Raw genomic sequence first — 72,089 nt, forward strand, 5'->3', positions numbered from 1 at the left:
AATTTACACTGGACAACAAAAACTCGTTTTGGCGTGGACACTTTTGACTGATTATGTTAGGCTCAAGGTTTAGAGTTTAATGTGGAACCGATATTAGAATAATTCAAATACTAATGAGTTGTAATGAGTGTTGCTCCATCTAAATCGTTGGAAGAAGCGCGCCCCCCACACATGTTGTAACACGACCAGATATGAGTAACCCACACTTTGTGTCTTGTTGTTGACCGACCGGAAAGCCAAAATAACGTTCATATAAATTTTTTACTAATAATAAAAAAAATTAATATGGTTTATATAATGTGAGGGTAGAAATATATTTCAAAATTAGTTAGCACCTTCAAATTCTTGCTGACCAGTGTTACTGCAGACGGACGATCAACCATCTAATCGTCGCGCGTCCACCCTTATACTAAAAATACATTTTTTTTAAGTACATTATTGTGTTTTATATATAGATACCTATTTATATTGCGATTTTATCGCATTTTTTTTGTTAATCTGATCGTTAAAGTCGGCTGTTAAGTCCGCAACGGTCCGTGGTCGTACTTAAAACTGTTTTATTAAGGGTAGTGTTTACGCGGTTAGATGCGGTAAACCAATTGGAAAAACGTTATTGTTTTTTATTTTTTCTCATTACTTTAGCCCACTTTAATAATGTTGTTGTGTTTTAATCTACTGCGAATAACTCGAAAAGTATTTCTTCTGAAAACCGCTTGGAAAAAAGGTCGACCCTTTAAAACTACCCTTTTCGCCGAAAACGTACAACGGATATATATATATATTATTTTTTTTGAATGCTAAAACAATATTGTTTTCTAAAAAGTAACATGTCTGACCGCCTCGATGGACGTTGTGTTTTCGTTAAATTGAAAAAATATTTATACACCTAGGACCGGTTTTGGCGTGTATTGTTATTGAGAAAATGGCAATTTGATCGTCGGTTGTCCCATTTGTTGATATTATTTTCAAAATGCATATATATGTATTTATATATTTATATATTTTTTTCAATAAAAAGGCACTTTGGTTCCGACTTCAAAGTCTTCTAAGGCCGTTTTCAGAGGTGGAAAAACGCCTTTAACATGTTTTGTTCTTTTTATTTCGTTTTTATACATGAAACGCATAGTTTGCGTTTGTCAGGTTGAAAAAAAAATAATAAACGGTTTTGTTTTTGACAGAAGCTGATATTGGCAATATTCAAAATTCTCTTACTAAATGTGAGAAATACACATGTTGGGCGAATGCCTGATTTTTTTTCCGTACCTATTTTGTGAATTGTATAGTAAAAAATCGTGGAATTCATATTTAAATACAATTTAACACGGCTGTTGGTGAAATATAAAATAATAGCGTTTAAAATTGTATCGTTACTAAAACGCTTTTAAACTGGTAATTCTAGTTTTGGATTAAAAAAAAAAAAAATACTATAATTTCTTCTTAAACGATGACCCTATTAAGTTATTATATAATATGATTATATTATGTTCATAATTTCTCAACGAAAACCTGCTCAATAAATTCTCTAATTTGATTTATATATATTATCATGTGCAATTTGTTACTTTGGTTTTTGTTTGCTCTATAGCTTTTTTAAAAATAGTCCAATTAGTTACAAATTTGTATGGACTATTCTTTAAACCTAAACAATTGTGCACTTTTATTTTGGAAAAGTTCTCGTTTTTCTTAGGAACTTTTTTTGAAACGGTTTATGCAAGAACTTTTTTCTTAGACCTTTTATTATAAAGTTCACCCGAGAACTCCGCCGTGGTAAGAACATTAATGATGAAAATTCTTCCAAAAACTTTTTGGCCAGCACTTTTACGTAGAAGTTCTTTATTATAAAAGTTCTGTGCAGAACTTTTTACAATAAAAGTTTTCATTATTAATACGTTCCCACTTAATCTATAAAATCATTACAAAATAGTTTTATAACACAACTACATGCATGCAATACAAAATAATGTGTTTTAACTTTAAAGCTCAATCACAGCTACGCATTTTCTTCTTTAAAATATGTTCTAAGCTACTGCATAAAATATAATTTAAAACAATCTCTGTTGTGTTAAATTTAAATTAAATTTCTGTTGAAATGTTACCTTAAAAAAATACGAATTTGATTATTCAGTTAAATTATTATTTTTATTAATTATTAAAAATAACTAAAAATGTAATAGTTTTTCTATTTTTTTCTTTTCTTCAAAATTGTATTTACAAATAATTGTTTGACTGTTTATACTGATTATAAGTTTTTCTTTTTTTTTTAACAACACTGCTCTCCTCTTGATCTCTCTCAATACATTCTCACTGTACTGTGGTTTAAACATACTATCCACAAATTCGCATCAAAGCCGTTTGTTATAAAAGGGATTTTATCACTTATACATGTGACCTCCTCGCCCCTATCATGCTTCCCCCCCCCTTACTGTACTAGCTTTTTTTTAGTTAAAAAAGTATTTTGTTAAACACAATTGTTATGGTAAATTTTCTCACATATAATAATGCTGTTAATATTCTTCTTCTTCACTGGCATTTACAACTCTATTAGAGTTTTTGCCGCCATCACTACATCCCTCCATCTCTCTCGATCTTGCACAATTTGCTTCCATTCTTGCACTTCCAGGGCTTTAAGATCCTCCTCTACTACCTCTTCCTCGGTCTGCCTCGAGGCCTTTTCCCTTCCGGTTTCCATTCCATAACTGCTCTGATGATTTCTGCTTCGCTTCTGCTCATAATATGGCCCAACCACTGAATTCTTTGTCCTTTTATATAACTAGTGACTGGTGCTAAGCCCAGTTCTTCCTGAACTTGTTTTCCTTTCTTCCTTCTGTTAATATTAGTAATTGTAATATATTGTGTAACATATTATTCTAAATGATGCGTTCTGTTCAGCAGGTCCAACAACTACAACAATTGTGATATCAACAACGGGCAACAACATCAGCAGAACCAACAACAAACATTGGTGAAACAAGAACCCACTTGCGCCGATGACGGTTACGAGACCAGCGGCGGCGGCACCGACGCCGAACAAGCGGCGGCCAAGCATTCCGCCGCTGTGGCAGTAGCGGCCGCAGCGGCGGCGGCGGCTGCGGCGGCAGCGGCCGCTGCGCAACAGCAGCACCATCACAACAACATGATGAACCAAATGCCACAAATGCACCATCACCACCAGCAGCACATGAACCCGCACATGCACCCACATCACCACGGCCATCCCCATCACCACCATCAGATGAACAACATGCAGCCGCACCAAATCAAGTACGAGATGCCCGAGGACCCTTACAGTTTCGTCGACGAGGACATGCAACATCACAACCAACAGCAGCAGAACATGCAGTACGCCGAGGAGATGATGATGCAGCAGCATATGCCCAAGAAACGGGGAAGGAAGAAAAAATTCAAGCCCGAAGATCCGATGGGGTCAGTACAACGTTTAGGCGTCCGTCCGTTGCTCGATGAGTTCAAATGTTTTTAATAAATTTACTTAAGAAAACCGTTAGAATAACATGAAAAAAACAATAGTAAAAAAATAAATTTTTCTTATTAATACAAAAATCTAAATATCTAAAAGTATTACAAACATTGAACAACCGTCGTCGTCGTCTCGTGCTATTAAACTATGTTGTCGTTCTTCAGTTAATAATTATTCTGCGAACAAAAACCATCGTTCGGATCAAGTATCGCATTGTTTGCAACAATTTTTCAATATTTATTTAAAATAATAAAATCAACTCATTTTGCACTAAAAAATTCTACCGTTCAGGCAAATTATTAAAAAAACAATATGTTATCTTTGAATTGATTGGTTTTATAAATTAAATTTCAGTAAAACGTCATCCACACCGAATCTAAAATATTTGTCATTCCTCGTATATGACTTCACGATACTTACAAATAAAATAAACAGAATAAGTGTTTTGATATACATAATTGAAATTACCATTTTGTTCTTACGATACGGGTATTATAAAATGTAAGTATTCAGTAGCGACAGTTCACAATTTTACCAAGAGCATAATATAACAAGTCAATAATAATAATAAGCATAATATAATCAAATTAATTTCAAAATAAAAATTGAGAACAACTAGTTATTATAATAATAAAAATATTGTTCCCTAACAATTCTGGAGCTTTCATCGAACCTTTTTTGTTTTTACTTAAGCGAGCAACGTTGTCGGTATAACATTTTTTCACCGTATTTATCAATCGACAGGACATCCGTTTTTTATTTGTTTTTTTTAATAATATGTTGTTTCTTCTTGTACACATGTAGTATGCAGTGTATGAACCCGGACCAAGCGTTCGGTTTGATGCAACACATGATGCCGAAAGACAAGTCCTTGACGAACGCCTCCAAAGTGTACAAGGAGAGGAAAAAGCACGACCGTTTCAACGGCATGCCCGAAGAGGAAGTGTCCAAACGGACTTTGCCCGACCATTTGACCAATAATTTGGATATCGTCATTGTGAGTAGTACAATTTGCTGAATTTTACAGAAAACAGTTTTATTTTTAAACCAAATGGCTAAATACAATTTTTCTCCTCGTTGTCGTTTGTTCGGATATTCACCGCAAGTACAAAACATAACACTTGGAACTTTGCGTAAATATCTGTTCAATGTTACTGAAATTAATAATATTACATCTATTGTTTTTCAAAAATATATTTCAATGAATTTGTTTTTTATGTATTATTTTATTTTTGTGTTAAATGGACCATGTATTATATATTAATTTTTTTTTTTTTTTTTAATTACACTTAACTTAGTAAAATATTAAAACACTAACAAGGCATAATGTTATTGCTTTTTTTTTTTAAGTAGATAACTAGATTAGGTGTTAACTTTAATTTCATAAAAAATACAATTTTAACATTGGTAATATTTCAAAACCAGAAAAAAACTAATCCCTTAATAATATATGTGTAAAAGTTAACCAACATTATGTATGTAGTTGAAAACAAATGTAAATATGAACATTTTTCAGATTGGAATCAACCCTGGATTGTTTGCGGCTTACAAAGGCCACCATTACGCAGGTCCCGGCAATCATTTTTGTGAGTTGTCTTTGTCTTATAAAAATACAACGATAGATTTTTGATGTGTTATTGACAATTGGTAATTGATAATAATTGTTTTCAATTTTTTCTTTCAGGGAAATGCTTGTACTTGTCTGGGCTTACGCCGGAACCCATGACGGCAGAAGACGATTACAAACTTCTTCAAAACGGTATCGGATTTACAAATATGGTAGAACGAGCCACCAAAGGCAGTGCTGATCTCACGAGAAAAGAAATTAAAGAAGGTACTTGTTGTTGTTGAGTCGGTGTCCGGTGAAGAAATAAACCTTTTAACGCAATTTGTTTGTTCTTTGATTACAGGAAGTCAAATCCTCTTAGAAAAACTACAACGGTTTAAACCGAAAATCGCCGTGTTCAACGGAAAGCTCATATTCGAAGTGTTCTCCGGAAAGAAAGATTTTACGTTTGGTCGTCAACCAGAATTAGTCGACGGAACAAATACGGTAAAATTACATTTTATTAAACGTTGAGCATTTTTATATTTCACAGTTTGTTGAAAATTGTAATATTAATTGCCTGATTGTACAAAATGTTAATAATTTATTTTTTGATATGTTTACACACAGTACATGTGGGTAATGCCGTCGTCCAGTGCTCGATGCGCTCAATTACCGAGAGCCGCCGACAAAGTACCGTTCTACGCTGCGCTGAAGAAATTTCGAGACTACTTGAACGGATTGGTGTCGGAGATTGACGACAACGAAGTAGTGTTTTCTTTTACCAAACTGAAAAACTATTACGAGCCGGAAATCAAAGAGGAACCGAAAGACGAAGTGTCGTCGGCGTATTTCAACAACTACAACTCGCTGGTGGACGGCCAAGACACGATCGACAACATTGCCGACATCAAAGAAGAACCGCTGGTGGCGCCGAAGAAGAAGAGAGGCCGGCCGAAGAAAATTAAAAACAAAGACGGTGCGCCCGAAGAGGTGAAAGTCAAACGGCCCAAGCCCCAAGCGGTGGTCGAGAACGACAAGGACGGCGTGCCCAAAAAGAAGCGGGGCAGGCCCAAGAAAATCAAACCCGACGCCAATCAGTTACCGCCCGCAAACAACGTGCCGCCGCCCGTGATGCCGTGCGAACACAGCAACCCTTCGACCCAGCTGTCCAACTGTTTCTCGCCACCGATCCAGTCGCCGATGAACTTGTCGCAGCTGTACGGAGGCAACAACGTTATCAACAACATATACAACAACCAAAGCTCATCGCACTCGCCCGTATCGAACGGCGGCAACAACAATAACGCTGCGTACCATCGGTCGCCCATCCAGTCGCAACAGCACAGGTATTCGCAGTCTCCGCAAGCCCCGTCGTTCACGCACTCTGACCTGTCGTCGGAAATCAGTGCGGCCATCTCATCGGAACACAATTTGGGTTCTAGGTCTCCGGCGTCCCCTAGCCTGGGCCCGCCGGATTTTGAACCGCCCACCAGCCTGCTGGCCGAAGACACTAGTCCGCACAGTAGCCAGCACAGCGGTGTCGTCGGCGCCAAAGAAGAAATGATCAACAACGTCGCCGTCGATCAACATCACAACAATAGGCCGTCGCAAATGGACTGTCAGTTCAACAATTCCGTTGGACAACAGCAATTGCCACCGCAGAAGGCCAACCAAAAAATGGATAACAACATGCATCATTATCCTCCTCCGCCGCATGGGTACGACGAGTACAACGCTGCCGTCGGTTCGCCGGTTTACCCGCCGGCCGAATCCCCGTATCCTCCGCCTCCTTCGGCATATTCCCAACAACAGCAGCAGCAACAACAACAGCAGCAGCAGCAGCAGCAACAACAACAACAACAACAACAAAAGATTACCAACAGCCAAGACGTGACCGCCAAGAGTCTGTCGGGTCTGGAATCTTTGGTCGAACAAATTCCCAACATGAACGAAAACGAAGTGCAGCACGGCGGTCATCACCACCATCACCATCACCATCATCAGTACATGGAAGAGTCCAATGCCGCAGCCGCCGCGGGCGGTTACATGCCCAACGATTACTCTTGTCCGCCGGCGATGAACTATTCGTATTCGTCGCCGCAACAACAGAACATGAACAGTTTTTCCGTTAGCTCACTGACCAACGGTGGCAACCCCCATCAGCAACAGCAGCAGCAGCAGCACTCGCCCATGTCTCAGTCGTCGACGTTCTCGGTCAGCAACCTGGCCTCGTCCAACTATCATCCCCCACCGTCACCGTTGAATTACAACCACCATCATTCCGGCGGTGGCGGCGGCGGCGTCATGATGGACATGGACCGGTTACAGCAGCACCATCAATACCAGCCGCAGTACAACCAGTATCCCGGATCGATGCAATACAACGGGGGCGGCTATCCCAGTCCTCATCACAACATTCACATGCCGACGCCCAACTTTGGCTATCCGCCGCAAACATCGATGCCGTCGTATAGCAACGGCGGCGGCAACGGAGTTTCGCCGTACGCTCAGTCCAACGGCGGCGGCTATTTGTCCGTAAATCGCATGGACATAGGGTACGGCGGTAACTATTAAGAAAAATAAAAAAAAAAGACTGCGATATATAATTTTCTTCGAGGATCGTTTTTCTCAACCGTCGCATTAGTGTGTTTATCTCGTATCTTGTATAAGGTACATGATGTTTATGAGATAAATATATATATAAAAATATATTATATATATATATATATATATATATATTAAGTCGGTTTTACGATATTCAGGGAATGGACTTGTCTGCACGAATCTTAGGGTTTTTTTTTTTTTTTTTTTGTGAGGTTTGAGTTATCGTTCGATAAGGTTTTTTTCTTATACTTCTTTTTTAAAAAAATTAAGAAAAAAAATGTAGTTTTGTCGGTTGAAAGCCACCGCCAGTTTGATGTGTGTAAATAATGATAAATATATTTTAATGTTGTTTGCAAATTATTTCTCAGTATACTAATAATTCTAAGTTACCACTGACGATCGATGAATTATTTACTAATGCGATAACAACGGCGGCACATAATATAATCTTTAATCGGCGACCCACTTTGAAAATGTTTTCACTTTGCAATCGGTTTTTTTCATTCATTCATTTTTGTTTTCTATAATTATATTACTCTTTCTTTTTTTTTCTTCGTCTTTTTCTTAAATATTATAATATTTAATACGATTGGCAATGTTTGCTGCGCTGATTCAACTCGAATTTGTTCAACGTCATCTTTTTGCTCAACCACGATATTGTTATAATATATATTTAGAGTAATAACGACATAACATAATATTTTCCACGTTACCAATAATTAAACCTCTTTTAAGTTTTGTTTTTTTTTTTTTCAAATGGTTAGTGGGTTCCTATTTGGTTGATATATATTATGATGTGTCTTTGTGTGTGTGTGTATGTTTGTGTGTGTATGTGTTGGGAAAAGATAACCATAACAATATTGCTGTTATTTTAAACAACTTTTATTCACTTTTTTTGTTCACGTTCCGGGTTTGTGCAATTAAATCACAGTTACCTTTCGTTTGGTTCGCAATGTCGTTAACGTAACACACGTATTAGTGGATGTCTAGAGAGAATATTAAAATTTCTTTAAAAAATCAATCGGTCGTAGTTAACACCATTCGCAATCAGTTGGGTTAGGTTATGTTATGTTAATAACAACTATCGACCAAAGTTTCGATCCCCTTTTGATTGTTATAAAGAATCTGCTCAATCCGTTCACTCAGAAAAGAAGGTAAAATTTTGCAAAGCCTTTTATAAAGAGTGCATGGAAAAATAAATTATCGACAAGTGTCGCTTAAACAAAAGCGTTAATGAATTTCTGACTTACGACAGATCACACAAGAATTCTTACGATCTTCTCGGCTTTTCTTTTCTTTCTTCTGTCCGACTTCTTTTTGGTTTTATTACAGAGTTTAAGTTGAGAATTTTAGGTTTATTATTATTGTTTATATAATATATTATATTATTTTATTACACGTCGATTGGCCGTCGACGGTCAGATGAAATTTGATTTTTCATTACGTTAAATGATTCTTGGATCGTCAAACAACAACATATAATACAATACTATACAAAAAAAAGATAAAGGTTTTACCAAAAACATAATAAAAAGATATTTTACTTTAACTTTTGGTATTGAAACCGAAAAGCTGGAATTTAGCCTGATTACGTTGTTTTTGTCGGGACGTTAAGTTAACCTAACCGTTGAAAAGTCCAAGCAAACGTTTTTCTAGTAAGATTTTTCTTTATTTTTTGAACGGAATACAAATTTAGAACAACACGTGCCAAAGTTTACACCGTCAATTTTTTATTTGTATACAATGTATTATGTAATATTACGTTGCGGTTTTGGCTCAAATTCGTTCCTTGGTTTTAAAAAAAAAAACTATCGTGTGCGTGTGTGAATTCGTTTAATGTGTTTTTAAATGGTTTTCAATGTGTACTTAGAGAGCTCTTGTTATTATTATTGTTTATTATAATATAACTTTTTTTTTATTATTATTATTATAAATGTATAATTTTTAAATAATTATTATAGATAGATATAAATTGAAAAATAATAATAATGATAATAATTTTTCGTTAAGCGTTTAACGCGAGACGCGTCTCGTCATTAGATAATAGTTATATCGTTAATATTAAGTTTTTATTATTATTATTATTTCTTTTTTTTTAAAAACTTATTCAAATCTTGTTGACTCATATTTTTATTTAATTTTTTTTTCCATCGTATACGATTTTTGATAAGTGACTCCGCACAACTTTTTTTTTTTTTTTACCTAATAGTTTTATTTTCTCTAACGGTATACCTAACGCGATCTCGGTATACAAGGCAATAATATAATATAATAATAATAATATTTCTGAAACAATTAGTTTTTATCGTCGACTCTTGGTTTTTAATTTTTTTTTTAATAATAAGTATACGTAAAAAAAATAGACTGATTTTACGACATAATAATAATAATAATAGTTTTTTTTTTTTGTCTATGCTGTCACATTAGTTTATTTTAACAAAAAAAAACTGTAATAATTGTATAGCTTAAGGAATTTTATTTAAAAAAAATAATAATAATATAAAAAGAGGTAGAAAAGTAATTTAACGCGAGAAATAATCGACAAACGCAAACTGTTTATTCGATAGAGATCCAATTTGGCTTAGATTGAATGTGGTGAAAAAAAAACTCTTGGGAATTTAAATAAGTAATAGTAATTTTTATTATATAATTTAATTAATGTTGACGATAAAAAAAAAAAAGGAAATTTTCTAGTTGTAATTAATAGATTAAAAATTGTGTTGTCAAGTACAATAAAAAATTTGTTTTTAAATATTAATTAATTTACGGCATAAATATAGTTTTTCTCTTATTATCAATTATAATTTTTTATTATTGTTTCAACGTTGTCATCGACGAATACGTTCAAAATTAGATTGAATAAAAGTCGTCTAACGAACGACTCGCAAATTAAAATTATAGCTAACCGTAGTTATTGTTATTATTATTGTTTCTTTTTATTATTATTTCATTTTTACGGACAATTAGTTTTGTTTTGATCTTCGACGTTGCCGTCGTAACATTGCAAAAATTACACTACTCTAATCAGTTGTCAAAGATCTGTTCGTAACCGATAAATACATTTTTATTAAACTATATTTTATTTTATTGAAAATATAGAAATTACTATTAAAAACGACCTCGTAAAATGTTTTTACTAATAACAAAGCCATATTATCCATCGCCGCCACACTCTTGGAACGTTTGTAGTTTAAGCCATATCGTTCTAACAAACAAAACCGTTAATCCTCAAATTTACAATAAACTGTTTGACGACACTAAGTCCCCGTAAGATACATGTTACGTTTCAATTAATGTTCATATTTTTTTTTCCAATTTTATTTTAACGTTAATATACGTAATATTATTTTGCCGTAGTTGATATTATCTGTTAACCCTGTGTTAAACCTTTGTTGAAAAAAATGATTGTCCCACAATGAATACCTCACGGTGTTGCAAGAAGTCGCATAGGCCAGTCGTTACGGGTTGACCCGTAACACGATTGATATAACGACAATTATTTTTTTATTTTTTTTTTGTCGTGTTTAAGATAATAGTATATATTATATAAATAATTAGATTATTTATTATCATTTTTGTACAATGACGATATTATTATTATTATTATTATGATATTATATTCACGACTGTTGTACGAAATCGATATTGCGCCTTCGGGTTACGATTTACGATTTCTTTATTATTTAAAAATATTATAAAGATTTTTTTTATTATTATTTCTAATCAAATCTATACTTGTACATTTGTGTATAATATAATATATAAAAAAAACAAAAACAAGGTGCATTCTGAATTTTTTATTTCATTCTATAGAAATGTATCCTTAATATTATTATTATTATTATTATTGTGAATATTTGTCTGGTTGATTGTATTTAAAATTGTTAATTAGCTATAAATAAAAAAAAAATTTGATAGTGCCGTGTTAGCCGGCAAAATGCGTTTGTTCGCCTCGGGTCTATTATTAATGGAAAAACTTGTATAAAAAAAAAAGTAATATAATTTTAAAATGTTTTTAACCTTAAATAATATTATTAAAATTTCTATTATTATTTTTTTTTTTTTTTGGAGTTCGTTTGGTATAAAATTTAAAAAAAAAATATATATATATAATGTAATTATTTGTCAGAATATATTCGGATAACGGAGAGGCGTCGCATTCGGAATATTGATATAAAATTTAAAAAAATATATACTATATATATCTGTGTATATACTTGTAAACTATGATTTTTTTTTTATTTTATAAAAACTATTTGTATTTGTATTTACGTCAAACTAATATTATTGTTTTGATATATTATGTTAATATTATTATAATTATTATCATTATTATTATTATTACTGATAATAATAATTATTATTACTTATTAAATTTAATTATTTACTATCCGTAAAACGATTTGAAGGAAAAAAAAGTATTGTACGATAATATCTGTTTAAAACGATTTATAATAATGCAATAAAAAAAAATAATAATAAATAAAACGTTTTGTGTCATACTTAGGACTTAAGTGGGCAATACCCAGATAGATGCCCAGTCTTAACGTGAAATTAACAATTGGTGCAAAAATTTAAGCAAACCGATTGAAACACGGTTGTATATTTTATCGTCATAATACAATATTGATGTACTGTTGTTTTGTTGTATTGTAAATGATTCAACAACGGTCGCTAATTATGTTGATTTTTTACAATGAAATATTCTAGAAACATTTGTTTTGTTACCCTTAATATTGTTTATTTCCTGTTTAGTGTAAATTAAATTCATTTTTTCTGTATTAAAAACAATTGTAGGTATTCAGTTATGATATATTTTTGCTGCGTGGCAAGGTCAAGACTTTAAATTTTGGGTGTATTATACAATGGAATATTGACCAACTCTCTAATGTGGAAAAAATCTCTTGGGGAAGCCGAGAAAATTTCAAGGCCTTAACTAAATGTTTATTAATTTTACTCTCGAGACATATTATAGAGTTTATATGAAAATATTACAAAGCGCAGTGCGCGTTTTATGTGTTTATTAGAGCAGTAAATAGATATTGTCTTAAAGGTTTTTTGAACATTTTAAAAACAGTTATTAGCCAAAAAATGCTAGACTAAAACGCCATTTAAATTCGATGGAATAAACATGTAGACATTTGTTATGGTCATCGTGCACGTTTACTGATACACAACAATGTTGAAAAACTATAAATTCACTGTCATCAATAAAGTATGACTAGACAGTAGAACTATACAATAATTATTATCTATACCAATTACTAGTAGTATTACTGAGATAATAACAAATGAATGATAAATCACTAATTGCAACAAAAAAAACTGTCAAGGCAAGGCTAGGAAGGTGATGGTTGTAAAAAAAAATGATTGAATGACCTTTTATCGTTCACTTTTTCACAAATTAACACTAGTCATTTTGGCGTTAAGGGTATTGCATGCGGTCAGTTTTTAAGGAGTTTTGTATAGGCAATATTTAAATAATAATGAGTACTTTGACACTTAGAGAAATAAGTAGTCATAGAACGAACTCGAAATCTTTTTATAAAAATTAAATCTGATTATTGAATAGTAGGCGTCTAAAATATACTTAAATGGCTTTAAAAAAAAAAATTGCAAACAATTGAAAATAATATTTTGATGCTTTTAAAAATCAAATGACACGGTCGAAATTTAATAAAACCACTTTGTCTAAAAATATTGCCTAGATAAAACGCCTTAAAAACCGTCCGCTTCAAATTACTCTAAACCGCGGCCTTGGAAGATAAGGTGAAGGACGTTTTGCAATACCATACAAAAATATATATATATATTAAGTTTTGTTTATATATTATAAATACTTATTTGATGAGAAAACCAAAAAGCCGTTTTATATTACATTTAGAAGTCTATTAAAACTTAGTTGAAGAAATTATTTCATTGCGATATGGAAATTGCACACAACAATAGATAATATGAGCTCTTCAACGTTAAGCCTATAAAGGATTTCGTATAAGGTTTGACATCGTAGCATCTTCCGCTGCCATTTCATCGACAGACAAGCAATCGTGTCAGATTTTGGTTGAATAAAAAATTTAAAAAACATGAGCATTTACTTTAAATAATTGTTTGGTGTACAATAGCCGACTGAGCCACACACAAGTTTTATTGCCGATATAATCTATAATAACAATTGTTTTCGGTGTTTTTCACAGTGCGGTATTTATACAAATCTGAAATTGTTTATGTATTTTTTTTATTGTGTACACAAATTAATCATTCAGTTTACACAGCACAATATCGAAACAAAATGTTATCGAAACACCGTTGTGGAGAAAAAAAAATGTACAATTTGATTACATGAATGATTTTTCTATTTTAGAGAGTATTGCAGTTGCAATTTTTTTTTAAAACTCAACACACAATTACACGTGCAACGTCTCTAGGCGGAGAACATAATGAATACAACAACAACTAAAGGACCTTGTATCTGGCCTTGTTGACCATATGATGTGCCGACGTTTGCATTTTCAGTAATTCCTCTTTGATCAGCCGAGTTATTTCGATTTTCGCTTTTGATACGGCCAACTCGTCGGTGCTCTCGATGGCCAAGAACAGTTTACGCTCTCCCTCGGGTGGATTCTTGGCCGGCGGATAGTAAGTGCCTCTCACGGTGATACCGGCTTCGGAGTATTCCGATATTTGAGCTAACGCCTCCTGATGAGTTAAATTAAAAAAAAAAAAAAACATTAACACGGTTATATACTTGAACGTCAAGCGTAAGTATCCGAGACTACTACTAACCTTTGACGTAACCCTCCATCTGGCCTGTTGCGGGAAATCGTTGATTTCCAATTCTTCTTCGTACTTTCTAAACGTTTCTTCGGTTCCGGTTTCGGCGCCGTCGTTGCTGTCACTATCGACGTCTTCTTCTTTGGGCTGATAGTTTAGTCGCGTATTCAGTTTGGCCGCCAGCTGTTCGGCCACAGTCTTGGCGGTGATCACCGGGTGTGAACTGGAAAGACCTCCCTTGAGTATGGCTTCTGCGGTTTGCTGCGACGCACCTTTGGCGTCGGGTCCAAGATTTTTGGCTATGTTAATGCGTGAAGCCAAACGTTTAGCCAATTCCAACCGCTCGGACGATTGCGGCGTTCCGTTAGATTCCACTGCACAAAAGTATTTTTAAAAAAAAAACATTATATACCTAATGTTTAATATACGAGCTGGGCAAGGACGGTGAAAGGGTCCGGCAACTGAGACATGGGCTTGGCGCTTTACATCAATACAAATTGGTTAACACTTTTAATTAGATATCTATCGTATCGATTAAAAGTTTTGTTTCTACAGAGTTGATATTTTATTTATGGTTTTAAAATTGTGCTACAAACGTTTATAGTTTGTTAAATTGTTTTATGCATTTAAACTTGGGAAATTTCTAATACAATTATAAGTGTTTCGCAAAACCCAGCACCGTCCCTGATGGTAAGAAATAAAACACAATCGTTGTAATCATTACTCGAGCCAGTCAGATTGGGCAGTCCCAAAGCGCTAGCTTTGATTTCCTTGACGATTCGCTTAGGAGCCAACATGGTTTCAATCTGTTGGTCTATATCGCCTTCGATGTCCTCATCGTCGGAATCTTGTAGGCCGAGCGCAGCCTTCTGTAGCTTTTTCTTTTCGTTGGCCATCACCGCTTCGGTTTCGTCAAATTTAAATCCTTTTCCACTGAAACCGCCTCCCTTATGAACTTGCTTTCCTTCCTGCGTAAGCAAAACAAATATTTAAAAACTTTTAATTTTAAACATTTTTATGTTAATGACTAACGGCTGCTTGTTTCGCTTGATAGCGTAACCACATGGTACGTAAAGCTTCCGGCACTTGTACGGTAGACGTTTCTAAGGCTCTGATCAAATCGCCGGCATATTTTTCTTGGTCGGGCGAAACTAGAGTGTACGCAAATCCCTTATTTCCCGCTCTGTAAGAGAGAAAAATAAAACAGCAATTAATGTAAGCCGCTAATTGCTAAAAAAATGTTAATTCATCTAAAATATTTTGTCGTATCCAAATAATGAATACAACAAAGCGATGAAAGTGGCTTGTATAAAAGTTATTTTGTACAGCTATAGGACACCACGGTTATGTCTTACCTTCCCGTCCTTCCGCACCGATGAACATAATCTTCGTAATGATTAGGGCAATCGTAATTAACTACCAAAATCAAATCTTTGACGTCTAATCCTCTGGCCGCCACAGAAGTGGCCACCAACAACTTGACTTGACCGCTCTTGAAGTCCACAATCGTGCTGTCTCGATCGTACTGATCGATAGCGCCGTGCAAAGTCATACAAGGATACGACGCTTTCATTAGTTTTTGTAAAAGTGCATCGGCGTTCTCATGCGTATCCACAAACACAATACAACTTCCTTTGTCGTAGTACAATCCCAACACTTCGAGCAACTTCATAAACTTTTGCTCTTCTTCGACAATGACGACGTGTTGTTCGACTTCCTTAGCGACAACACTTCGACCACCAATCTGTGAAAAGCACATTGAAAATAAAAATTATTACCCTTATTGCGAATACAAGATTGTGATAACCCGTACTTGGACTTCAATAGGTTTTTGCAGTATACGTCTTGCTAATGCTTCCATTTGACGTGGAAAAGTAGCGCTAAACATTACGGTTTGTCGATCTGGACGTACGTTGTCAATCACTCGCATGACTTGAGGCTCAAAGCCCATATCAAACATACGATCGGCTTCGTCCAGTACGATATAGGTAACACGTCTTAAATTTGTCACTCTACCTACAAACAAAAAAACAATCACAGAGTAAATAAACAGCTATTGACGGTCGGATAAAATAATAACCGATGTGGAAAAAATTAAAAGGTTGCCGGAGCCCAATGTACGATAAGATAAAGCTAAGAATACATTTATAAATTATAACGAATGTTACCGTTGTTTGCTGCCAGCATATCGATCATTCTACCCGGTGTACACACTATTATTTCGGCACCTCGTTTCAATTCGGCAATCTGTTCCGATATTCCAGTACCTCCGTACACGGATACGACACGCAAGCCTAAGCTCTTTGTGAATTTTCTCGCTTCTCTACTGGTCTGCATACAGAGTTCACGTGTAGGTGCCATGACGATAGCTAATATAGGAGAAAAATAATGGGTTAAAAATCGGTGCTAAAAAAAATAATAATAATAATAGTAATAATATAGTCAGTGTTTGAAGAACCATTTGTTATACTATATCAATGGTTATTAGTCATTACCGATGGGTCCGTCCGTGTCTTCAAGAGGCGGTTGATCCAATATGTGTCTGAACATGGGCAACAGAAATGCAAGCGTCTTGCCGCTGCCGGTTTTGGCGATGCCAATGAGGTCACGGCCCGACATAATAGCGGGTATGGCTTGTGCTTGTATGGGAGTGGGTTTTTCGTAGTTATGTTTTTTGAGATTGTCCATGATTTTCTTGGTCACGCCACAGTGGGCCCAAACCCTAATCGGCCGAGGACATCCTTTACCTTTTACACGAATACCTTCCAATTCCTGAAGTGAAAAATTTAAGAACCAAAACAACATTAGCGCCAATGCATTATTAGATATAAGAAATCAAAATCAGATATACCTCTTTGTATTTCTCAACCTCTTCAGGAGTCATACGAGTAATCTCAGGTACTTCGACATAAAAGTTTTTCCTAAACGGCAAATATGCTATGCCGGCATGATCGATTTTCGGTAGTTCTTTCTTTTGCTTGTTCGCTAAACTAGCGGCGGCCACGTTCAAATCTTCTTGTTCTTCTTCTGACGAGTACTGCGCAAATAATATATATATTTTGTCGATTAAATAATGGCTATGCAAAAGAACTTAGGTGTATATCCAAAGCATATATTAATTACCTCGAGTGCATCTTGATTCTGCTCTATAAGTTCTCCTCTTGTGTTGTTATCTTTTCGCTTGGCCACTCCAGAAACGATTACAACACCAGAGCTGGTCGTGTCAACTCCCGGACTTTGACCAGATTCGTTCAACGTACTTTTATCGGGCAAATGACTTCGATGACCATCTAGTTTGTTGACTTTACGTACTTCTTCTTGAACACCCTAAATTAATTTACAAGTATTACTATGCAGCATATTTTAAACTATACAATATTTTAATGTACAGCGATACAATAAGAGAAATCTTTCATTTTTTTAATAGTTATTATATTATTGGGTTACCTGCATGAAAGCATCGAGAGGATCGATCTCTTCCACTTCGACAGCTTTGTCGGCGCCATTTTCATCATCTTCGTCGCTGTCGTCTTCGAGATTCCACTTTTTAGATGGAATTTGTAAATTGGCTAATACAAAACAAAACATATTTTTAACTGCGATTAACCCACAGTTGTAATATACTTGGATATCAATTAACACTTCACATTTAAACTCTTTATCCAAACTACATGTAAAAGTTTTATTTCAAATTATACTTATAAAAAAATAATTGTTAGGTGTTTACAACTTGGGATTTACTTATTCTGATAACAAACAATTAATTGAAATGCAGTTCTAATTTTTGTACGTCAAATAATTTTTTAATTATACACAAATTTGAAATTAAATACATTTATATATTTTACTGTTTTAAATAACAAATAAATGTATTTTATTATTTGATTTACTGTTTCATTTATATTACAATTTTATTAACGACAAAATTATAAATCGATTGTTTATTTTTATTGTAATCAGAAGATTAATTTCAGTGTCCTTTGTTGGTTACTACCATGTTTATAATACAACAAATAGAATGTGCTTGACATTCCTACAATATAAGTTAATCGTAATTTCTTTAGAAGAATAATAGAGCAAAGTCCTACACACTTTAAACATTGTTTTGAAATGTAAACGATTAACTATTTTAAAATCTGTTAAGAAGGTATAATTTTTTCATAGGATTTATTTATTTAACTCGAATGAATATGTTGCCTATTAAAGTATTTGGAATGAATAAAATAAATTGGCAAAAATTATAATTTATTTTTCTGTTGAAAAGACATCATTATTTACAAAAGAAACTGTAGCTCGACCATATTTTATACTCACACATAATAGTAGTTCTAACATCTGTTTTGACACTGTCCAATTCATTTTTCTTACGCTCTGCCCTCCAACGTTCAATGCGTTCACGACGCTTTTGCATTTCTATTTCGAGTTTTTTCTGTTCGGTCTCCTGTCGTATGAAAACAGAATTGAAATAATTTTATCGACATATCAATTTTACTAAATGTACATGTAAATATCTAAATTACCATACGGAAAACACGTGCTTGGCACAAAATTTAAATTTACTTTAGCCATCATTGGGCTTTCGGGACGACATGAATATTCAATATTCAATTTTCGATTGTGTATCGTCAGCCATCTGTCAAAAATAAATGTCTGTTTAAGTTAACCATAACAACAACGGACAACCTTAATGATTGGCTAAAGTATATTTAAATTTTCACTTTTAAACTACAACTAAATCGGCAATGGTACTGCAACACAGCGTGAACAATTACTTTTTGTTGAATCGACTATTTCAGTAAAGGGGCATAAACGACGTTATACTCTATTGATTGCTGTCATTTATTTATTGATTGATACAAAGTAATTATTTCAGTAAGAATACATTATTGTGTTATTGTCATGTTAAAAAAAAAAACATTAATTCGATAATAGCTGTAAGACTTCAGAATAGAGTTGAATTACTTTTGCAGTATCACCGTCAACATTTCAAACAAAGCACAATAATATAATATTTTAATAGTACTGACCTTATCCGGATTGGTCGGGTCAAAAAGAACTTCTTCTGGCCTACGGTCCGGAGTCTTTCTCTTGCTACGAGGAGAACGTGAACGATGAGGCGAACGTGACTTTTTTCTATCTCGTCTACGATATCAACAAATACAAAAGTGCGTTATATTTTTGCTGAAAGGTACAGCGGATTGTTAATGTTATGAATTTATTCATTTGTCGGATGTTTACTTTTCCCCTTTGCATCTCACCTAACAGTTTATTATTCTTATTTGATTAGATTTTCTATTACGAATACATAATATATTTAAATAAGACTCTGTGCAGTAATTGACGTAACAAAGCTCAAATACTGAAGGTGCAAACATAATATGAGTCCCCATCACATTATATAAACTGATAAAAGTATATTAGTTAGGTAGACGTAGGGCAAATACCACATCAGATAAACATTGAGTTAACAGTGACCGTAAACAGTTCAAACTCAAATTTTAGTCCTCAAAGGTAAGACATTGAATACATTTTTTTTTTTTTTATTATTTAGTTTATAAATAAATACACAGTTTTTCTACAACATTAACCATTAGCTCGTACTTATCGTGATAATATTATAAATGGAAAAAAAACAAATATTACGTGGATTTGTGGGATTTATGACGAGGCGACCGCGACCGGCTTCGACGATGCCGTCGTGGACTTCGCGTTCGACTTCTGGATCGTTTTCGGTGGTTTCTATCGCTAAAACAAAATCAAGTTGAATACAAAATCAAGTTGAATAATATCTTTTCTATTTTTTTTTTCACAAACAAACGACAATTTTACAAGCGTCGACCGCCGCAAACACACATACCTTCCGCTGCGAACCATATCGGATTTCGGTTAGGTCTTGGCGACTATAGTTTAATCGAAACGAGTCTAGAACAGTAGAACGCTGTGAAACTGAAAGCATCGACAGCAGCAACAGCTAACGACGAATTACAATGTTTTTATTATAAATACTGGTCGGGCGATACACAACATCATGTAAACCGTGTTCTCTTTAGTAAATATTGATAACAGAAAACAACACCGGAAAGAAAATGTACGCCGACTTCAAAAACCACGACCGGTATCCGGCCAAAAAAGAGAGGGAAGAAGAGAGGGGCAGTTGTTGGAAAAATGATAAGTGTTTTATCATCAACAACGCGCACGAGTACCAACTTAACATAAAAAGAAAAATTGATAACATAATATATTAAAATGCTCATTGCATGCCGTCTGTTTTTTCCTTTGTCTGAAGTTTTTAGACCAAAAAGCCAGAAAAAATGTCGACTACTTAGTACTTACTGTCGACGGTATGTTCTTTGGCAACTATTTACTAGGTTATTTAGGAAACGGAATTTTTGCTTTTTTTAATATAAAAAAAATCGGGTCCTTTTATTCAAAAAATTGCAAATACAAATTATTTAATACATGAAACGCAAATCAATTGATATAGTTGAAACCTCTGTTTTTCTTAAATATTGCCTTTACAAAACTTCTTAAAAACAGACCGCATGCTATATTTCTTGATATATAGCTTTTACAAAAAAATGTCTTACAGGAAAATTACTTGTGTCATCTGAAAGTTAACAACTTTATCTGCGTCTCCCCGACGAGTTTTTTTTTAATAATGCAATTAGTTTATTATTTAAATGAAAGTAAAAAAAGTAAAAAAAAACTATTTTTTTAACCACTCATATTGGTTTCAATGTTCAAGTTATTATAAAAAAAAAGAACCACCAAGTCGACACAGACATACTATACTATACATAATAAATTGTTGTTTTGCAAATGGTTTTTTTCCCACCAATAAATAAACAAATAATAAAAATAACAAACCTCAAAATATGCACTTAAAATTTAAAAAATATCCATTCAAAAACATTACAAATAGTACCTTTTTTATAAGATACTTTTCAGAAAAAATATATATTTAAAAAAAAATAAACATTAATTAAAACCATTAAGAATACTGAATACAGTTTCTTTGGTTAAAGTTCAATAAAATAAACTTAATTATTTGGATATGATCTACAAGTTGACAATTAAAGTACAATATATCTTTAAGTGTTGTTAAGGTTTTTTTCTATATTAGGCAATTAAATGTATATCAATAACAGATGAAAAAAAAATAGCAAAAACTAAACAAAATATTGAATCAAGCTGGACTGTAATATATGAAAATAGTACAATAGATAAAAATATACCTAAATTATAATTTTTTCTGTACTAATAATTTTACAGGTCAATACAGCAATACCTTTGTTATTTATATGAACTTAATTTGAAGTCGTACGGCAATAAATATATAAAACTTAACAAGAGTCGATTGACAAGCTCAACGGCACAAACAATACCGCAGTGTGATCAAACCATACAGAGTTCAACTGAACTAGTTATTAATCAATAAATTGTATACCATGCTCAATAAACCATATATGTACATTTCATTTAGCAAAGTATAATGTATAATGTAGAAAATGGCGTTTCCCTCAATTCAATATATTTTGACGGAGTAACTTAAAATTTATAGAACAATTAGACCATTTGATCCATAACGGATCGGCACTTGGGAAGTCGGGTAAATTTATATTTTTTTGTTTATATAAAATAAATAAGCGGGTCGTCGAGTTGAATCGAAATTATTTTTAATTGTAATAAATATATAATGATAAATAGATAAATACAAAAATTGGATCAATGATTTTGTTACATACAATTATTTTAAAATTAAAAAAAAATATTTTAAAAACATCACTATTGTCGTACTTAATATAAATATTATATCGTTGTTATCGAATTTGTTTCAATACAATTTTTGTTTTAATACATTATTATAATTACACATTAAAGCATCGTTGAATCGATGATTATTAATATATATACGAGTCGATTGGTTTATACATCCATTCGGTGGTTTTTATGAATTCCAATTCTTTTTGGAGGTCTTTCAGTCTCTTTTCGTGTTCGTCGATGTTGATTAATTCCTTGACCACTACGTCCACCTAAAACGAACATTAAAAAAAGACATACAATTAAGCATATATATATACAGTACATCAGTAACCAGTTTAAAAAATATATATATTTAAAAACGCATATTAATTTATTTTTGTGTTACGTTAATAACAAAATATGTAATAGTATAATATTATGTACATAAATATACATATAAATATATATATACTTTTACATATTATTAAAAGCTTATTGTGATTAAGGTTTGCATTTGTAACACATTATTCAAAATTAGAAAAAAATCATCAATGAAAATATATTCAAGACTTATTATAAAATATTAACTTAAAATGTGATTGTGTAAATTATATTTAAAAAAAAATAAAATATATGATTACCTTTTCGTCAATATCCAACGGTTGCTTTAAAAAAAAAAATTAAAATCAACATTGTAAACATGAACTTGGCTACTTAGTCGGATTAATTAAAACAAGTGATAAGCAAATCTATTTAAAATGTGTCATAACTACTACTAACTAATAACTAAAAAATAAATTAACTTAGCTCTAGTTTTTACTAATTACGCGGTTTTATAATGAACAATTTTTGCTTTCAAATATGATACCTGATCTTAAAAAAAAAAAAAAATATCTAATATATAAAAACAAAAATCAAATCTGAAATCAGATTATAAGAAAATTTACTAGTTGAATGAAGAAAAAAGATTTCAGAAATGAATTCCATTTATACAACGTACGGTAAAAATAAAAACAAAGAAAAATTAAATAATTTAGATTTAAAAATTGTCGCTGGGGAGAAGTTTTATTACCGTTTTTGTAATTCAGTGTTGAGAGTACTTACAGGTTTCACTGGTACTTTAACTGGTATCGGCGACACGGAAGTATCGTCTGTGCTTTCTTCGTTGGTGGACGTCGACGGTATTTTGGTCGGATCTTCCGGTTCAGAGCAAGCAGATCCGGACGATTTCTCCGAAGACGCTGTAGACCTCCAAGAATGCGATGTAGTTTCCTCTTCGTCGTTGTCGCTTTGATAACATTCGAAATTCTCTTCGCTCGAGTCGTTCGATTCGAACTCGACCATATAGGTAGGGTATATGTCATCGCTGCTTGAATCGTCACTAGTGTTCGATTCCTCGTCCACTTCGTAGTCCTCTGTGCGACTTCTCGGTCTCGAACTCGACGGTAAATCGCTCATTGTTCTGGTTAGCACAACCTTTAACGGATAAATACATATTTTGAATTATAGATTTTATTAATTTTTTTTTCCTTTATAAATATTTTTTATTTATATCCAATAACCAGCCAACCAATGTGATTAATGACAAAAACAAAAAATGAAATATAATGATGCCCAAATAGTAATTTTCATAGAGCTTATCTGTTCACTCCGCATCCATACAGCGTACAAATTTGTAAGTTTAAGTAAAGGCACGTAACATAAAAGCAGGGTTCGGGTTATAACAAATAAATGTTACATGTAATTATTTGAATCCCGCTTTAGAGTAATACAAATGTTAATTTTAAATATATATAATGTAAGACAAACACCCAAAATATAAATAATATATAGTTTACATGTAAAATGCAAATATTTACATTGGTAAAAATTGTGAATTTAACTTTTGCAAAAGTTAAAATACGCATTCAATTTAATATTTACAATACTAAGTTGCTTCAAGATGTAAATGTTTTAACGACGACCGCAAACGTAACATGAAATTTTCATCTATTGCCAATAAATAATTGTTAACAGTAGAAATAATAATACAAACAAATTATTAATACAAAAAATAAAAAGATTCCAATAAAAAAAAATATATAAAATATTTTACCAGATCTAGACTAGCTAGTTTAAGCTTAATTATAATGTTAATCTGTTCTTATACAAACTATACAAATATGTAACACGAGGAAAAACTCGTTATATTTGTTTAAATTTTCTCTTTACCTATGTACATTACAACAACAATAACATATTTTATTACCTAATACCCATGCAACCAGATAAAACTAAAAATTAGAAGCAAACACCGTGTATTAAAAAGTATTAATTTGTTTTAATTGTTTACCATTTATTTATAGCTTTATAAAAAATTGACCCATTAATAAAATAAAACATGTAGTTAAAAAATATAAAATAATTCAAAAGCAGACTTGGCAAAAAAAAAAGGTTTTTTTTTTAAATATTTAACTGCAAATGTTTAAGCAAATATGGCTTAAACATATGTAACACATATTAACATTTATTAATAATATTATTGTACCATATTTTTAATATAAACGTGTTTTTTGCCAAATCTACTTAAAACAAACAAACGATCAACCCGTATAAGTTGCGGCAGAAGACCAAGTCGTCTAGTTACTGTCACAGAGACGATTACAGGTCTCCTACTGAAACTTATCCGAGTGGATTTCCACAGTACTTTTTTTGTAAATAACTAAATTGAAAAAAAAATATTTATCATATAAAAGTCACAAAGACTAAAGAATTTAGCCTTTAGTTGGCAATTCTTTAGTCTTTAAAAATAAAAAAATACACCCTTAACGTGATAAGGAAATCGTTAAATTTTAATAGGATATTGTTTGATCGATTTTAGTCGTGAAACGAATAGAAAAACCAAAGTGTAGATACTAATTTCCCAGTTTTAAAATCGAAGCTACGATCATATTAGTATCGTGTCATAGCGCACCATGTCAAAGCTTTCGCCCAGAGAATATCTAGTTTGTCGTAATTACATTAAATTTATGTAGCATCCAATCAAACAACGTTTGTTTTAATGTCTTTGAACGTTTTCTGATATATCCATATCCATTTGCTAGCATATCCATATAACCACACTACGCTGCCTATCGATAAACATATTGTTTAAAAAAAAAAAATGATTAATACAAGAACATAAAGTTGACTTTGTTTACTTACAACGATAACTCATCTATTATTCACATTAATACACATTTTTTAAAACGGCAAATAACCAATTTACAAAGCTTAGATTGTGCGACAAAATTACAATATTCAATTATGGATAACTAGTCTCTACAAAACATAATTAACTGGTGTTTCCGTTAAGTGTGGGCGGACCGAATCGAAAGACAAGATAATTATCGTCGTCTGGGTCGCCAAGATTTTCGGTCTTCTCGAGCTTGTGAAATTGCTAACCTAATAGGCGAGAACCCTGGTAAACATGTAATTGTGTGCTAAATTATATAATTGTCCAGTCCAATATTTTATCCCAGTCCGTCCATATTGTTGGGTTATTTAATCGTCTGAAGCTCGCTACATTTATTTTAATATAGAATTCAAATTGTTTCAACTAATAAACACTTCTACTATAATATTACATTAACGACGCAAGTGTAATCCAATTACATTGTATAATTATTTTTACTATAACTATCAATAACTTGACGCAAGTGTAGATAATTTTAAAAAGATAAAAAAACTATAAACTTGGAAACCGTTTTACCCGCTTGTCTTTACCTGCTCGATTACCAAATAAATTAATCAAATATACATGTCAAATAATATACACGTTTATGAAATGTTGTAAAACAAAAAATACATAATTATAAAATACATATGATATTCACCTCATAATAAACATTCAACAACTTCAGTCGGAATGAGACAAATGTACTAAATTTCCGTCAAACTGAAGTATGTTGTAGTACATGAATTTTTTAAAGCAGCAAAACAACAACCTAAAACAAATTGCATATTATATAATTAATAAAACAAATAACTACATAGTTTACACCAATAAAAAAATGGTAATAAAACCATTTTCAGTACAAGCTTTTTTATTTTATTTTTTTTTAAATGATATACACTTAGGTATTTAATATAAGAATAAAGTGCTTTTTCATTTTTAAAGCAATTTTATTAAAAACTTTTACTTGAAAAGTGTATATGATTTTTTCGACAAACGAGTATCTAATTACAACACATTTATTCATTTAAAATTATATCTTTTTTTTTTTCTGTATCCAAGTTGTAAAGCGATTTTGTCCAATTTTACATTTTTAATCACAATTGATGTGTCAAATTAATACTGGATTGATCATTTCAGATCTAGACGTAGCCATGTTTTTATTTTAATGTTTTTACGTTTGTTATTCAATCGACCTAATGCGTAGGGTCGAACTTGAGATTTCCGATTAAAAGGTTCGTTAAATTGGCATAAAAACACACCAAAGAAAAAAATAAATCAGGAAAAGTAAATTGGATTTTATTTTTCTGTTATTTAAAAAAGCTGATGTCGAACACATTTTTACTTATTGCAATTTAATCGAGTAAACAAATCGATCTGTCGCAAATCGATGACGTTGCGACACGGTTTGTTCGTGTTTCGACTAAACGGATTATCTAGATTTTTACTGTAACGTTTTAAATTGTTCTAGCAAGTACTTACTTTGCTCTGTGAAGACACTGTCGATGAGAAATAACAAATTTACAATCGAAATTAACCGCTCATACAAACATACCTTGTTGGAGTTCTCATGAGAAAATGACAAGAGAGTTGTGACCCTTGGGAAAACCGCTTTGACACGAGTAATTAAAACGCAACTGTTCATAAATTATTGTTATTTTTTTTACTTTATTGACTTTTTGCTACGAATCGAGTTTAGTTTGGAGTGGAAATAACATTACAATTGACTAAGCTGAAGTGGCCATAATGTGATAAACGAGCCAGCCATATTTTGATAACAGAATGTGTCATGGCGTTGGTGTATGTTGTGCTGCCACTACCGTTTAATTCTAAGGGGTAAGTTTTTTCAAAATGAGTTTTACAGTTATTAAAGGTCCGAAGATTATAAAAATATTAAAATAAAAAAAAATGCAGTTCCCAAATTACCAGTCGGTAAATATTATCCATATGAGTGTACACGCTTTATCACGTCTTTACATAACAATAGATACAATATGTTCCTTGGTCTCCACGTTGTCACTGATTAATAATTATTTTATATAGCTAGACTATAATAAAAGAAAAACCGGCGTTTAAAATTAGGGGGGAAACTATATGGGGAAATTGAATTTATTTCCTTTTTGGAACGCCAAAATATGAATTTTACAGTACAGATAATTCTTATGAATTCAACTATAAACAAAAACAGAACCCCCAAAGACCTGACCAACTGTCGCTGAGCAAAACAAATCCTGGTGGTCGCAAATCGTATCGTCTTGTCACTTAGACCCAAGTTGATGACAATAAACAGCAAACATTTTTATAAAGAATAAAATGAAAGAAAACAAATTTTATTTTATAATGTAAATATTAAATGAAATAAACTAAAACGTTGTCGTGTAAAGTTAATGAAAAAAATTGCGATGGAAAGGAAATTTGTGGAGAACGGAAGTTGATAAATAAAATGATGAAAATAGAGTTAAAAAATATAACTAAAAATGTTTAATAGTCAACTGCATAACATAGTATACTAACATATCCTAAAATGTCAACAAAAATACATCTTTACTACAAAATAGAATGGGTCACTCCAGATAGTTATAATTATTGCAAGACACTTTAAATTTCCGAATATGTTTAAGTGTTATTGGTACTGAAGACCTTACACCCGAGTATTTTAATATATGTTTTTTTATGACGATCAGGTTTCACAATCAAAGAATTTCGCTAGTATGTGTTCTTTTGTGTTTTTTAAAAGTTCCAACTTGTGAATATGACTTCTTGCATATCATACATTGAAATGATCTGTCGCTTGTGTGTGCGCTTTTGTGCTTATTTAGATCTCCAGATGTAAATGTATTCTAGCCTAATTCACACTGAAATGGTTTCTCGGCTGTGTGCGTCTTAATATATTTTTTAATTGATCTGGATGGATTTACTTCAGTTTGAATTTGATTGAATTTATTAGTGCTGTTGAGTGTATTGCTAAAAAAATAGTTATACAAATATTATGATAAAAACTTAAAAGTAGTTTATGTTAAATGAAAAAATTTTAATTTTTTTACAATTCTTACTCAATGTGAAGTGAGGATGTACATCATCGTTGTTGAAAACTGCTAAATCTTGGTTTTCTTGTGTTTTAATTGATAATTTAAAGTGAATCGTACAGAAAAAAACATTGCACTCGTTTTTTGAGCTTGCATCAGGTATAAGTTGTATGGAAAATGCAAGATTTTGTTGGGCACCAGTTTAGAATATAAAAGTACACGGATTATGCTTGCAATAACACAGTATATGTTTTATTAAATAAAGTAAATAATATTAAACAATTTTATCTATCGGGGCGGTTTTGAAAATGCTGTGTTTATAAACAATTCGCGCAAGTCCATATCTCCCACTAGCTGTTCAAACTCTCCGAATTCAATGCCATTTTCCTCATACCAACTGCCTGAAAACGTTTAAATATTTTTATGATTACAAAATAAACTTGTCGCTCTCCGTTGCTGGCCTACATACTTATTGGGGTTTTTTATTCCTTTTGAATATTTTAAATTATGTTATTACTAATCAGTTTAAATGACAAGAAAACAGTAGTTTCAAAACGAGCGTTTAAATAAAACTTACTAAAACGTTTTATTTTATCCGAATATTATTAACCGTAATATTTTATAGTGATTGATTCGTCTTTGGAATTTATGAAATAAATCTCACGCACTTGGGTAATCAACGTAACTAATTATCTTTGTATTTTATATTTATATCTTACCACGGCATTGTAAACCTGTAATATTGTTAAACTGTTCTAGGGTAAGTCTTCCAGCTAGGGGATCTGCTCGGTCTATGACTATACCTAACAGCCTCCTACATAAATTCCAGTATGCCTAAAATATAATTAACCTTTTTTATCAATACAACAATTAAAACAATTTTCCATATTGTTTAACATATTAGTATAATTTTAAGTATATTATTATAAACGAATAGCTAGTAATTAAATGATTAAATAACTCAATTTAAATTGTAGTTAAAACTCACGTGCTCAATAGTAAAATAATAATTTAAAAATACTGAAATACTATAAATACATTTGAGATAAACGCATCAATATTTAAAAAAAAAATGAATAATTGTCATTTGATGCGTAGGTATAAGATTACAATTACAAATTATTTATAGTTTATTAAATAAAAAAAACTTATATACTGTAGTCATACTCATAATTATTCAATATAATATTCTATAATTTTTATGATTAAAGCGTTAAACCGTTTTGCACATACCGCGGTACTACAATTAATATTACTTATGTATTTAAATATATTTGAGATAAAAATTAAATACTGATTACCTCTATGGTAATCGGAGGTGCAGTCGGTTCGATTGAAGTCGAACCACTGGCTTCAGTTGAATTGGCTTCAGTTGGTCTTGTTTCAGCCCCAACGTTACCTAACAAAGTGTAACCACTCGATCTGCTTTTAAATATTTTAGACACTTTTTTAGGCAACTTTTTAGTCAAGTTAGCTAACTTTTTAGCACTCGTTTTCATTACAGACGTTTCTTGTATCAAACAGAAAAATATTAAACATAAAACGAATATTGTTTTAGAATTCATTTTAATTTTTAAATACAGATGTTAGTTATCGAAATGATTAAAAGTGCAATGACGAAAACGTAGTATAGAATGACTTAATATATTGCACGTTATAAAATAGCACATAGTTGAATATTTGTAATTTAATATCCCACATTGAATTTAGACAAATATTAAATGGATAGCATTGTAGGTATAATACCTATTCACCCATGTTGTATTATACAGATGTTGTTACTTGTTTTAGATGTTTACAAAAGTTTACTAAAAGTTGCCAATTTTTACAATAGTCTACGTATGTGTAAGTATTTTGTTAATATGAATGTTTTGTTTAAATATGAACAACTATTCAGTTATAAGGAGTGAATAACGAAACGAAAAACATGGTAAAACGCATGTGATCAACTACAAAAGCTATGCATATGGGCTAAAACAGAAAATTTGTTTTGAAAATTTACATTACAATTGAATTTTTTTAAAAGCAATACCATCTTATGTTGAATTTGGCTGTGCAATGCATTTATCATTTTTTTTTTTATTTTACATTGGTATAAATTATAATAACATTATAAATTGTTAGTTTATCGTGGGTACACATATAAGGCCGATAAATTTAATAAAGTACATCATCGTAAAACCATTACCAAAACTTGTACGTTTCACACTAGAGCTGAAAGCAGAATATCTGTTGTGATCGTAAGGAGAGTGTTGATTGAAGGGTAGTCAGGTGTTCGGGTATTGAATATGAATTTATTTTAGTAAAATAAATATATGGTTTTTAAAAACAAAATGTGTCGTCGAGACGTTTCCCAATCGAAGTGTCAACGGTTTTTTGGCGGCGCGGCGGCTGCAGCCAACCCGTCAGTGAGGCGAGCGCGGCCTGTCGGACGACTAGAGGGGAAGCGGACACGGGCGCCATCTGGCGGTGGCGAGTGTGATTAGCACTCGGCCACCACCGGAGTCGCGATGCGACCGCGTCATATCTGCTTATGATTTATACCATAATATGGACAAAAAACACTACATGATAAACTTTTTTAAGTTTCTTTGAAAACTAACCACATTGTTTTAATTGATATTTTATGTTGAATAAATATATATAACATTATTTTTAAGCAATAAAAATGAAAGCTGTTGCGAATGTAGTAGCTTGCAAATGGATAAATATTTAATATAGTTTGAATTAACTTACATACTTGAGTATATAAAAATTACACCTACAATTATGTACTTTTTGTAAATCGTCTCAGCGTGGATAGATAATATTGTATTTAATTGTTTAAGTATCACATTTTATATACAATGTGTGTAGATATATTATTTTGTGCGTAGCTTTGAGTGTATTTAAAAAAAAAATTGGTTACTTTGCGACAGTGTAGAATGAATAGCTAAACATACAGTCTTAATATCTAAGTAGGTACATTTATAGTACCTACTAACATATTCTTAAAATCTAAATTTGTAAAAAAACATTATTTGTAGTCGGCATGAAACGCACTTAGAGACAGAGTCTTTATTTTTTTTATAAAGAAAAGCCGTTGTAAAAGAAAATGGTAAAAACTTCCCGGATAATAACAATGTCTTTAAATTGAAGAATATCAGGAATCGAGAAAGTGACATTATGGGATAAATTGAAGGAATAAATGGAAAATCGTTCAGGATCAGTATGAAGAGTACACAGAGGAGATCTATTTATGGAAAGATAAAAAAAATAATTGGTAATTAAACAAAAACATCTTGTTTGACAACCTATCTACATATATATTGTATAAATTTTGTTCCACGAGCAAGTAGAATTGCCTAACCTACAGCCATTAAGGCGTACTTAATTAATTTTTTTTAATTACCGACGGCGGCTACAGAATGAATGTAGTAGCAAAGAGATTTAGTGTAAGGCTAAAAAAAAAAAAAAAAAGATAGAACTGAAAGAAGGTGACGGAAAATGTGTGACAAAGACGAGGAAGATTAAGAAATAATTCTTCGCATTAAGTTCCTTTTACACCTACGCCGGGTCTGTCTTATAATGTAATGAAATGCTGTTATGTGAGCTGCGAATGTTTTTTTTGCAATGATGTGTTCTTGTTTAAAATTTTTTTTATGACTGTCCAGATTATGTGATTTTATTAACTAAACCATTTTATACAAAAATATTTTTAAAAATGCGTCCTGATTTACGGATACCATTAAGTCCAATTTTATATTTATCATTAAAATAGGTACAGATTAAGATAACGACAGGTTAAGTCTTATAACTAAAATACAAACGATTAATTCAGAAAGTGTTTACAAGTTGATGACAATAAACTACAAATTTTGTATAAAGAACAAAATAAAATAAAACAAATAAAATAGTATAATGTATTATTTAAATGAAATAAATTAAAAACGTTGGCGTTTAAATTAAGTCGAATTTTACTTTTTTTAAATAAGTTACTATTAAGATTGATAATCAGTTACCTTATTTTAAAATAACAACAGGTTGAGTCTATATAACCAAAATACAAAAGATTAATTCAGAAAATTTGATGCCAATAAACTACAAAATTGTAAATAAAGTTAAAAAATATAACTAAACATTTTTATAGTCAACTGCATAACATAGAGTATACTTACATATCCTAAAATGACAAAAAAACACATCTTTACTACAAAATATAATGGGTCACTCCAGACAGTTATAGTTATTGCAAGGGGTAAAATTTTCTAACATATTTAGGCATGACAGGTACTGAAGATCTTACACCCGATGATTTTTATGATGAGCAGGTTTCACATTGAAAGGTTCTCAACAGTATGTCCTTTTGTGGTTTTTAAGAGTTCCAGGATGTGAAAATGTCTTCTTACATATCTCACATTGATAAGTTCTGTCGCTTTTGTGTGTTCTTTTGAGCTTATTTAGATCCCCAGGTAAAAATGTCTTCAAGTCTAAATCATACTGAATTGGTATCTCGGCTGTGTGTGTCTTAATATATTTTTTAATTGATATGGATGGATTTACTTCAGTTTGAATTTGATTGCATTTCATAGTACTGTTGAGTGTATTTCTAAAAAGAATAGTAATAAAAACATTATGATAAAAACTTAATACTAGTTTATATTAAATGAAACGTTTTTAATTTTTTTACAATGCTTACTCAATGAAGTGAGGATGCACATCATCGTCCTTGAAAACTGTTAAATCTTGGTTTTCTTCAATTTCTATCTCAGATACAAAAAAATAATCATTTCCGATTTCATCAACCTCCTGTTTAATTACAGCCACGGTGTTTGGTTTTCTAATTTTTTTTTCTTTATTTTTAATACTTGTTGTGTCGATGTCTGATCCAACAAAACTTAAAGAAACGAGTAAAATAAATTTTATAACAATATTTTCAGTATTTATATTAGGTAATAACAAACACAGCTATTTAGATTTTTCATTGAGTTGTATAAAAAAAATCCGATTTTTCTAATCTAAAGATCAATGAGCTTCTTTGAAGACCGAAGCACTTTTAAACATTTATTATACAAATTTGAATTTTAAATAGTTAATAATTAATCAGATTCTATTCGTTCAGGGCATATATCCAATAAATATAGTCAAGTTCGGAATAATTCCAAATACAAATTTCTCTTTTATTAACGATTCGATGCCTTAAACAAATCCTGAAAGTTCTAATCGATATGTTGTACGCGTGATTATGATCAGAACGCCAAAGCTCATAAAATAAAAAATTTTGCAAATATCTCAATTTGTATTGGTTTACGGATTAGAAGTTAATTTATAAAAATTCTGATAACATTTTTAACAAAAAAGATCCTTTAGAATTTTTACTTTGAAACAACGCTTTTTCTGAAAATTTGAAACAAATGTTTCTATTTTATTGAAAATAATAGTTTTATGCTACTCAACCCATTCATTAATGCTAAAATATAAAGTGTGAAAAATAAATAAACAGGAGGTAAGAACAACATTATTAACACATATACTAAAAGCTTAATGAATATGAAGGGTGACGAAAAAATAGATCAATGTCAATTATTTCGTGAAAATGATATACTATGTTATTTTTCGCTTTCTGTAAAATTAAAATGTATTTGTTTTATCCTTTAACTCAAATATATTTAGTTCACCGACAACATATGTTTTTCTCTCACTCAAACCATTGCTAAAATTTAATTTTGTTAGTAAATTTCATAAATGGAATTTAAGAAAATTTACATTGATCTTTTTTCCCCGTGATCCTTCATATGTATACTATTTATAAATATATATTATATATAGGCCAAAACACCAAACATGAACGAACATTTGGACCACCGAATTTTTTTTTAAAATTACACTATATGTCTGTTTTGATGAAAAACATGTTTTCGATTATTTTTATTGTTATTATTATTTCGTAATAAGACAAAAAGTAGGAGGTGGATTCACAAAATAGAAACACGCACATATACACAACGATATTAAACGTATCTACTATATCCACTCACCGTCCCCTCTTTTTATTAGAGTATCAAGATAAAAACTCAAAATACTTGTAACAATCGTAGGCAAAATAATCGAACATTTTTTTTTTTTAATGTATTGCTTTTATTGTAACAGACCTGTTGTGAAGTTTTCAAAACAATCGTCGGATATATACTATTGTATCTCCGAAAACAATAACAATGATTGCGTGTTCAATACAGATACAATATTAAATACCAACGATTATAAACATTGCCAGTACTTATGGTTTGTGATTATTAAAATGATGACAGTAAAGCTGCACTTACGCAGTAGAAAGAGTATTCACATATTCGTCCTTGACAATTGCTATATCTTGATTTTCTTCACTTTGTATCGTAGTTTTGAAAGAACAATCGTTGTCTATTTCGTCGATCTCCCATTTATTTACAGCTACAGTGATTGGTTTACTAGCATTAAAAAAAACACATTTTCAGAGTAGTTAGTTTATATTTTTGTGTCTGCTAAATACATTTTTGAAGTTTGAGTTTCAACTCAAAAAGTTAAAACTTCTTATATTAATAATGATGATTATGTGAACAGTTAACAAATATGCTTACTCAATTAAAATATAATATTATAATGAAGCATACAATATTATAAATTTATCTAGAGTAATTAGTCTACAAAGAAATTGAAACCTGGTTTTTTGTTTTCTGATTATATAACAAATGACGATTAAAAAAACAGACTTACCTAGTAGAAACAGAGTCCGCATATTCGTCTTTTACAACTGATTTTCTTCAATTTGTATCGTAGATTTGAAATAACAACTGTTATCAATTTCGTCGACCTCCCATTTATTTACAGACATGGTGTTTGGTTTGCTAACAAAAAAACATTTGTTGAGATTTAATGAGGTTATAAATTGGTGTCTCCCAAAATGTATTTTTAAACTTTAAACGTTTTATTAGAAACTTGTTATATTCATAATGATGGTTACATAAACAGTTACAAAAAAACTTACTCATAAGACAGGGGCACTTAAATTGAATTTGTAGAATCTGTAATGTTGTCGACATCAGTTTTTTCAACTTTAATACTTATAGCATCATAGTTTGATTCAACAAAACTAAAAAAAAAGAAGGTAAACCAATTTTTACATCTAATGTAATTACAAACAATATAGTTGCGATTATTTACTAATAAGGAACTATGTAAAAATAATTAAAACACACAAGCAAACAACTTTTCTTACAATACTTTTTTACACACAATTATTAGTAAAAACTTGATTTTTAAATATTTTAAAATTAGAATAATCAGCTCATTATCAAAATTGTGCTACAAATTGAACTTACCCAGTAGAAAGAGGCTCCATATGTTTATCCATTATGACTGGTTTATCTTAATTTCTATCAATGTCTATCTTCAATGTGAAATAATAATTTTAATCTACGTCAAAATTAAACTTATAAAAATATGTTCCAATTAATTATTCCAAGATGTTTGAAAGGGGTCAGAATCATATGTGATGATTGTGTAGAAGATATAATAAATGATTAAACAGTCTTACTCAGCAGAAAGCGGCTCTGTATTTGATAATGTTAAGTGATAACTGCTATCTTGTTTAGATTCTCCAAACTTATTAGTAGATGTATCGGTTCAATGACACCTAAAAAAAAAAGTTGTTTTTATATTTATGGATTTGATCACTGAGAAATACGAGGAAAATAGTTATAATAATCTATTAATGTAATGATCAAAAATCAATTAATAGCTTTTTTTTCTAAAAAAAAAAGATTGTAATTGTAAAATGACTCATTTTACGTAGATGTAATATAATAGTAAAATATTATGTATAAAATCTCACAACCCTGCATAATTTTAAAAAAGTGATTTTTTATTTAGTTTTTAAGTTAAACGTAAGACTTTTAATATACAAAGTTATAATCGTCTTCATTTAGAGCTACGTCATTGATGACAAATAAAACAAGGACTCAAAGTTGTTATATCGAGTTTTACACAAGCTAATTACAATAGTGTTGTATACAAATAATTTAATTTAATGTTATTTACTGCTAATAAAATAAAAAATATAATTTTATTAAACCAAAACGTCCATTTGAATACCCGTAAAGTTAAGAATAAAACTAAAAAAAAATAATTTATACTTGCGGAAACAAGTAGCCATAACTAATCCAACGATAATTAAAGCTAGATAAGAACAGCTACAAATAATAACAATTTTTCCCCGCAGTTGGATTAAAATTATTTCATTCGTGTATATTATGATTGGAATTTCCAGTAACAACTGAAGTAATGTTTATTTCAACAGTTAATTATAATTAGAAAAGTTTTATTGAGCTGAAATCCTTAAAATTCTAATAGCGATGCGCACAATATTAGAAATGAAATAGCCGTATTTAATGAAGTCTGCGCAAAATGTATAATCAATGATAAAATATCATAAAGTACTTACGTTTTTCAGCTCATTCGATCATTCAATCTTAGTAAATTAAAGAAATAATACACGAGAAAACGTTGTATAAATCAAAATATTATAGTGTAGGTAAAATATACGATGAAAAAATAAACAAATGCAAAAGAGCTGACGAAAGCAGTTTTTCTGACAATTGATAATTCGTTATAAAAACAAAAGGTACATAACCTCAAATTATTTGTTGTGCCAACATCAATTTAACAAAAAAGCCCGCCAGTATTGTTTTAAATCAATGACTGTACTTGAATCTAGTTTTTTTTAATTTTATTAATGCGATAATTAAAATCGTATACTTTACAAATATTGCGTGCTTTTAATAATAATTTAATAATATTTTTCTCTTCAAATTATTTTAGATTATTATTATTGAAATAAAATGTTAGTTTCTTCTTTTATTAATATAATAATTAGATTATAGAGTGTTAATTGCATAATCTTTACAATTCAAATATAGAGAACAAACGACAGCTCTTAATAAAAGTCATAGCAAATTCCTCTAAACGTACTAAAATATTAATCAAGAGTTAATAGTACCATATATTAGATAAAACATGTCAGTCAAACAGATTAACTAATAGCTCGTATTAAGCGCAGTATTGTAAATTCGATTATTTTATTATAGATACATTTAAAACAAAATACCAAGTTGATGTAATATTTACTGACTAGAGCCTATGATAAAATTGACCAGAGTATACTTGCCATGAAAATGTACTACCTAGGTCCACGTAATCCTTTTTAAACTTGGCCTATCTCCTATATGTCTTGTAGAAAAAAACTAAGCGTTTATAAGATGTGACACATGGAAGTTTTTCAAATTCAACATCAAATTATCGTATGGTTATCAAATCCGTTCTGCATGCATATTGTTTTATCATAAAGCTGAGATCAATCATCTATCTTTTTTTAGTGTGAAGCATTTGGTGCTTTTTCCTATTGACAACAAGCTCTTAAATTTACACGGTCTCGATTTTTTGTCATTCCAGTTATTTTATGTATTTTTTCTGTTATAATAAATTTCAATCTTATAAATATTTTAAATTTAGTAATTGTATAACAAAAATCTTGTGTTTTAATTAATAACTTAAAGTGAATCGTGCAGAAAAAACATTACACTCGTTTTTTGAGCTTGCATCAAGTATAAAATGTATGGAAAATGCAAGATTTTGTTATAGAATTGCACCAGATTAGAATATAAAAGTACACGGATTATGCTTGCAATAACTAAGTATATGTTTTATTAAATGTATATTTTACAATACGTTATATTGAACAATTTTATCTACCGGGTCTGTTTGTAAATCAGACGCTGAATCTGTGCTGAGTGCTTAAAAACAACTGGTGCAAGTCTCTATTTCCCACTAAACGTTTAAAATCTGCGAATTCAATGCCATTGTCGGTATACCACCTTTCTGAAAACGTTCAAAATATTTTAATGATTACAACATAAAACTGTCGACCTCCGTTGCTTGCCTACATACTTATTGCGTTTTTTAATTCCTTTTGAATATTTTAAATTATGTTATTACTAATCAGTTTAAATGACAAGAAAACAGTAGTTTCAAAACGAGCGTTTAAATAAAACTTACTAAAACGTTTTATTTTATCCGAATATTATTAACCGTAATATTTTATACTGATTTATTCGTCTTTGGAATTAATGAAATAAATCTCACGCACTTGGGTAATCAACGTAACTAATTATCTTTGTATTTTATATTTGATATCTTACCACGGCATTGTAAACCTGTAATATTGTTAAACTGTTCTAGGGTAAGTCTTTCAACTTCGGGATTTTCTTCGTCTTTGACTTTACCTAACAACCTCCCACATAAATTCCAGTATGCCTAAAATAATATTATCATTTATATTAATACAACAATTAAAACAATTTTCCATATAATTTAACATTTTAGTATAATTTTAAGTATATTATTCTTAACGAATAGCTAGTAATTAAATGATTAAATAACTCAATTTAAATAGTAGTTAAAACTTACGTGCCCTTTACCATGGCCGTCATAATACGTTTAATCTACAGCCAGCAGTGCTAGTTTGTATTGTTCAATATAATATTTGGAAATAATCCGTCTTAATTTTAATGAATAAATAAAATGGTAAATATTTCATTTAAACATTTTTATCCGAAACTGGAAGCTTTCTACTTAAACTCAATAGTATAATAATAATTTTAAAATACTGAAATACCCTAAATACATTTGAAATAAACACGTCAATATTTTTTTAGGAATATGAATAAACGTCATTTGATGCGTAGATATAAGATAACAAATACAAATTATCTATAGTTTATTAAATTAAAAAAAACTTATATACTGTAGTCATACTCATAATTATTCAATATAATATTCTATAATATTATAATGATTAAAAAGATAAACCGTTTTACACATACCGTGGTACTACAATTAATATTGCTTATGTATTTAAATATATTTAAGATAAAAATTAAATACTGATTACCTCTATGGTAATCGGAGGTACAGTCGGACGTTCTGCAGTCGGTTCGATTGAATTCGAACCACTGGCTTCAGTTGGAATTTCTTTAGTTGGTCTTGTTTCAGCCAAACTGTCACTTAACAAAGTGTAATCACTCGAGCTGCCTTTAAATATTTTAGTCACTTTTTTAGGCAACTTTTTAGTCAAGTTAATCAACTTTTCCGCACTCTTTCTCATTTCAGACGTTTCTTGCATCAAACAGAAAAATATTAAACATAAAACGAATATTGTTTTATAATTCATTTTAACTTTTAAATTCCGGTGTTAGCTATTGAAATGATTAAAAGGCGCTTTAACGAAAACGTAGTATATAACTGACTGTTTTGCTTTTATATATCGTGCACGTTATAAAGCAACACATAGTTAAATATTTGTAATTTGATATCCCATATTGAATTTAGACAAATATCAAATGGATAGCATTGTAGGTATAATACCTATTCACCCATGTTGTATTATACAGATGTTGTTACTTGTTTTAGATGTTTACAAAAGTTTACTAAAAGTTGCCAATATTTACAATAGTCTACGTATGTGTAAGTATTTTTTTAATATGAATGTTTTGTTTAAATATAAACAACTATTCAGTTATCAGGTGCAAATAACGAAACGAAAATCCCATGGTAAAACGCATGTGATTAAAAAAGCTATGCATACGGGCTACAACAGAAAATTTGTTTTGAAAATTTACATTACAATTGAATTTATTTAAAAGCAATACCATCTTGTGTTGAATCAGGCTGTGAAGTATTTTTTTAATATTGATTATTGTCTTTTATTTTCTAACGTCTACAAATTTCTTTATCCAGAGACCCAAATTTTGGTTTCCAATTCATAATTAAGTTTTATTTTTTACTATCAATTGTCGTTGTATGCGTTGTAATCAATTACATGCGCTAGTATGCTATAAAAAACGATAAAGTATAAAAACAACACACGGTTTGTAATATTTTATTGCGTTTATTTACCTTAAATTCGTATAACAGTTTTTTTACAAAATAAAAATGAGTACCGCGATGCCCCGACCCCACAGTGCTGGATTTTTACATTAAATATTATTGCAATAGAAAAAGCCAAACCGAACGACTCCTAGCTAACTTTGTCCTTGAAAATGTTTATGCCTTTATCGACGAAAAATACTTTAATATAAAATTTAAAAAAAATGTTTTAACCCAATACTTTACCAATCCGGGTCAACGGTAATATTTTTTCTTTGACGTGCCTCTATATGAAATGAAGGTACGTTTAAATAATTTTGCTTTTGAAGAAAATTTAATATCATTTTAAACGCAATGATATGTTATGACCTTGAGGCCTGGTAGAAATAATGAAAGCGACTGTAATGTAATTTAACTTTTGTTTAAAATCAACTTTTAATAATACAAAATACTTCGTTTGGTTGTTCTTTTATTATTATTCTAGAAAATCGTCGATAAGTCGGGTTGGGCGTGAATTTCTTAAGACCTTGAATTTTTCGATTCGTATATTATTTTCATTTATGTAAACAGTGGAAATGGAAACGCGCATCGAATCACCCAAGTGTTTTCTGTAGTAAAAAAATGTGTTTTCGAGTTTACTGTTAGGCGAGAATTCGATAAATAATACTTGCATAGAAAATCATGCTTTTTAATCTTTGTTTAATTTTGAACTCGGTATAACTTTTGAAACACATGTGCCAGTGTGCGAAATTATACAAAAACCTCACTCTCTAAAAAAAACCGTACGAGTTTTTAAGATAGAACTTTCAGATAACTCTTTTTCCCTAGCTGCTGATAAATGTAATGTTGTTATTTTTTCCCGTCGTCGTATTTTAAACGATCCTCCTCCAATAATTTTTGAAAATTCCACAATCCAATATGTTTTCTCTATTCGTTACCTTAGTCTTATTCTTGATACTTAACTCAGTTTAGTTTTTCTAAATGGTCGGGTGGTAAGTTTTTATTAAAAAGAACTTCCTCTCCGATCACTGGCAGACCAATGGCTATCACTCAATTCATCCTGGCACTCACTCCTAAATCTCTTCCTTTTCTGGTAAAATCAATCAATTCCTTTCACTCTTTGCTCCCTTGTATTTTATGTTCTAACAAACATTTGCCTATTTTTGACGTACATTTTTCAGCTCTTACTCTTACCATTCCCACTACCATAAACCCTCATTTATTAAGATTCCACATAAGTACAATTCGTTCTACCTCTCACAATATAGTTGATTCTCTCTTTAATGATTACATATCTTTCAATTTTCCTGACACTTGACGCAATGTTTTTACCGACGGATCAGTTTCGGAAACGAGAGCTGGCTATGCGGTTCACATTCCAAGTCTCCAGATTAAATAAACTAATTCTATTCCTCTTCATTCACTACAGAATGCACGGCTATTATTGAAGCTCTTCTTGTCTTCAAATCGCTATCTCCTCGAAAGTTTCTTATAATCACCGATTCCCAATCCGCTCATCAAGCCCTTAACTGTCCCTCATTTTCTTTTAACATATCACCGCTTATCATAGTAAATCAAAAATATTTTCGAAACACGTACATATTTTCGGCATTTGTGCACATTAATGTTTCAGTACATTTTTTTTAACCGCTGCCGGTAAGAATATTCACAAATCAAGATTTAAATTTAAAAAAGAAAAATACGTCGACCTAACAACAAAATTATACAGGGTGATTTTTTATCACGGGCCACTTAACGTCTCACATGGTCTAATAGGAAATTATGTTAATGATGTTTTTTTTTTCATATTGTTTTTATACAATGTGATCTCAACGTATTACAATTTATGTTTTGTTTTACCCCGTCCCAACTTAGTTTTTTTGATAGAAACTTTTGAAACTTAAATGGTAACGTATAGATTTTATTAACTTTTTAAATTGAGAATAATGTACTAAAAATGTTGACTAGTCGATAACTAGTTTCCTAAGTTTAGGACAGGAGGAAAGGTGGATTTTAGTATCATGTTTATCTACGGGCATTTCCTAACCGCACTTCTCCTCCCATCAACTTTTAAACTCTTAAAAAATAGATGTCAGAATCTGGTTATCAATTAGTAAAATTGTTTAGTACATTATTCTAAATTTAAGAAGTTAGTAAAATATATGCGTTGCAATTTCAAAAGTTGCTATCAAAAAAACTAAGATGGGAGGGGGGGTTAAAACAAAAAAGTTGTCATAAACTGACAACTTTTTTACACATTATATAAAAACAATATGAAATAAAACATTCAATTTCTTATTAAACCCTATGAGATATTGTGTGGCCCATGATATAGAAATCACCCTGTATATAAATTTGTAAATTTTTTATACTGAAAATTCGAAGGTTATGAAAAGGCAACGAAAGTCGATTATTTTATCGAACCAGATATACTATTATTACACACACTAAATACACACCATGTACACACTTTGGAAGACGGAGACTCGACATTTTACTGCTTAAAAAAATGTAATGTAATTTTTTGTCAAAAACATTCGGTGATTTCTTTAGAATTAGGTACTGTTCTTACAACGATATGTTTTTCTTTTTGTATTTGAACCCTCGATATATTTTAACAAGTATTAACACAAGTTTTAACAATATTATTGATATCCTGAAAAAAAGTCTAAGTAGAAATTTGTGAAGAAAGGTTAAATCCATCCAAATCAACAATACAATTCTGTTTTGTTTATTTCCTTTTTTACCAGCGACCTGTAATTTTTAAAGGCCACTCATATGTTGTTTTGATCATTTCTTTTTGTCAAAACAACTACTCAATATTGATCCATGACATACACTCGACTGCACCATATACCATTTGGAATAAGTCAAATTTTATACACACAAATCTTTTGTACAACTTATATACTGAATCATCGATTATTACTGAATATTACAACTGTGCACTGTACTTCCCGAGTAAATCAAAACTCGCCAAAAGCAACACAGAATTATTTAAAAACTATTGGTGTTAATGATATTTTATAATATTGGTGGGTGTCCTTGTTTCTTACCCAATTTTAGATGACATAAAACATAATTTCAACTGTTACGGATTCGGGGAGGGGGGAATTCTAGTCTTAAACGGTATCTTAAACTAAAATTGTCTGCCAAGACTGCACTTAGTTATGACCGTCCACTAAAGATGAAATCGAATTGCTTAAATATCAATCTAGTAGCAGTCAGTAAATTTGTATTACTTTTTTCTTGCCAATTCAACCAACTGCCGTTAATTAAATGAATAAAAATTGTCGAAAAAATCCAGTTTAAAGAATATTGACAAATGATAATGCCAAATAAAAATTATATAAAACAACATATTTTCGGTTAAAATGTAAATTTAAAGGTTTTCAATATTAATCATTTTAATTGGAAATTTAAAAAATCTTAGAATACGGATTTGTCTACACTTGTAGAATCGAAAACAACAAAAAAATATACAAACTATTGACAACAATAATAATTATTGTTAAAATTTTCTTTTGTGGCAATCAAAATACACGAAATTTCTTGTAGCCAGCCTAATAACATAATATTTAATATGTTAATTGATTTATATTTATTGAAAATAAAATAAAACATAATATTAACCATAAGAGAAAAAAAACCCTTAAACCGACACAGTTTTCAAACATTTAAAGGATTACTTAAATCGTTTTGGTGGCAGCTGTGCAGCTCCTTAGTGTATTGTCTAGTACGCTATTAAAGTGTGTCAGTACTTATAATATTGTGTTAAAATTACTAGACGGGACGACTCCTATAGTTTCTCGAATAATAAACTGTTAAACACCGAAACGGACGGAAACATTAAAGAATAGTCTTATCTAAAGCGGATATCGTTAAGGGTCTAGGACATTTCACCGCCAGAACAAGGGACTTTATTTTATAACGCGGACCGTTACCTGACGCGAGTAGGAGGGGGGCTAGGATTTTATAGCACTTCCCATAGGCCGTTTTGACATCTCTATTTTATTTTTGTATATAGTAGGTTTAGTAGGTGGTACCGACCTACTCTACTTGTATGGTAATAACTAATAAAGTATACAATAATATAGTGGTACCTAATTATAATGGTTGTAACAAATCAAATATTTGTAATTAATCATACTTATGTTATAAGGTATTAGACTCATATTGACAGAGGCGGATTTGGCTTTTTTACGGCTATAGGCAACATAAAATTGTCGTTTTTATTTTAAGTGAACCAAGGGGGATAGGGGACCCAACTATATATTATGTATTCACAAGCAACACTAGAATTTCAGCACATAAATATTATTTTTAAATATAACATTAAAAACTAATCAACGCCGTTGGAATAAAAAATTGTCCTTAGACTTATCCTAACCGGTATCAAGACTGCCGTCAAAGTTTCACTAGTATTGATATTAATAATGTAAAAATAATAATAATAAAAATCATTTATGGTATTCAAATCATTAAAAAAAAAAAAAGTTTATAGAGGCAAGTTCAGCCTGGTTTAAATTTTGTATGTATATATGTTTTGTTTTTTAATAATAGTGGATAATTCTTATAATGTTTTAAACTAGTTTACTGTAAAAATAATTGTAATTTTATAATTTTTCTTTTTGAAAACATATTTGTTTACGCTAAATTAACTTTATGCTAAATGGAAGTAACATTATTGGAAAGACAAATATGTATAATTCATAAAAAATCTTATAGGTATTTTGAAAAAGTAAAAAATGTTATTTTAAATGTAAAATATAAGGTTTATCAAAAAAAGAGAATGACATTTTTATCCAAAATATTGTCATCTCGTCTAGTGAGTAGTGGTTTAAAAAAAGTGCAAAAGTTTAGAAGAATTATATGTTTATTGCAGACGAAAAACATGTAGAAGATAATATTATGGAATTTAAAAATTCGTTATTAGGAATCAAGACCAAATGTCCAATAACATCACTCGTTGAATTGGAACATGATTCATGTCATGCCGAATTTATACACAATATAGATGTAGTCTACACCGTTTAGATTCTTTTTTTATATATTATTGGTGTTAATATCCAGTTGACTATATACAGAGATATGTTAAAAAAAAATACTGTCGTCTTTCTATAGAAGTACAAGAAGCTTGATAGAGAAAATTAAGAGAACAAGCGTAGATATTTTATCAAATAATTTTTTTCTTTACGAATGCATTATAAATAATAGTTATGGGCAAATACCCATAACCCAAATTTTGTCGGAGAGGCTTATACTTTTGATAAAACGAAATAAAACATATACTTTTTTCGCATTATCGGCCAATGGTATTTACCCGTATTTTTGTATAAGTTCTTTTCAGCCCTAAATTCAGCCACGCTCTGACTTAAGTATGTTTAAGAACCGAGTACCGACAGCATGTATGTTAACATACTCAGCCGAGTAAAGACCGGTATGGGTTTCAGTTATAGTTATAACGCCATTTCCTTAAAAATTTAAACTCAAAAGTGATCCATTAATTTTCAAGGAAAACAATTATTGCCATTTCGGTTGGTATCATTAATATTAATATCGGTTAAGTATAAAACTGGATAACTTCTCAAAAAAAATATTATTTATAATATTATCAAATCAATTTTTTTTTTTTACAGACATTGCTTATGTTAATGAATAAAACTGTTCTTAAATAAACATTTTTAGCGAGTACCTATAATTTGTGAAGATTCAAGTAAACATTAGCTCATTACCTCAAATCACATCAAATTTTATCTTATAGACTGGCAATTTGTTATATTTTAATAAAATAATAATTTCAAAATACACTGTTTTTTAAATAATAGCAATTGTGCTAATTTTATCATATCTGTTAGCTGGTATTAAGCGCATTATTGTAAATTCGATTATTTTATTATAGATACATTTAAAACAAAATACCAAGTTGATGTAGTACATACGGACTAAAGCTTATGATAAAATTGACCAGAGTATACTTTCCATGAAAATGTACTACCTAGGTCCACGTAATCATTTTTAATCTTGGCCTATCTCCTTTATGTCTTGTAGAAAAACACTAACACAGAAGTTTTTCAAATTCAACATCAAATTACCGCATTGATATCAAGTCCGTTCTACATGTATATTTTTTTTTATAATAAGGCTAAGATCAATCATCTATCTATTTTTAGTGTGAAGCATTTGGTGCTTTTTTCTATTGACAACAAGCTCTTAAATTTACACGGTCTCTCGATTTTTTGTCATTTCAGTCATTTTATGTATTTTTTTATGTTATAGTAAATTTCAAGCTTATAAATATTTTGATTTTAGTAATTGTTTCACAAAAAAATTGTGTTTTAATTTATAATTTAAAGTGAATCGTGCAGAAAAAAACATTACACTCGTTTTTTGAGCTTGCATCAAGTATAAGTTGTATGGAAAATGCAAGATTTTTTTGAAGAATTGCACCAGATAAGAATATAAAGGTACACATATTATGCTTGCAAATACCAATTGTCTGAAAAAGTTCAAAATATTTTAATGATTACAATATAAACTTGACACCCTCCGTTGCTTGCCTACATACTTATTGCGTTTTTTAATTCCTTTTGAATATTTTAAATTATGTTATTACTAATCAGTATAAATGACAAGAAAACAGTAGTTTCAAAACGAGCGTTTAAATAAAACTTACTAAAACGTTTTATTTTATCCGAATATTATTAACCGTAATATTTTATACTGATTGATTCGTCTTTGGAATTAATGAAATACATCTCACACACTTAGGTAATCAACGTAACTAATTATCTTTGTATTTTATATATGACATCTTACCATGGCATTCTAAACCTGTAATATTGTTAAACTGTTCTCGGGTAAGTCTTCCAACTTCGGGATTTGCTTGGTCTATGGCTATACCTAACATCCTCCTACATAAATGCCAATAGGCCTAAAATAATATTAACATTTTTAATACTTGTTGTGTCATTGTCTGATCCAACAAAACTTAAAGAAACGAGTAAAATAAATGTAATAACAATTTTATTAACATTTATAGTAAGTTGTGACAAACTTTTAAATTAGAATTTATTCATTGAGATGTATGTATTTATAAAAAACCTGATTTTATCTATTTAATCTAAAGAACAAACAACTTTATTTCAGACCAATGAACTTTTAAAGACTCAATTATTACACAAATTTGAAATTTCAATAGTTAATAATTAATCAGATACTATTAGTCGAGATTGTATATTTAAAATATATGGTTAAGTTCGGAATGATGCCCAATATTTTTTTTTACGATCTATTCGATGTCTTAAACATATCAATAAAGTCCCCATTAATCTGTTTCTAAGCGTGTTTATGGAGATCTTATATATAATTTAAATATTATTTGTTATTATTTTGGTTGCATCATATGTTATATGTTACACAGTGTATATGAGCGCCGCATCAGTGACGTAATAGGGACAGCTACGACCATTTCAGTCGTGCAGCATAATATTAGTAGAGGTGCTGTGCCCACGCCGTCATTATTATTAAGGGAATGGACATTACCATATTGCCCAATGATATACCGACCAAGATAGCTAGGCAAAACCCAGAACTGAGAATGAGCGAGAGCGAGACCAAGGCAAGATAAGACTAATATTTAAGATAAGAATAAGGGAATAGTCCACTGGGTGTGTGAGGTAGACTATTTCGTGTCGATTTTTTGTGTCGTTTTCGAGTTGGGAGGCCAAGTCTTAAGCATGTTACATGCTAAAAAATTGAGAAATTCTTTTTTTCGTAACAGACATGCTGTGTAATTTTCCAATCAATCTTAACATATTATAACGAAGCATTGCTAACGATTGAAGAACAACCTTTTAGAGTAAAGAGATTATATTTTGTGTCTCCCAAATTATATTTTTGAACATTGAGTTAAAGTAAATCCTTATTATGTTATAATTACGTACCAAGTAATATTGGGCATGAACTGGTAAATTATATTATAACGAATCATACAATATTATAAATTTATGAACCATTTATCTAAGGTATGTAGTCCAGCAAAATTGAAAGAAAATTTTTGTTTTCTGATTATATAAATGGCAATAAAAAAACGGACTTACCTAGTGGAAAGAGTGTCTACATATTCGTCTTTTACAACTGCTAAATCTTGATTTTCTTCAATTTGTATCGAAGATTTGAAATAACAATCGTTGTCTATTTCGTCGACCTCCCATTTATTTACAGCCACAGTGATTGGTTTACTAGCAATAAAAAAAACACCTTTTTAGAGTAGTTAGTTTATATTTTTGTGTCTGCTAAATACATTTTTGAAGTTTGAGTTTCAACTCAAAAAGTTAAAGTTTCTTATATTAATAATAATGATTATGTGAACAGTTAACAAATATGCTTACTCAATTGATAAATAATATTATAATGAAGCATACAATATTATATATTTATCTAGGGTAAGTAGATCGCAAAGAAATTAAAACCTGTTTTTTTGTTTATTGTTTATATAACAAATGACGATTAAAAAAACAGACTTACCTAGTAGAAACAGAGTCCGCATATTCGTCTTTTAGAACTGCCAAATCTTGATTTTCTTCAATTTGTATCGTAGATTTGAAATAACAATCGTTATCAATTTCGTCGACCTCCCATTTGTTTACAGACAAGGTGTTTGGTTTGCTAAGAATATAAAACAACATTTGTAGAGTAGTGATGAGGTTATACAGGGTGTCCCATTTTAAAATACTAAACTATGGTATGTGTGGTAACCGTGGTATGTTTATCATTATCTTTATCGATAAGGTTATTCCCTTTCTTGTGTATCACAAAGACAAAAACCATTGTTACCACACATACCATGTTTACCACATATACCAAAGTTACTAAAAATACCATGGTTACCACACAAACCAAGGTTACCACACATACCAAGGTTACTACACATGACAAGGTTACCATATGCATCAAAATAAAATAACAAAACTAAAAATAGCTAAAAATAATTAATTTACAAATTATGGGGTTTTACCGAACAAATTTTCCTACAAAAGTTGTTAGTTTTGATAAGAAAATTTCTTTGGTTAACAAAAAATACATTGTTTCCGTTAAAAAAAACATGTTTTTGACCGTAAGTCAGCCATTTTGAATTTTGGACCCTATTTTTTAAATTTTTATAACGTCCCCTTTTGTACTCTAAAAGTCTCTAATAAGCAACTTTTTGATTGGATTAGTATTTTTAGAGAAAAATCGATTAGTATTTTAAAATGGGACACCCTGTATATTGATGTCTCCCAAAATATAAATTTGAATTTTAAACGTTTCTTTAGAAACTGATTTATATTCATAATGACGGTTATTTGAACAGTTAACAAATAAGCTTACTCATTAGATAGGAGCACTGGAATTGAATTTGTGGAATTTAAAATGTTGTCGACTTCGATGGTTTTTTCAACTTTAATACTTGTCGCATCATAGTTTGATTCAGTAATTCTAATAAGAAACAAGGTAAGAAAATTATTACATCTAAAGTAATCAAAAGCATTATAACTTTTTTACACACAATTATTGGTAAAAATCTAATTTTAAAATAGTTTAAAATCAGGACGGTGAGCTCATTATCAAAATTGCGATAAAAATTGAACTTACCCAGTGGAAAGAGGCTCCATATGTTTATCCATTATGACTGGTTTATCTTAATTTCTATCAATTTCTATCTTGAATGTGAAATAACAATTTTAACTATGATAAAATTATACTTATAAAAATATGTTTCAATTAATTATAAGATTCTTAGATAAAATCAGAATCATATGTGATGATTTTGTAAAAGGATATAGTAAATTATTAAATAAACTTACACTGCAGAAAGCGGCTCTGTATTTGATAATATTAAGTAATAACTGCTCTCTTGTTCAGATTCTCCAAACTTATTAGTAGATGTATCGGTTCAATAAAACCTAAAAAAAAAAAATTATACTGGGTGATGGGTTAATTATGGACAAGTCAATAACTTAAAAGATATTAGACTTTTTTTTAAATTGTATAGTTAATAGTTGGGACAAAATTAATTTAATTTAATTTTTAATTTTTTTAAAGTTTTTACTTGTTCCCTTATATGTTAAGATCTTATAACCTTGAGTTTTTTAAATAGTAACTTATATATTTGATTATTTTTTTTGAATTATGAATAATTTTCTGAATATTTTGACTGGTCGATAACCAGTTTTAGATAATTAATTTCAAAGTTGTTTAAGTTTAAAATTTAGGACTAGGGTAGAGCGGTGATTAGAGTTTTTATCTGCGCGCATTACTCAACTGCCCTTCCCTTTTGGTCATAAATTTTGAAATTTAATAACTTGAAAACTAATTATTCAAAATTGGTTATCGACCATTCAAAATGTTCAGCAATTTTTTCTTAATTTGAAAAGTTAATAAAATATATACGTTATCATTTTAAATTCTTAAGTTCATACGTTTTTAACATAAAATAAGGAATGGGGTTATATTTTTCAAAAATATATTAAATTTGTCCGAACTAATAACTACAAAATTATAAAAAAAGTTTAATATCTTCTAAGTTTTTGACTGTTCCATTATTAACCAATCACCCGGTATATATATATATATATATATTTATTGAATGATTTTATTACTGAGAAAAACGAGGAAATAGTTAAAATCTAAACTTTTAGTATACAAAATTGTAATCGTCCGAAGGATATCACCCTTATTTTGAGCAATGTCATTGATGACAAAAATACAATTACACAAAATTCATTTTCTATTATGTTTTTATTTTTTATTTAATAGTGAACATTCTGATGTTTAGGCACTGGTGAAAGCTAAACCGCCACTCCCCCCAATCGTCTTTTAAGCGTTGTAATAACAACAATTAAGATATTAATATTTATTAATTTTCAACCAATATACTAGCATAATTTAATGGTAATCTACTTGCTCTTATTTATATTAATGTATAATAAATAATATAGGTATTTATACAAAATCATGTTAAAAATGTGAGTAAAAACTGTACTTTAATAGTATTTGTATGGTATTTTTTATAAACGTTACTCGAATAATTGTGGGGCGACAATGCAAAACGTACTATTTCTAATATAAATGGGTAGTAGGTAGGAAAATATATTGATGCAAAACGTACCTACTATTTTCAAAAAAATTATTTTAATTTATATTTTAATTTACTGTTATATTTTATTAAACTATGTGATTGAAATATACGTAAAACGGTCTTCATTTTTTATGCTAAAATTATACAAACACAAATTATAAAAAAAATATCGCTGATATCTTTAAAAAATATAAATTTTTGCCTTTAAAAAAATGTGATAGCCTGTTATGTGTGATAAGGTTCATTCATACCTTATTACATAAAATACTGTTATGTTCATTTTTAATAAATTTAACCGTGTTTTGTTTTATAAAGTTCAATAAAATAAAGAGAAATTGAATTAGTAAATATAGAAAAGTATGAAAAATAAATGTCTAAATATTTAGTACTGCTACTACTTACTGCGTAAGTCTTTAAATATAGGTACTCACACAGTAAAAAGGGCTGTAAATTTGATAATATCCAATAAAAACTGCATTTTAGTTTATGTTCTTCAAACTTATTACAAAACCTAAAAAAAATTAATTAAAATCTACCAATGTATGATGTGGTGATGTAGTCTGTAATATATGATGTAAGCCCATATAATTGTTTTACTTACTATACGAGTGACACAAATAGTTGAAATATAGCTGATTCATATAAAATTATAAATATAATTTCTTTTAAATAAAAAATAAAAATAAATTCGAATAACTTATTTTACAGTTTATTTCCATACAAAATTATAGTATTTTAGCATAATTTAAGAGTAATTTACTTTTTTTGTAGTTAATCTATTGATATTTCGAGTTTACCATAGACTTATTAGTTATAACATAGGTTGTAAACAAATATTTTAATTTAATGTTATTTGTTGATAAGATAAGAATAAAAACAATGATTTATTCAAAACCAAAATGTGTACATGAAAATTTGGATAGAATTCAATTTTGAGATCGTGTGTTTTTGTACTTATGGAACTAAGTAGCCATACTTAACCCAACGATAATTAAACCTAGATAAGAACAGCTACCCTTAATAACACTCTTACTTCCGCAGAAGGATAAAAAATACTTAATCGAAGTATAAACAATATGATTGGGATTTCCAATAACAATTAAAGTGATTCCAATTCTATAATAAGGTGGTTTTTATTCAGCACAAAACTTTAATAATCTTATATCGATGCGCACAATATTAGAAATTTAATTGCCGTTTATTTTTATAAAGTCTGCGCAGAATTTAACATAAATAATAAAATAAAGTACTTACGTTTAGCAGTTCATTCGATAGTTCAACGTAGTAAATACGAGAAACAATACATATCAAAACGGTATATTAATCAATATATTATTTTGTAGGTAAAATATCGTACATCATCTATTATGTAATGAAAAATTACACATGAGCAAAAGAGCTGATGAACGCAGTTTTTCTGACAGCTGATAATTTATGATAAAAACCAAATTGTACTCGTACATAACCTAAATTATTTGTAGTGCCAACAGCGATTTCATAAAAAAAACGCGCCAAGAAAAAAGTAGATTTTAAAAAATCAATAACTTTACTTGTACTTAATTTTTTTCATTTCTTATTGTATTATGATATTTATCTGTATATTATAGTACAAAATTATATACTCGACAATCGACAAATATGTTGTGCTTTTAATGATAATTCAATACACTTTTTTTCCCCCTAAAATTATTTCAGTTAATTATTATTTAAATAAAATGTTTGTGTCTTCTTATCACCGCTATATTAATTGACGGTTTCCGAATTTAAATGTTCAGTTTAAAATAGTTTACGATGCCGTACAAATGTATTTTGTTGTTACATTGTTTTGTTAGAGGACAGATAAGATCTTTTATGTTATTTAAATACAATAATATATATTTTTATACGTTTGAATAATGAATTATTTAACACACGTTAGAGGTCCATTTACTGTCATATATAAAAAAGATTTGATCCTCATACCAGTCAACAAGGAAAAACACTGGAAGTTAGTAACAGTAAATCCGAAAAAGAAAACCATAACATTGTACGACAGCCTCAACAAGACCGATGAAGACTGTTTGGCTATAATAATGTAGTATTTAAACAGCCGAGTCTGCAACCACGATAGAACATTTTCATGTCTCGTTAAAGTACCGAATAAATTTAGATTAGTTGTAGAATTATAATAATAAAAAAAAAATTACATGGAGCTTCCAGTTACAGCATAAGGCCAAGGAGATTAAAAAATTATGTACAATCAAGTTTCTGGCTAAAATTGTAGTGTTTATTATCATATATAAAAAAGATTTGATCCTCATACCAGTCAACAAGGAAAAACGCTGGAAGTTAGTAACAGTAAATTCAAAAAAGAAAACCATAACATTGTACGACAGCCTCAACAAGACCGATGAAGACTGTTTGGCTATAATAATGTTGTATTTAAAAAAAACAGTACAGTGGGGCATAGTGGGGACGGAGCATAGTTGGGTCGGGGAGGTCACAGGTTTACAGGAATTTTTAAATCTGAAAGTGATAAAATCACTTTCGAAAAAACGTTTCGATGCAAGTCGGTAGTTAGTATCTTCAAGCCAGTACAGTCCAAACCAAGCACAGTATAAACCAGCAAAGTTAGAAATTGAATTAGTTGGTTTAAGTAATTTTTCTTTTTGAAAACACATTGGTTTACGCTATATTACAAAAAGTTGGATTATATTCGAATTTTTATCATTTTTAGCATTTCCTCTAGCTGGAAAAGATGAAGAACGGAAAGAAAATAGCAGAAGCTTTGATGTTTGAATAATAGGTTGATAAAGCTTTAACTTTGTGCTAAGTGGAAGTAACATTATTGGAAAGACAAATATGTATGTTTCATATAAAACCTTATAGGTATTTTGGAAAAGTAAAAAATGTTATTTTAAATTTAAAAAATAAGGTTTACCGTTTATCAAAAAAAGAGTATGACATTTTTATCCAAAATATTGTCATCTCGTCTAGCGAGTGGTGGCTTATAAAAAGTGCAAAAGTTTAGACGAATTATATGTTTATTGCAGACGAAAAACATGTAGAAGATAATATTATGGAATTTAAAAATTCGTTATTAGGAATCAAGACCAAATGTCCAATAACATCACTCGTTGAATTGGAACATGATTCATGTCATGCCGAATTTATACACAATATAGGTGTAGTCTACACCGTGTAGATTCTTTTTTTATATATTATTGGTGTTAATATTCAGTTGACTATGTACAGAGATATGTTAACAAAATTACTGTCGTCTTTCTATAGAAGCTACAGGAAGCTTGATGGAGAAAATTAAAAGAACAAGCTTAGATATTTTATCAAATAATAAAATATCTACGAATTTTTCTTTTCGCATTTTCGGCCGATGGTATTTATCCCGTATTTTTATATAAATTCAGCCACGCTCTGACTTTAGTAAGTTTAAAAACCGCGTACCGACAGCATGTCTGTTAACATACTCAGCCGAGTACAGACCGGTTTGGGTTTCAATCATAGTTATAACAAATTTTTTATTAGCGCGTATCGAACGGTATGTTTTCCAACATAGCCGACCTAAAACTGCCTGCTTTGTTTAGATTTTGTTTTTAGCTTCGATATGGAGCTGTTTTTTTATCATGTTTCTATTGAACAAAAATTGATAAAAGTCATAATATTCAACTATGATCGTTCAATTAAACTGTATTCGTGAAAAAACGCGCTTTAAGTGAAATTTGATATACATTTTCTACTATGCTATTGTGGTTGTTGACCCACAAGTAAACATTCGTTATTATTCAATATATCTCATTGTTTTACGAATTAGGAAGTATAAAAAATAATTAATAATATTTATACAACGGATTAATATAAGACACTAGTGAACCGAACAGAACAAAAAAAATATCATAGCCACATTTTGCATTTTATACAAAAAAATATATTATACATATATAACAAGCCCACTAACCAGCACTCACTACAATATGTTTGTTTGATTATTCGTGTTAAAATTTTAACCAGAATGTTATATTTATTTTGCAGATATGTACATTTTTCACTGCGGTTTACCATTATTATTATTTTTTAATATATATAATTATGTTCACTTAACACTATACCGGAAAGATGCTCAAATTTGCACCTTTTTTTACTACGAATTAAATTATAGGCGTTTTTCATTTTTTCCTTATAATCGTTTATTTGAAGATACATTTCGACTTACTGTATTTTAAGCATTTTTCTACCCTTTCTATGTAGCAAATATCATTCGAATAAGTCAGAGCACTTTCCGTGGGATAAATCTCATTGGGTATTAATAGTTTGTTTAGTCGGATACAGAAAACACAATTTTTAGTAGTATTATGAAATAAAATATTTCACTAAATCTAGTACATATAAAACAAACATGGGTGGCATACCTTCCAGCCATCGAGCATGAATCTTTTCATGTTTTTTGATTCGGTGAATTAAATTTAAAAAAAAACACTAATTTAAATTATCGATAGCAGTTTTAACGTCACTAACAGTAAACGTCGCGAAGACTGTGTCGAATGAAATAAATATTGGAGTGAATAACAACACCCACGTAGTAATTAGGAAAATAGTAGCCAGTAAAAAAATCAATAAAAATTATAAAAAAAAAAATTAAAAAATGTTATTTTAACTATATTTTTTACAGTGCACGCCATTTGTATTTGTTAAAACAGTAAACGTTTTATTTCCACATTTTCGATGCTCAATAAAGTAATTAATGCTAAAAAAATTGTTTTTAAATTTCTTTGTTAGGGTTTTTATGGTGCACTGGCAATGTTAAAAAAATCATTTTCGTAGGCCTATAACGAAGCCAAAGGGGCGCGAGAGCTGGTTAAGTATAACGAAACTATTTTCTTAACTGTGATAAATTAAAGAATTGAAACTAAATAAATTAATACACAGATTTAAAAATTTGAACACAAAATGGTACTATCACGCAAGCTTATTCAAACGTCTAGATGCATTGATAACAAAACTAGATATGGCCAAAAAACAACTTGTTTACAATAGAAAAAAAAAGTAAAACTATAAAATGGGATTTGTAAAATACTTTTAAAAAATAGGCCATGCTAACAGTTATTTGTCTTTTGTCTACATTATAAAGCGATACAAAACGTATCGTTGGCTTTTGTACAATATAGTAAAACTAATAACGATAAACGTATTCATTATTATACTTAAATCAGGTAGTATTGTGATATTAAAATAATATTGTGTCTTACCCGTTTTCTATTTTGCCTATAAAAAATTCAATAGTTAGATACGGTGTTTTTCAAAAAATTATAACGCGTTAAAATAAAAAAACACAGATTTTTGGCAAGAAAAAACTTCATCTGTAAGGCTTCAATTTTGGTTCTTATAGAGTGTTTTCTAAAAACGCAATTTCCTTAAAAATTTGAACTCAAAAGTGATCCATTAATTTTCACGGAAAACAATAATTGCAATTTCCTAATTTTTTTTTTTTAATTTTTAAGACATAAATTCTTACTACATTATAAAACGTCCAAAATGTTTTACATTTTTGGTAATTTATTTTTTAAGCAGTCATTTTTACCTATTGCATGTGTTTATTACAACAGCTTTATAACTAGATTTATATGAGTATAACATTTGTGCAAATAACCAAAACATTATAACACTAAAAGTATGGAAACTTGTTTTGATTGTATTTAATCTTGTACCGATTTCATCTGTTTTGTATAAAAGTAAACGTGTTGAACACAAAGTATAAAGTAGTGTATTCAACATGATCTTGTCGGTATCATTAATATTAATATCGGTTAAAAGTATAAAGCTTGATAACTTCTCAAAAAAAATATCAATTATAATATTATCAAATCAATTTTTTTTAAAGACATTGCTTATATTAATGAATAAAACTGTTCTTAAATAATCATTTTTAGTGAGTACCTATAATTTGTGAAGATTCGAGTAAATATTAGCTCATTACCTCAAATCACATAGAATTTTATCTTATAGACTTGCAATTTGCTTTATTGTAATAAAATAATAATTTCAAAATACACTGTTTTTTAAGTAATAGCAATTGTGCTAATTTTATCATATATGTTAGCTCGTATTAAGCGCATTATTGTAAATTCGATTATTTTATTATAGATACATTTAAAACAAAATACCAAGTTGATGTAGTACATACTGACTAAGCTTATGATAAAATTAAACAGAGTATACTTGCCATGAAAATGTACTACCTAGATCCACGTAATCCTTTTTAATCTTGGCCTATCTCCTTTATGTCTTGTAGAAAAAAACTAAGCGTTTATAAGACACAGGAGTTTTTCAAATTCAACATCAAATTACCGCATTGATATCAAATCCGTTCTATGTGCATATTATTTTTTATAATAAGGCTAAGATCAACCATCTATCTTTTTTTAGTGTGAAGCATTTGGGGCTTTTTCCTATTCACAACAAGCTCTTAAATTTACACGGTGTCGATTTTTTTGTCATTCTTGTATGGAAAATGCAAGATTTTGATGAAGAATTTCACCAGATAAGGATATAAAGGTACACGGATTATGCTTACAATAACATAGTATATGTTTTATTAAATGTATATTTTACATATACATTTTAATTTATATTGAATTTATATTAAATTGTATTATATTTAATTGTATATTGAACAATTTTATCCGCCAAATCTGTGCTGAGTGTTTAAAAACAATTGGCCCAAGTCCATACCTTCCACTAGCTCTTCAAACTCTCCGAATGCAATGCCATTTTCATCATACCAACTGCCTGAAAACGTTTAAATATTTTTATGATTACAAAATAAACTTGTCGCTCTCCGTTGCTGGCCTACATACTTATTGGGGTTTTTTATTCCTTTTGAATATTTTAAATTATGTTATTACTAATCAGTTAAAATGACAAGAAAACAGTAGTTTCAAAACGAGCGTTTAAATAAAACTTACTAAAACGTTTTATTTTATCCGAATATTATTAACCGTAATATTTTATACTGATTGATTCGTCTTTGGAATTAATGAAATACATCTCACGCACTTGGGTAATCAACGTAACTAATTATCTTTGTATTTTATATTTGATATCTTACCACGGCATTGTAAACCTGTAATATTGTTAAACTGTTCTCGGGTAAGTCTTCCAGCTTGGGGATTTTCTCGGTCTACGGTTATACTTAACATCCTCTTACATAAATTCCAGTATGACTAAAATAATATTAACATTTATATCAATACAACAATAAAATTATTTTTCATATAATTTAACATTTTAGTATAATTTTAAGTATATATTATTATAAACAAATAGCTAGTAATTTAATGATTAAATAACTCAGTTTAAATTGTCGTTAAAATTCACGTGCCCTTTACCATGGCCGTCATAATACGTTTAATCTACAGCCAGCAGTGCTAGTTTTTATTGTTCAATATAATATTTGAAAATAATCCGTCTTAATTTTAATGAATAAATAAAATGTCAACGATTTCATTTAAACATTTTTATCCGAAACTGGACACATTTTACTTAAACTCACTAGTATAATAATCATTTTAAAATACTGAAATACCATAAATACATTTGAAATAAACGCGTCAGTATTTTTTTTAAAATATGAATAATTGTCATTTGATGCGTAGGTATAAGAAATCAATTAAAAAATAATTTATATGTTATTAAATAAAAAAAACTTTTATACTGTAGTCGTACTCATAATTATTCAATATAATATTCTATAATAATATAATGATTAAAAAGATAAACCGTTTCGCACATACCGTGGTACTACAATTAATATTACATATGTATTTAAATATATTTGAGATAAAAATTAAATACTGATTACCTGTACGGTACAATTATTCTTCGTTTCGTTTGAACCCGAACCACTGGCATCAGTTGAACCATCATTATTTTCGCCTGCAGACGGTTCGTTTGAACCCGAACCACTGCCTTCATTTGAATCTTCTTCAATTGATCCTGTTTCAGCCTTAACGTTACCTAACACAGAGTATTTACTCGATTTGCCTTTAAACAATTTAGCCGTTAAGCTTTTGGCACGCTTCATTCCAGACGATTCTTGCATTGAACAGAAAAGTACTAAACATAAAACGAATATTGTTTTAGAATTCATTTTAACTTTTAAATACAGGTGTTAGCTATTGAAATAATTGAAAACGCTCTAACGAAAACGTAGTATATAATGATGGTTTTGCTTTAATTTAGTCCACGTTATATAGTACCACATAGTTAAACATTTGTAGTTTGATATCTTACATTGAACTTAGATAAATATCAATATTGATATCATTGTAAGTATAATACATATTCACCTATGTTGTTTTATACACATGTTGTTACTTGTTTTAGATGTCTACAAAAGTTTACTAAAAGTTGCCAATATTTACTATAGTCTACGTATGCTTAAGTATTTTTTACACATGAATGTTTTGTTTAAATGTGTACAACTATTCAGTTATCAAGAGCAAATAACGAAACGAAAAATCAATGGTAAAACACATGTGTTTAACTACAAAAGCTGTGCATGCGGGCTACAAGAAAACATTTGTTTTAAAAATGTGCAGTACAATTGAATTTATTTAAAAGCAATACCATGTTGTGTTGAATTTGGCTGTGCATTGCCTTTTCATATTTATTTTATTTTACATTGGTATAGAATGCTGCTTCAAAATTATAAATTGTTAGTTAACCATGGGTACACATACAAAACGAATAAAATAAATAAAGTACATCATCGTAAAACAAATACCTTACTTGTTTTAGATGTCTACAAAAGTTTACTAAAAGTCGCCAATATTTACAATAGTCTACGTATGTTTAAGTATTTTTTAGTATGAATGTTTTGTTTAAATATGTACAACTATTCAGTTATCAGGAGCAAATAACGAAACGAAAAAACATGGTAAAACACATGTGTTAAACCACAAAAGCTATGCATGCGGGCTACAAGAAAACATCTGTTTTAAAAATTTACATTACAATTGAATTTGTTTAAAAGCAATACCATGTTTGTTGATTTTGGCTGTGCATTGCCTTTTCATGTTTATTTTATTTTACATTAGTATAGAATGTGGGTACACATACAAAGCGAATAAATTTAATAAAGTACATCGTCGTAAAACAAACACCTAACTTGTACGCTCCATGTTAAAGCTAAAATAGATTTTGATTTTTATGATTCATACCATAATTGGGACAAAATACCCCATATGATAAACTTTTTTTAAGTTTGGTTGGAAACAAAGCACATTTTTTTTTAATTAATATTTTATGTTAAAAATTAATAACATTATTCCTAAGTAATAAAAATAAAAGCTCTTGCCAATGTATTAGCTTGGATAAATATATAATATATTTTGAATTAATACTTACTAACTTGCTTACTTGAGTATAGTAAAAATAATCACTTAACATTATAATAAATCTACACGGATTAACACAAGTTTCTAAATTAGATATTCTAAATTTCTAAAAAAGGGTATTTAGTAAACAAAGATTTTATCATTAATTATATTTTCTAATCATATTTGCCAAAAGTGAAAAATATAGGTTTTATATCTTCCGTATTTGTTAATTTATTCATTGTTCATAGATCAGTATTCGTACTTGAAAAAAAGTGCTTTAATAAAACACAAGTTTGAAAAATTCACCCTTCCCCTTTAAAATCGAAAGGAACACTCCGAAAAAATGACATAGTTTTCAAACTTAAAATTACGACGCTCTATAACTTTTTCAAAAATAGTCAAATTATTTCCAAATTTTTGTTGCATTTAATCACTGCAAAAACTATTTATGAAGTTTCATGTGGCTAGTGTAAAATTTTTAATTTATGACTCGTGTCGTTTTTGAAATGACCGATAAAATTACAAAATAGAAGCATCAGAGCGTAAATTGAAAGTGATTTTATCCGAGAGGCCCAGTACAGTAGAATATAGGCATAATGGAATCAAAGCAACGAGGCGACGAAGAGGTCACAGGTTTACACTCTACAGGAATTGTTATAAATCAAAATGAATAAACTCACTTTCAAATAAACGCTTTGATGCTTTTATTTTGTAATTTTATCGGTCATTTCAAAAACGACACAAGTAACAAATTTGAAATTTTACACTAGCCACAAGAAACTTCATAAATAGTTTTTACAGTGATTTTTAATTTCTTGTACTCAACATTTGTATTTAATAGGAGTCTGACAAGTTTAGTTTTCACACAGAACACGTAACTAAGTATACAATTATTAAATTTGTCAAAAAGACATTTTTGAAAAATCGGTCACCTAAGTCGTTTCTGAAATGACCGATTCAATTTAATACTTTCTAACTTTGCTGGCTTACACTGTGCTTGGTTTGGATTGTACTGGCTTGAAAATACTAACTACTGATTTGCATCGAAGCGTTTTTACAAAAGTGATTTTATCACTTTCAGTTTTAAAAACTCCTGTAAACCTGTGACCTCCCCGTTCCCACTATGCCCCGAACCCACTATACCCCGACTCCACTGTACTGGTTTTTAAACTTAAAATTACAACGCTCTATAACTTTTTCAAAAAATAGTCAATTTAGTTCCAAATAGTGATGGGAATCGGAAAATCCGGATTTTCACAAAAAACGCTTTTTAAGCTACTTAAAAATCATTTAAGTGTTAAATAATTTTACAATATAAAGCTCTATATCTAAGTAACATTTTTTTGATAAATATGTGAAAATAAAACAAAACACCAAAGAGATAAACTTCTTTTGAATTTCGGGTTTGTTGTAATCCGAAAATTCGAAATCCGAAAGCATTTTATAGACAAAGTTAAGAGTTTTTTTTAAAAATTTTTATTAACAAATTTTACTTAGGTACACATCTTTATATTGTAATAGTATTTAACAATTATATGATTTTCAAATGACTTAACAAGCGTTTTTTTGAAAAATCCGGATTTTCGGATTCCCATCACTAGTTCTGAATTTATATAGACGTTGAAAAAACCAAAGATGATCATAAACCATTTCCCCTAAGAGAGTTAGATACTTTTTTATTAGGTTCATTAGTTTTCCCCGCTAACTTGTACGACTTAAGATCTGAAAACTAGACCAAAGATGGATCTAAAACGGTCTTATAATACACACAAGTTTCATAATGGCAACTAACGTACATCTTGTTTTCTATTACACTGTTTTTATGTAAACAGAAGAGTGGACTAAATAATTGGAAGAATCCAAAGGTCTATTTAAAACATGGAAAATGAGTCAATGCGAATATACACCTACAATTATGTACTTTTTGTAAATCGTTTCAGCGTGGATAAATAATTTGTTTAATTTTTAAGTATTACATTTGGTATACAGTGCTTGTAGATATATTATTTTGTGCGTAACTTTGAGTGTATTTAGAAAAAAAAATTGGTTACTTTGTGACAATGTACAAATTGGACGACCTTAGAACTAATCTATTACTACTGTCAAAACTTGAAACCCTCCAAACAAACTATTCATGATTGAAAAAAAACTAGTGTAGCCAGGATTTTGTTTTAGGGACGGGCTAATATTCGATTTACCAAAATTATCATAATATTGCACTGTATTTATTCTGTGTTCATTGTGTACATAGGTGTGAAGTAGAATCTTTGAAACTGGTCGGCTTAACAGGTGTACTATCAGGTGGCTCATCAGGTGGGATTCGAACTCTGAAGTCCCGCGTGCCACTATACAGGGTGATCCAACTAACGTAAGACACTCATTTTCACTGAAAGTATGAATATTTTGCGAATTTTTTTTTTCCTAAAAATTTTAGGTACATATTTAGCTACATTTTTCAATATTTAGAAAAATTTTATCTTCAACCCTTATACGTTAAATAAGTACGAACCTCGTTTTTTCAAATGGGAACATATGTTTAAAATTCCATAAATATAAAGACAAAAAATCTAAAAAAATGTTAGCGTTTGAATTTTTAGTTTTCATCCATTTGTTCGCTGTTTATGACTTTGTAAAGATTTGAATTTTTGTCTATATTTCTTAATAATTTCATTCGATTCGACAAAGACAAGTAGTTTTATTACGACGGTCATCACATCAAATATAATAATAATTTGATGTTAACGCATTCCGTATCATAATCAGATATAATAAATAACCATACATTATTAGACGAAAGGTAGACTGTTACGGATAACGGACTTTACACTTTAACCTAATCTAGCTGGAGCTAGTCATTAGCTGGTTATCTCGGATAACAATCTAGTATCTAAACTATGCATCAGTTACCACGGAATAATCGAGTGACCCGTACCCATAATATATTTTATTATTTGTACAAAATCGCATTATATTTATTATTTGTACATAACCTCATCGCTAACAAATTTCGACTTCGAAGTTCACACGTTTTCCATTGGTGAAATGAGAAATTGCAAACTTAATTAAAAAATGTTAGTAAATTTACATTATACTTTATAGTAAATATGATAGCATGCTTATTGTAGTTATGTCATAACTCGTTATTTTATAATTTTTTAAATATATCAATTGATAATATTTGCTCTCGACTTTATTTTGACGTTACATTCTTGGACACACCATTAATTTAATAGGTAAGTGTATTAAAGTTTAATAGATAATTTAATACAATACGAATTCAATTAGCTTTTTTATTTTAGGTTGAATGCTTTTTTCCGAAAATCTTTTATCATTTAAAAATCAATGTTATCATGTCAGAAATATCTATGGCGTTGAGAATAGGCTATACCAATTACTATGGAAATGTCTTTTCAATTGGACCCAAGACTGATGACCTTACAATTTTATATCAAGGTGTAAATTATAAATATAAAGCATTAATTTAATAGGTAAGTTTATTAGAGTTTAATGGGTAATTTAATACGGTACGATTTCAATTAGCTTTTTTAATTTAGGTTGAATGCTTTTTTACTAAAAATATTTCATCTTTTAAAAACCAATGTTATCATGTAAAATTGGTTTTGAGTATGACATATCAATTGCTATGGAAAAGTCTTTCCAATCGGACCCAAGACCTTACAATTATATATCAAGGTGTAAATTATAAGTATAAAACATTTATTTCTAATGTGACATTTTTTCATTTGAATGTATAATATCAACACTAAGCAATTTGAATGAAAAGTGTGTTGTGTTAACTTAAAATAATTATTAATGCATGTATTTGTGTATGTGGGTTGATAATACTCATATACCCGTTCATTTATTTTTAAAAATATCAGTAATTAATGTATGAATTTCATACTACTACATACAAGGAATCACTTCTTGATTATACCAATATTTATAATAATATGTAAGTATATTATTTTTATTTGATTAAACTTATCTAAGGTAGTTCAAATGTCTGCTTTCAGTTTAGTTATTTCTTACAATGATATAACCCATATATTGTGTGTCTGACATACATTACGCATTAAGTTTTAGCTATAACTGACACAGGTATTTGGCTATCAAAGTTAAATTTTATTAATATACAATAATTCTCTCTTTAAAAAAGTAGTAATTCTATTAATTTGTATTTAATGAATTCAGTAAATCAAGTAAATTATTTTTTTGAACTTGCCTAAGATAATTCTTATAGTTAATTTTATTTATTGAATTTTGATATTGTTAGATTTGTTAATTACCAACGATTGTTAAAAGAAAAAAATTTAAACCAGTATTATAGAAGTTGAACCATTTCAAATGTATTGATATTGTTTTTGATTGAATATTTTCAAAATAGTAACAGTTGTAATTTTTAAATTTATTGTTGTATTAATAATTAGTTTATGAATATTTTATTAGTTAAATACTTATATTATCAGACAAAAGATTATTATTGTTCTTTAAATGTTATACTATACTATATATTTGTCGTTGAAATTTATCAACACAATTGTTTGACTATGTGTTATCAATGTTCAAATTTTGTAAAGTACATAGTAAAAATTAATAAAAATTGTTTTTTACCTCTTTAAAGTAGGAAAATTGTCGCATACGCATTACAGCAAATATTCTTTTAACCATTATTTGCATCATTAAAGGTAAACAAATTTTATTTTTAACAACTATGCATTATAAGTTAGTATAATTGATTTTATAATTATTTGTATTTATACATAAATATAGTATACATGTATGTATGTGTAAAAAATCAGACAAACTTGTCGCGTACAAATTCCATAAAATTTAAATTCTTAAAAATGTGTTTTATTACAGAGTAATTGTTAAATTTAGATACTACAATTTAGCTAAGGCTATTTTTGATTTAATATTGCCACTTTTACATAATCTTAGTAAAATGTACCCGTTATAATAGTTTAGTAATGTCAATACTTTAATTTGTATAGTAAACAAGGAAATATCAAATAATGGTTTTCTTTTTAAACAACTAAAATCTATTAAGCTTTTAATTTTCTAGATATTAAATAGTGAAAAAAATAATAAAAATAAGAAAATACTGATTTTACATAAAATCAAAATAAGCAGATTCAACTGTAAAAGAATTAACTTTTCAATTTGAAATTTTTGAAACAGACATATTTTATTATAAAGGCTTTAGAATCACTATTATTATAACATTATACACCTTATAAGTTATACTAATAATTAGTAAGTACTAATAAAAAGATTAGAAACATATAAACTATTTAATTTAATAGTTATTAATAAAATAAAAAAGACAAGTTCTGATAATTTAATGTTTGCGTGACACAAACCCTAACTTTATTTCTGAAGTTTGAGTATCACTGTGTGATTTTGTGTAATTGAGTCACAAACTATTGATCCATATTTTTATTAACGGGATCTTAATAAGAAATAACTTGACTTAAAAAAAAATGAAATATCAAATCTTTTTTGCCAACAGGATGGGGAAAACAGAAAAAAAAGTAAAAGTACTTTGAATCACAGTTTGGAACTACCGGCTTAAATTAAGTCGATAATTAATACAATTTCAAACTTAACTGTGATTTTGTTGTAGGTTCCTAAAACACTGTTTACAAACATCTAGTCTTAAGACATCTTAATCATTTAAACACAGTCCACTTTATTGCATTATTTTTTATTAACAAAGTTGTTTATATAATAAAAAAAAGTTAGTTATAAATGTAAAATAAGCAACATTTTAAATATTTACTGTAGAATTAAATTAGTAAGCAAATTAAATCCAAAATTACTTATTTAGTGTAAATTGTTTAAAACAATTATTTGAGCACAGAACATATTTTGAATAAATTGAACATAACTAAACAAATAATAGTAGCGCTTCGCGACGCTTGTCCATTCAATGTATGCACTTATGAGATTGTAAGCCAAATTTTAAAGCTATTGTTTACTACCTATAAAAACTAAAAATTATAATTTTCAAATAGCATAATAATGATCTGTTGTACTGTGCTGTTACTTGTTGAATGTAGAACATAGATAGTAGAAAAATATGATAACTAATGATAATAATATTTTGTATTATCATCATAGCAGCAGTTATCAACCTACTTGTACCACGGTTTTTGATTGTTGTGGTTAAATAGCCATTCGTTAGCTGCTGTCAATATAGGTCTGTCAACCTACCTGTCATGACGGTGTGTTAGAAAAGTCGGTAATCTATAAATATGAAACGCTGGTCAAACAAAATATCACAAAACATTGTATTGTGTTTGGTTATCTGTGTACTCATCTATCGGACAATGCGATCATAAATAAGTATTTTATTGGCTCCCGGTCTTTGGAATACCAAAGAAATATAACAATATTTAAGAGAAAATGTAATATCTTTACAAAGTCATAGCTAACGACTAGATGGATAAAAATTAATAATTCAAACGATAATATATTTTAAAAATGTTTGCCTACAAATTTATGGAATTAAAAACATATGTTGCCATTTGAAAACGTGAACTTAGACCCTTTTTATCGTAAAAGGGATGAAAATAAAAAATTTCGAAGCATTTAAAAATATAGTAAAACTTATACCTAAAAGAATAGGAAAAAATGTTTTTTCAAAATATTCATATTTTCCGAGAAAATGAGTGTCTTACGTTAGTTGGATCACCCTGTATATATATATATATATATATATATTCCATAGCACTTTGTTTGGTCACTGGATATGAAAAAAACAAATCCCTTAAAGTGGTTGAAGGGAATTTGCGGTAGTACTAGCCTAAGCAAAATTGCATATTTTTTTTGATAATATATTTTTTCATACATGAGTTAATCTCTCATTAAGATTTAAGTTAGGTTACTATACCTACAGTGTATTGTTAATTATTATTACCTACTTCACCATCATATATACCCTAATAAAATATATTTTTAACTATTATAGTAATTTAAGTAGTTTTTTTGGATTTCTATCCCTGCACACGTTATACCTAAATGTTTGATATCGATCTATTTAATGCACAGGCTTTTAAGCAGTCTCATACAATTTACCATGATTATTGTCGATACTCTTGGGTCAAGAGTCAACGTGAACCACTGGTATTTTTTTACAATATTATAATAATAAAAAGATTTTAGTGCTTTATTGGTGTATAATACAAATTTATTGAAAAAATCGTTACATGATAAAAACACACGTTATAAACATGCAATGTCAATACACCTAACAATATTTTGCTGAAGTTTATTTCCCATCCTGTAAATAAAATACAAAATAAAATCATTATTCATATTTTTTTGTCGGCCAGAGAAATAATATACTGTCGTCCAAATAGTCCCGCGACTTTCAAAGAAATTCACATTGAAGAGATATAACTATTATTTTTTGTCAAAAAGAGGATTGTAATTTATTTGCAATTTCTCGTTTGTTCAAATAATTGTATTTTAACCAAAATTTCTTGTTACAGTATGCCATTTTCGGTTAAAGATATAAATTTGTAAAATTAGTATAACTTCCCTAAATTGTCAATATATTTCATTTGTATATCATACAGTAAAATCAACTTTATCCATTTTATCATTTCCAGGTACTTAATTTATACCAAAAATCAACGAACAATTCTGATTAGAATATTTTTAGTATATCTGGTACGCATATACGATACCGTAAAAACAACCAAGTAGTAAATTCATGTAATATACGTACAGAGGATATAGGCGGGTCGCCATTACTCGGAGGGCGATCTCTTCTGGGATCATACTAATTTGTAAACAAAACAAAATTTAATTAGTTAGTTTTTTTTATGAAGATACAATATGTTTGTTGTAAACCACCTCATGATGGCAGCTTTGGCCATTCGAGGCCCGTTAAGCAACAATATGATAATAATTAATTTGTTATATAATGGCAGAAAGTTAGTCCATATTTATTAAAAGTAGAATTTCAGGTTATGAGCTAATGTCCAGTTAAATCATCATTTAGGTGTTTTAAACTAATCTATTTTTTTTTTTTTTTAAGACATATTTTTTATTCACGGCTAAAAATGACGATTTTTATATAGGTATTTTTTTTATTGAATGATTTAGCTTTTCATCAACAGTTAAACACTTTTATATATTTTCTTGAAAATAATATATATTATTATTATTAACTAAATGTTAATTTTAATTAAATTTACCGGTGTAGGTGGTTTATCATTGGATCCTGGCGGTGGTCTAGGCGGATCCTGTAAAATAAAAATTTCAAGAAAATTGAATTATAACCAAATATTAAATAACACAATTTTTTTAATTAACGTTATTAATTATTATATACTTAACGGATAATAGAACTCAAATTTCAAGTGGGTCAAAATTGAACGGAAAAGGGTAACCGTTTTTTTCCCAATATGGCGGCCACCAGTTTGATGTTTTGAAATCTGATATTTATTGTTAACGCTCATAAGGGCAATAGTACAGCTCCCAATAATTATGTTCATAAGACAGAATTAATAATTGTGTTCAGAGAAAGACCATTGGGAAAACACTAATCAGAAAGTGTGTCAAGATCGTTTTGAAGAGCCAACACGAGTGTTCAATTATTGAATTAATCACTTTGTACATTTTTAAATCATCAGCAAATAATAAGAAATTACTACTAGGCAAAATGTCACCCAGATCATTCAGGAACACTGAAAACGATAATAACGGTGATAGATAAAAACCACCTTGTGGTATCCCTGATGTCACTTCAATGGTTTTAGATAACATACCATTTGTTCGCACTCGTTGAGTGTATGAAGTAACATATTATGATTTTATCCAAGACACCAAAGGCTCGCCCAATCCAAACCATATTCTTATCTTATTAACTATAGTCCGTTATGATCTACCGAGTCAAAAGGAATAGGATAGTATAATAGTATATCCCGGGATTAGGTTTAAACTAATGATATACGATTAATTATTTCAGTCTAACCCTAACCGTTAGATTTTTAGGTACTTAATTTACACCAAAAACCAACGAACAATTCTGATTAGAATATTTCTAGTATATCTGGTACGCATATACGATACCGTAAAATCAACCAAGTAGTAAGTTCATGTAATATACGTACATAGGTTACTGGCGGGTCTCCATAAAACGGAGGGTCTTTCGTCCTGGGATCATACTAATTTGTAAACAAAACAAAATATTTGAATTAGTTTTTATTTTTACGTAGGCACAACATGTTAGTTGTAACCCGTCCGGTGATAACATCTTTGACCATTCCAGACCCGTTAAGCTACAATATGATGATGCTGATATCTTGTTGTGTAATGGCAGAACTTGATGTGACAATTTTTGTCAATAATTAATCGTGTAATTAAGTTCCAAAATTAGTAGGTAATACACAAAGTGGCAAAACATGATGGGTTTAGGTGGTTTCATTATTAAACTAAAATTTTTAATATGGGAGTTACTACTTAAAAAGTTATTTTTCTGATTTTTCCAACAAAAAAAAAGTGATTGGATGTCTTAAAACGCTATGGCATCCTTAAAAAATAAATGTATGGATTATATTCAAATTGCTGGTATCATTAGGAATACATAAACAGTACTTCAAAAACAAGATAAAAAAATTTAAGAATTTTACTATTAATTACAAAAATATAATGTATTTCCCAGAAAGATTGGAAAATTGACACCATAATCAATTTATGCCATCCTATCACATCTATATAATTTTTTATTTACAAGGTTGTGCTATATAAAAATATATTTTTTTACATATACACACGCACATATCTATGTATATAAATATATATATATATGTATTTTATTTTTACAACAATACTATTTTAAGTTTACATGTAATAAACATTAAGCAAATTGCGAGTCCCTGAACTAAAATTTGATTCGATTTAAGGTTATGAACTGATGTTAACTTGAATCATCAAAAATTATACTAAGCAAGAGTATATTTTTTAATCATGAACAGTTTTATTTGTTAAAAGAAACAAAAACATTTTTTTTAAGATAATTTTTTACGAATGAATAAAACGATTTTCATATTTTTGTTTTTATTGAATGTTTCGGATTTTATCAATTATTAAACTCCTTTAGTATATTTTTTTGAAATTATTACAAGTATAACATTATTAAAAATATTAATTATAATTAAATTTTACCCCTGGTTCGGGTCCACTGCAATTTATACTGCCAATCAATGCCTGAAAAAAAAAATCAATTTCAAGCAAAATTAATTATAAATAAATGTTGAATAACAATATTTTTTTTTTTTTTTGCAACGTTATTAAGTTTTATACTTAACCGATAATATTAACAGTATCGTCAAGACCATGTTGAATAAACGGGCCGACATAATGGAATACTTTGTGTGTGTGAACAGAAATTTTTCAATTGGTCAAAATTAAAAAATTCACTATGCCCAAATAAAAAGACTACTATGTATTTTGCGTTCAACTCGTTTACTTTTATATCCAATAGTAACTCAAATCAGGTTAAATGCAATCAAAACAAGTTGCTATGTTTGTTATATCATACGTAAATAAATGGGTTAGTATAATATACAAAACAAATATTTGTATTATTTTTGGATATTGCACAAAAGTTCAATTTTGCGTGCGCCGTGGTTATGTAATAATTTTTTGGACAATATTGAGGTCCGAGTGGGTAAATTTCAACAAAACCTAGACATCTTTTGACGTTTTTTTACATGGTGTTGTGATCTATGTCACCGATGATGTCGTCGTAAAACAAATACCTAACTTGTTTTAGATGTCTACAAAAATTTACTAAAAGTTGCCAATATTTACAATAGTCTACGTATGTTTAAGTATTTTTTAACATGAATGTTTTGTTTTAATATGAACAACTATTCAGTTATCAGGAGCAAATAACGAAACGAAAAAACATGGTAAAACACATGTGTTAAACTAAAAAAGCTATGCATGCGGGCTACAAGAAAACATCTGTTTTAAAAATTTACATTACAATTGAATTTGTTTAAAAGTAATACCATGTTGTGTTGAATTTGGCTCTGCATTGCCTTTTCATGTTTATTTTATTTTAAATTAGTATAGAATGTGGGTACACATACAAAGCGAATAAATTTAATAAAGTACATCGTCGTAAAACAAACAACTAACTTGTACGCTCCATGTCAAAGCTAAAACAGATTTTGATTTTTATGATTCATACCATAATTTGGACAAAATACCCCATATGATAAACTTTTTTAAGTTTGGTTGGAAACTAACCACATTTTTTTAAAATTAATATTTGATGTT

General features: G+C 29.5%; 5 protein-coding genes across 10 annotated transcripts; 1 reads left to right on the forward strand and 4 right to left on the reverse strand.

The window, feature by feature from the left end:
* Positions 1–3,086: 3,086 nt before the first annotated feature.
* LOC126836495 (caprin homolog) lies at positions 3,087–11,965 on the forward strand. The gene is made up of 6 exons (XM_050569970.1): positions 3,087–3,423; positions 4,280–4,472; positions 4,992–5,061; positions 5,160–5,309; positions 5,386–5,528; positions 5,652–11,965. The coding sequence occupies exons 1-6, from the start codon at positions 3,134–3,136 to the stop codon at positions 7,596–7,598; spliced, it is 2,793 nt and encodes a 930-aa protein (XP_050425927.1). The 5' UTR covers positions 3,087–3,133; the 3' UTR covers positions 7,599–11,965.
* Positions 11,966–13,718: 1,753 nt separating this feature from the next.
* LOC126836844 (probable ATP-dependent RNA helicase DDX46) lies at positions 13,719–20,465 on the reverse strand. Its single transcript, XM_050570499.1, has 15 exons — positions 20,257–20,465; positions 20,043–20,144; positions 19,427–19,541; positions 18,714–18,840; positions 17,847–17,968; positions 17,523–17,726; positions 17,251–17,436; positions 16,895–17,171; positions 16,568–16,768; positions 16,213–16,415; positions 15,755–16,143; positions 15,432–15,582; positions 15,124–15,367; positions 14,412–14,773; positions 13,719–14,324 (listed from the first exon to the last, which is right to left on the reverse strand). Exons 1-15 carry the CDS (start codon positions 20,271–20,273, stop codon positions 14,082–14,084), a joined length of 2,943 nt encoding a protein of 980 aa, XP_050426456.1. The 5' UTR covers positions 20,274–20,465; the 3' UTR covers positions 13,719–14,081.
* A 1,593-nt stretch (positions 20,466–22,058) lies between these two features.
* On the reverse strand, positions 22,059–27,087 carry LOC126836438 (uncharacterized). 5 transcript variants are annotated; one of them, XM_050569821.1, is made up of 6 exons: positions 26,891–27,087; positions 25,997–26,107; positions 25,142–25,252; positions 23,247–23,618; positions 22,784–22,807; positions 22,059–22,432 (listed from the first exon to the last, which is right to left on the reverse strand). In XM_050569821.1, exons 3-6 carry the CDS (start codon positions 25,232–25,234, stop codon positions 22,301–22,303), a joined length of 621 nt encoding a protein of 206 aa, XP_050425778.1. In that variant the 5' UTR covers positions 25,235–25,252; positions 25,997–26,107; positions 26,891–27,087; the 3' UTR covers positions 22,059–22,300. The 5 variants fall into 5 exon arrangements, with proteins under 5 accessions (XP_050425778.1, XP_050425777.1, XP_050425781.1 ...); XM_050569820.1 differs by having other exon boundaries at positions 26,818–27,087; XM_050569824.1 differs by lacking the exon at positions 25,142–25,252.
* Positions 27,088–32,410: 5,323 nt separating this feature from the next.
* LOC126836676 (uncharacterized) lies at positions 32,411–52,787 on the reverse strand. Of its 2 annotated transcripts, XM_050570279.1 has the most exons (9): positions 52,672–52,787; positions 50,144–50,242; positions 49,932–50,024; positions 49,668–49,775; positions 48,825–48,965; positions 48,505–48,538; positions 34,664–34,770; positions 33,040–33,237; positions 32,411–32,949 (listed from the first exon to the last, which is right to left on the reverse strand). In XM_050570279.1, the coding sequence occupies exons 3-9, from the start codon at positions 49,961–49,963 to the stop codon at positions 32,691–32,693; spliced, it is 879 nt and encodes a 292-aa protein (XP_050426236.1). In that variant the 5' UTR covers positions 49,964–50,024; positions 50,144–50,242; positions 52,672–52,787; the 3' UTR covers positions 32,411–32,690. The 2 variants fall into 2 exon arrangements, with proteins under 2 accessions (XP_050426236.1, XP_050426237.1); XM_050570280.1 differs by lacking the exons at positions 32,411–32,949; positions 33,040–33,237; positions 34,664–34,770 and adding an exon at positions 38,128–38,249 and having other exon boundaries at positions 48,398–48,538.
* A 5,260-nt stretch (positions 52,788–58,047) lies between these two features.
* On the reverse strand, positions 58,048–59,614 carry LOC126836898 (uncharacterized). Its single transcript, XM_050570615.1, has 3 exons — positions 59,270–59,614; positions 58,517–58,631; positions 58,048–58,197 (listed from the first exon to the last, which is right to left on the reverse strand). Exons 1-3 carry the CDS (start codon positions 59,555–59,557, stop codon positions 58,088–58,090), a joined length of 513 nt encoding a protein of 170 aa, XP_050426572.1. The 5' UTR covers positions 59,558–59,614; the 3' UTR covers positions 58,048–58,087.
* Positions 59,615–72,089: the final 12,475 nt, after the last annotated feature.

The sequence above is a fragment of the Adelges cooleyi genome, unplaced genomic scaffold (genome assembly GCF_023614345.1).
Source record: "Adelges cooleyi isolate 19-005CV unplaced genomic scaffold, UGA_ACOO_1.1 ACOO_flye_CR_arks_rails_tigmint_CR_PRNA_247, whole genome shotgun sequence".
NCBI lineage: Eukaryota > Metazoa > Arthropoda > Insecta > Hemiptera > Adelgidae > Adelges > Adelges cooleyi.

What these genes read in the sequence shown, in the direction of transcription:
- LOC126836438 (XM_050569821.1), bottom strand. Translation starts at nt 25,234, where the DNA reads ATGGATATGCTAGCAAATGGATATGGATATATCAGAAAACGTTCAAAG. An exon ending in GGATGCTACATAAATTTAAT is followed by an intron (nt 23,619 to 25,141) that starts GTAATTACGACA and finishes TATCCGTTAAAG; the next exon opens with GTTGTGCTAACCAGAACAAT. An exon ending in CGTTGGATATTGACGAAAAG is followed by an intron (nt 22,433 to 22,783) that starts GTAATCATATAT and finishes TGTTCGTTTTAG; the next exon opens with GTGGACGTAGTGGTCAAGGA.
- LOC126836676 (XM_050570279.1), bottom strand. Translation starts at nt 49,963, where the DNA reads ATGGATAAACATATGGAGCCTCTTTCCACTGG. An exon ending in ATGGAGCCTCTTTCCACTGG is followed by an intron (nt 49,776 to 49,931) that starts GTAAGTTCAATT and finishes GTTTCTTATTAG; the next exon opens with AATTACTGAATCAAACTATG. An exon ending in TGGCTGTAAATAAATGGGAG is followed by an intron (nt 34,771 to 48,504) that starts GTCGACGAAATA and finishes AATAAATGGGAG; the next exon opens with ATCGACGAAATAGACAACGA.
- LOC126836898 (XM_050570615.1), bottom strand. Translation starts at nt 59,557, where the DNA reads ATGAATTCTAAAACAATATTCGTTTTATGTTTAGTACTTTTCTGTTCA. An exon ending in AGAATAATTGTACCGTACAG is followed by an intron (nt 58,632 to 59,269) that starts GTAATCAGTATT and finishes ATATTATTTTAG; the next exon opens with TCATACTGGAATTTATGTAA. An exon ending in TACAGGTTTACAATGCCGTG is followed by an intron (nt 58,198 to 58,516) that starts GTAAGATATCAA and finishes AAACGTTTTCAG; the next exon opens with GCAGTTGGTATGATGAAAAT.
- LOC126836495 (XM_050569970.1), top strand. Translation starts at nt 3,134, where the DNA reads ATGATGAACCAAATGCCACAAATGCACCATCACCACCAGCAGCACATG. An exon ending in AAGCCCGAAGATCCGATGGG is followed by an intron (nt 3,424 to 4,279) that starts GTCAGTACAACG and finishes GTACACATGTAG; the next exon opens with TATGCAGTGTATGAACCCGG. An exon ending in ATAATTTGGATATCGTCATT is followed by an intron (nt 4,473 to 4,991) that starts GTGAGTAGTACA and finishes AACATTTTTCAG; the next exon opens with ATTGGAATCAACCCTGGATT.
- LOC126836844 (XM_050570499.1), bottom strand. An exon ending in TGTTAGAACTACTATTATGT is followed by an intron (nt 17,969 to 18,713) that starts GTGAGTATAAAA and finishes GTTTTGTATTAG; the next exon opens with CCAATTTACAAATTCCATCT. An exon ending in AGGTTGAGAAATACAAAGAG is followed by an intron (nt 17,172 to 17,250) that starts GTATATCTGATT and finishes TTTTCACTTCAG; the next exon opens with GAATTGGAAGGTATTCGTGT.